The sequence below is a fragment of the Ascaphus truei genome, chromosome 7 (assembly GCF_040206685.1).
Source record: "Ascaphus truei isolate aAscTru1 chromosome 7, aAscTru1.hap1, whole genome shotgun sequence".
In the NCBI taxonomy this organism is placed as follows: Eukaryota; Metazoa; Chordata; class Amphibia; order Anura; family Ascaphidae; genus Ascaphus; species Ascaphus truei.
In genome coordinates this window covers 24,948,285-25,020,373 of record NC_134489.1, presented here as the reverse complement: position 1 = coordinate 25,020,373, position 72,089 = coordinate 24,948,285, and the positions used below count along the sequence as shown (strand labels likewise).

The following is a 72,089-nucleotide window of genomic DNA, read 5'->3' as shown; positions in this document are numbered from 1 at the left end:
TACATACGGACATCACTCCTCATACATACGCACATCACCCCTCATACTTATGCACATCACTCCTCATACATACACACATCACTCCTCATACCTACACACATCACTCCTCATACCTACACACATCACTCCTCATACCTACACACATCACTTATCATACATACGCACATCACTCCTCATACCTACACACATCATTCATCATACATACGCACATCCCTCCTCATACATACACACATCACTCCTCATACATACACACATCACTCCTCATACATACACACATCACTCCTCATACATACGCACATCACTCCTCATACATACGCACATCACTCCTCATACATACGCACATCTCTCCTCATACATACGGACATCACTCCTCATACATACACACATCACTCCTCATACATACACACATCACTCCTCATACATACGGACATCAGTCCTCATACATACGCACATCACTCCTCATACATACACACATCACTCCTCATACATACGCACATCTCTCCTCATACATACCCACATCACTCCTCATACATACGGACATCACTCCTCATACATACACACATCACTCCTCATACATACACACATCAGTCCTCATACATACACACATCACTCCTCATACATACACACATCACTCATCATACATACACACATCACTCATCATACATACGTATATCACTCCTCATACATACGGACATCACTCCTCATACATACACACATCAGTCCTCATACATACACACATCACTCATCATACATACACACATCACTCCTCATACATCCGCACATCACTCCTCATACATACGCACATCACTCCTCATACATCCGCACATCACTCCTCATACATCCGCACATCACTCCTCATACATACGGACATCAGTCCTCATACATACACACATCACTCCTCATACATACGCACATCACTCCTTATCCTGAAGCCAGGGTCACGAATGGTGTATGAATGACTCCAGGTAGCTTAACTCGTGTCTCACCTCTTCCAAAGCACAGACAAGTCCTTTTCTCTTTCTTGGTTTTATTGAGGGAAAACACAGGGAGATAGGTGCTTGTAGATGGAGTGTGGGGAGAGAGGGCTTCTCTGTCTGCTGTGCAGTGTATCAATGATGAGACAGTGTAAAACAAAAAGGCCTTGCTGGGGTGATAGCAGGCAGTTACTCACTCAGAGTCCAGGGTCAAAAGGAAATGAGGAGTAAGGGTCACACTATATAGGAAGTGGGACTATACTAACTGTCAGCAAGGACAGGGGGGTAGGAATAGCCCACTCTCAGCTAGGAGAATATGAGCTGCAGGCAACCAACACAGGCTGTGTAAACGACATGTTGCAATAATGTTGCATTTTACATACAGCGTTGCTGCTGGGACAGGGGAAACTGACAGGCAACTAAAGAAGGGAGAAATGAATCCCATAACTAAAGGGGAAGACAGAGGAATATGGAATCTAGTTCCAGGACACTCCCCGTCTGGTATCTGTAGATACCACTATATAACAAGCTATGTGGAACATATGTGCAATACATACAACATAACGATATACTGCAAAGGTCCATATTTCCATAGCAACGTGATACCGGTCGGTACCACTGGCATCAAAGTCCTTTGGCCAGGCTTTCCAGTAAGGGAAGCCAGGTGGGTGCGTAGCTCTTGGTTAGCTTGATGCACCACAATGTCTCTTAAAAGTCCACGGCACTCTTGGTCGCGCAAGTATCTTTTGATACTATTGTCTTTATTGTCTATTTGTAATTCCTTACATGCTCCAACGAAATTGGTACCACAATCGGAGCGTATTTGTTTAACTGGTCCTCTGACTGCAAAGAACCTTCTGAGGGCAATTATGAAGCTTGAAGCATCCATAGATTCTATAACCTCGATGTGTATCGCTCGCATACTCATGCAGGTGAAGAGTACCGCCCATCGTTTGCTGTTTGCTAGTCCGCCCCTAGTTCTATGCGAGATGACCATCCAGGGCCCAAATACATCAAGTCCTACATAGGTAAAGGGGGGTTCTGTATTAAGTCTGTCGACAGGTAGATCCGCCATCCTTTGGTCTTGGCTTTTGCCTCTCAGCATTCGGCACCTAACACATTTGTGGAGATTACTGGCCACGCACCTTTTCATGCCAACGACCCAAATGCCCGCCGCCCTAATGGCGCCTTCGGTGAAGTGTCGTCCCTGATGCATGACTTGTTCGTGGTAGTGGCGCACCAACAAAGTGGCGATGTGATGCCGGCCAGGGATGATAAGAGGGTTGCTTTCCTCCCTGCTCAGTTGGGACTTATTGAGGCGGCCTCCTACTCTCATGAGGCCGTCGTTGTCGATGAAGGGATTCAACTTCCAAAGTGGACTGTTTTTGTTAACACTCTTCTTTCCGCGAATGCAATTGATCTCTTCCGCATATGTTTCCCTTTGAACATGACTGAGAACAGTTTCCTTAGCCTTTGTAATTTCCTCTACGGTGCGCAGCTCTTTGCAGATGTGCCAGCCGTGGCAACCGGTAGTTTTACCGTCTGGTGTCTGGCGGAAGGAGGAGGCTATATGCCCGAGATGGGCTACTGTTCGCAGAAGAGCCGTCCACTTTGAGAAGCGTTGGAATCGATGTGATCCGAATGCGTTTTTGTGCGATACATTGGTGAGTACCACGGATACTTGTGGGGGCCTTATCTCCGTATCCTTTTCGGGATCCACGAGTTCAAAATCGTCAACTGGGGTTGGTAGCGTTTCCGCAGGCTGCGCAAGAAACATTGGTCCTGTGAGCCACGACGTATTCTGCAGTTGAGATGCGGGTACTGATCTGGTGGCGTGATCTGCGGGATTTTGCTCTGTGGGCACGTGGTGCCATTGTTCTGGTTGGGTTGACTTCCTGATTCTTTCTACGCGGTTAGCTACGTATACGTAGAATCTCCTTTTCTTATTGTAGATGTATCCCAGTACCACCTTGCTATCTGTGTAGAGTTTGACGGCATCTGGTTTGCTGTCCATCTCATTCTCGATGAGCTCCGCCAGTTCTACTGCTAGCACTGCACCACACAGCTCGAGTCTGGGTATAGTATGGTCAGGTTGTGGCGCCAGCTTAGCTTTGCCAAGGATGAACCTGATGTGGCAACTTCCATCCACGTCCGTGGTTTTTAGGTAGGCCACCGCTGCTATAGCTTTGGTGGAGGCATCTGAGAACACGCAAAGCTCTTTGCTGTGTGCGGCGGTGAGAGATATAGGTGAATAGGGGCGTGGGATTTGAAGTTGCTCGAGGGCCTTCGGGGAGTGTTTCCACGTTTCCCACTCTTTCCGTTTTTCTGGAGGTAGTGGGGTGTCCCACTCCTGTTTTTCGAAGGACATTTCTCTGAGGAGGGACTTCCCTTGTATAGTGACAGGAGCCACGAATCCTAGCGGGTCGTAGAGACTGTTAACGGTGGACAGGACTCCGCGACGTGTGAAGGGTTTTTCTTCGATGGCTACCTGGAACGTAAAGGTGTCTGTTTTAAGATTCCAGCTTATCCCCAGGCTCCGCTGTATGGGAGGCGTGTCGGTCCCCAGATCCAAATTCTTGAGATCTGGTGCTTGATCATCTGCGTGAAACGCCTTCATCACTGTGGCACTGTTGGAAGCTATTTTGTGCAACCTTAGGTTGGCCTTCGCTAACATCTTTTGTGTCCTCTTGAGTAGATCTACGGCTTCTTCTTCGGTGGGAACTGATTTTAATCCGTCGTCCACATAGAAGTCTCTTGCGACGAAGCTCCTGGCGTCTTTCCCGAACTCTGCTTCTCCGTCTTGGGCCGTTCTTCTGAGGCCGTAGGCTGCCACTGCAGGTGATGGGCTGTTCCCGAAGACATGTACTTTCATGCGGTACTCCGTGATTTCTTTTTCTACGTCGTCATCTTGGTACCACAGGAATCTTAGGTAGTTACGGTTGTCTTCTCGCACAAGGAAGCAGTGGAACATCTGTTGAATGTCTGCGGTTACGGCGATAGGTTCCTTGCGGAAGCGGATCAGCACTCCCAGAAGACTGTTCGTCAGATCCGGCCCGGTGAGGAGAACATCGTTTAGGGAGACTCCCTGATGCTGAGCGCTGGAGTCGAATACCACTCGGATTTGGCCAGGTTTCTGGGGGTGGTAGACGCCAAACGACGGGAGGTACCAACATTCTTCGCCTTCTTTCATTGGGGGCGCCGACTCTGCATGGCCACTGTGGAAGATTTTTTGCATGAAGGCCACAAAGTGTTCCTTGGTCTCCGGTTTCCTTTGTAGGTTACGGCGGAGCGAAGCGAGCCTAGACATAGCATGGTCTCTGTTGTTTGGGAGGCGTCTTCTTGGCGAGCGGAAAGGTAGTGGGGCCACCCAACTGCCCAATTCGTCCTTGAAGAGCTCCTTATCCATTAACCTCAAGAATTCTTTGTCTTCCATTGATGGCGCCTGTTTGTCGTCGTCCTTTGTTGTCTGGAACACTGTACTCCCTAGGTCATTGGGGTATTTTCTTGCCACAGGCGCGTCTCCGTAGTTCCTTTTGGTCTCGAGCTTCTCGTGGACCTGAAAGTGGTTCGGACAAGGTTTGAAGTGGGATATACGACCGTTCTCCAACAAGTTCGTCTGTAGGGCGCCTACGTTGTCGGGTCCTCGTATCCTGTCTATGCATACTTCTCCAACTACCACCCATCCTAGATCGAGCCTTTGGGCGCTTGGGCCGTTGTGGTCCCCATTTCGCTGTTCGCAGATCTTGTGTGCTCTCATGATGTCTCTGCCAAGTAGCAGCAGGATCTGGGCATCTTCGTCTAGTGGTGGGATATGATCGGCAATGGTTTTTAGATGGGGATGGTGTCGCGCCACGTCTGGCGTGGGGATCTCAGTCCTATCTTCCGCCATGTGATTGCACTCGATGAGTGTGGGAAGGGGCATGCTCACTTTGCCGTCTATTGAGCATATGGTGTAGCCATTCACTCTTCTCCCTGTAGTCTCCATTCGCCCTGCGCACGTTCTGAGAGTGTAAGGAGAAGTACTGTCTTGTATGCCGAACATATCGAAGAATTCTGACCTGACCAGCGATCGGTTGCTCTGGTCGTCGATGATTGCATACATCCGTTTGGCTCTTTGGGGTTGTCCCTCTGGGTGCACTGCTACCAGACATATTTTAGAGCAAGATCTACCGTCGTCTCCTTCTCCGCATACTTCTGTGCATTTGGATGCTACTGACGTCGGGGGGGGGTGTGTCTCCCACTTCTTCCTCCCCGCCCTGCTTTGTCGGAGGGTTAGGGGCTTTGCTTGCTTTGGGCTTCATAGCTTCCGGGTGTAGAGCGGCTATGTGCCTGTCGCTATCGCACTCTGTGCATTTCATAGCTTCTTTGCAGTCCTTGAATAAATGAGTTGTGGAAGCACAACATTTGAAACAGGCTCCCCATTCCCTGAGTAGGTTCTTTCGCTCCTCTATGGGTTTCATCCTGAATCCGAAGCACTTGTTAAGTGGATGCGGCTTTTTGTGGATAGGGCATTCTTTGTTAAGGTCCCTTGGTTTTTTGTCCCTGTCGGCCGTCTGGCTGGGACTCGCGTGGGTCGTAGGGGGCACGTCCGTCCTGTGGACCGAGATGGGTGTTCTGGAGTCCTTGCACCTTGCTGTTGACCTTTCGTTCCTCGGGTGGCTAACGCTGGATGTGGTTTGCGCCCCTAAGACGAAGCTGGGGTCGTTTCTTGTCTTTGCCGCTTCGCAGATGAAGCTCACGAAGAATGAGAATGGGGGGAAGACAACCTGCTTCTCCCTTTTGTATTTGGAACCTTGTGAAAGCCACCTTTCTTGGAGGTTGAAGGGTAGCTTCTCCAGGATGGGTCTCACTCCACGAGCTGAATCTAGGGCGTTGAGACCTATTAAGGAATGGTCTTTCCTTGCGAACTCCAGTTCTTGCAGCAGGTCTCCAAGATCTCGTAACTTCGAGTAGTCTTTACTCGTGATCTTGGGGAAGCTCTCGATTCTTTTGAAGAGTGAATCCTCGACTGCTTCAGGGCTGCCATAGGTCTCTTCTAGCCTTTCCCACACTAGGTCCAGACCTACTTGGGGTTGATGTGCGTTTGCCGTCCGAAGTCTCTGCGCTTGCTCCCTGGATACGTTCCCCAAGAACTTAACTAACAGGTTGAGCTCTTCCCTTGCTGAGAAGTCCAAGCTGTCGATTGCGTCTTTGAACGTGAACTTCCACGTCCGGTAGTTCTCAGGGCGGTCGTCGAAGCTGATGAGTCCTGCGTGCACCAAGTCGCGCCGGATCATGTACTTGGCTATGTCTGTCAGACCTGAGACGTCGGCGCGTTTGCCCCGTTCTGAGGTAGTTGCTGGGACGGTCTGTGCGGTCGCCTCTTCCTTGGCGTGGACGCGTGATGGCTGCTGGCCAGTGTGAGGGGCTGTTTTCTCCCGCGCGGGTGTACCTGGATTACGAGCCTGTTGTGGTGCATCCGTGTGCGCTCTGGCGTGTGGATCACTGTTGCGGCTGTGGCTATCCCAGGCAGCGTGTGCCATTGACGGAGCAGCGTCTTCTCCTCGTGGTCCTAGCGAGTCTTCGTTGTCTGTGGTGTCGCTCCCTCCGTGTTGAGATGGTGCGCTGGTGTTTACACTGAAGAGGCTCCTTACGTAGTCTTCAGTGCGTTGGGCTGGATCCTCTGAGGCTATCCATCTGTACGGTAGCTCCCCGCCATCCTGTTGCGCGGCTGCTTCTAGGACTTCAGCTTGGGCTATGGCGGCGGCGGCTTCCTTCTCTTGATTAAGCGCCTCTAGTTCCGCATCAAATTCGGCTTTCCTACGCGCAGTGGCGGCATTGGCAGCGGCGGCAGCGGTAGCAGCGGCGGCGTTATTTGCAGCGGCAGCGGTAGCAGTGGCATTCTGCTCCTCCTCTTCTATGCGCGCTTTTTCTGCCCTTACTGCTGCCTCTCTGCGACTATATTCGGCCCTGGCACGTGCGGCCTCTGCGGCGGCTCGCGCCTTGGTAGCGTTTGTGCTTGCGCTGAACGCGTTAGATTGCACTGATCTTGCTGACCTTGATGAGTGTCTGGATATGCTTGAGCGCTGCGATGCAGTTTCCTGCAAAAGGTCTTTTCTCCTACTCTCGGCTTCCGTGATGGCGGTTTGCGCGATGCCATTACGTTCTAGGTCAATCGCCTTTTGAAGGTCGCGCTCTCGTATGCTATCTTCCGTGTTAGCTCTTGTTAGATAGGTGAAATATGCCTGTGACAGTGCTTGGTAGCGTGAGTGGTCTATCTTCAATTGGGTTATTGCCTGCTCGAGCTGTTGAACATAGTTACCGGTGCCGGCGACATTGCCTATCCCAAGTGTGATGGTTTCCCAGGCCAACTCTAATTTAGCGCGGTGCGCTTCAATGTCATTCTCATATTTCTCGCGGGCCTTTTGTGTCAGTGTGACTGCCCGTTTAGGCCTTGCGCCTGCCTGCGCCTGTTGCAGATGCGCAGCGGTCTCTGTGTCTGAGAGATCGCTTTCCTGCGTGATGTCTGGTGAGGCTCTGAGTTCTGCCATGCTGTAGGTGTGTGTAGGCCTTTGCCAGTGCGTGTGGCGTGCGGTCTTTTACCTTGTCAGCGATGGGCGTCTGTCTCAGATGATGCCGAGCGGTGTCCTGCAGCGTGCAGCGTTGGGGTAGCTGTACTTACAGGTGTCCGTTGGCTCCTCACTGTGGGGCTGAGCAGCGGGTGGACTCAGACAGAGAAAAAGGCAGTTAGGTTTGTGTGTACAGTCTGTTTGCAAAGCTGCTGCCTTGTGTGCAGGGACTATTCTGTATAGCATAAAGTCTTTGAGTAGTAGCTGCTGTGTGATTCCCCAACACAGGTCTTTGTTTTACTATCCTGAAGCCAGGGTCACGAATGGTGTATGAATGACTCCAGGTAGCTTAACTCGTGTCTCACCTCTTCCAAAGCACAGACAAGTCCTTTTCTCTTTCTTGGTTTTATTGAGGGAAAACACAGGGAGATAGGTGCTTGTAGATGGAGTGTGGGGAGAGAGGGCTTCTCTGTCTGCTGTGCAGTGTATCAATGATGAGACAGTGTAAAACAAAAAGGCCTTGCTGGGGTGATAGCAGGCAGTTACTCACTCAGAGTCCAGGGTCAAAAGGAAATGAGGAGTAAGGGTCACACTAGATAGGAAGTGGGACTATACTAACTGTCAGCAAGGACAGGGGGGTAGGAATAGCCCACTCTCAGCTAGGAGAATATGAGCTGCAGGCAACCAACACAGGCTGTGTAAACGACATGTTGCAATAATGTTGCATTTTATATACAGCGTTGCTGCTGGGACAGGGGAAACTGACAGGCAACTAAAGAAGGGAGAAATGAATCCCATAACTAAAGGGGAAGACAGAGGAATATGGAATCTAGTTCCAGGACACTCCTCATACATACGCACATCACTCCTCATACATACGCACATCAGTCCTCATACATACACACATCACTCCTCATACATACACACATCACTCCTCATACACACACACATCACTCCTCATACACACACACATCACTCATCATACATACGCACATCACTCCTCATACATACACACATCAGTCCTCATACATACACACACACATCAGTCCTCATACATACGCACATCAGTCCTCATACATACACACACACATCAGTCCTCATACATACGCACATCAGTCCTCATACATACACACACACATCACTCCTCATACATACGGACATCACTCCTCATACATACACACATCACTCCTCATACATACACACATCAGTCCTCATACATACACACATCACTCCTCATACATACACACATCACTCATCATACATACACACATCACTCATCATACATACGTATATCACTCCTCATACATACGGACATCACTCCTCATACATACACACATCAGTCCTCATACATACACACATCACTCATCATACATACCCACATCACTCCTCATACATCCGCACATCACTCCTCATACATACGCACATCACTCCTCATACATACGGACATCACTCCTCATACATCCGCACATCACTCCTCATACATACGGACATCAGTCCTCATACATACACACATCACTCCTCATACATACGCACATCACTCCTCATACATACGCACATCACTCCTCATACATACGCACATCAGTCCTCATACATACACACATCATTCCTCATACATACACACATCACTCCTCATACACACACACATCACTCATCATACATACGCACATCACTCCTCATACATACACACATCAGTCCTCATACATACACACACACATCAGTCCTCATACATACGCACATCAGTCCTCATACATACACACACACATCAGTCCTCATACATACGCACATCAGTCCTCATACATACACACACACATCACTCCTCATACATACGCACATCAGTCCTCATACATCCGCACATCACTCCTCAAACATACGCACATCACTCCTCATACATACGCACATCACTCCTCATACATACACACATCACTCCTCATACATACGCACATCACTCCTCATACATACACACATCAGTCCTCATACATACGCACATCACTCCTCATACATACACACATCACTCCTCATACATGCGCACATCACTCCTCATACATACGCACATCACTCCTCATACATACGCACATCACTCCTCATACATACACACATCACTCCTCATACATACGCACATCACTCCTCAAACATACGCACATCACTCCTCATACATACACACATCACTCCCCATACATCCGCACATCACTCCTCATACATACCCACATCACTCCTCATACATCCGCACATCACTCCTCATACATACGCACATCACTCCTCATACATACGCACATCACTCCTCATACATCCGCACATCACTCCTCATACATACGCACATCACTCCTCATACATACGCACATCAGTCCTCATACATACGCACATCACTCCCCATACATACGCACATCACTCCTCATACATACCCACATCACTCCTCATACATCCGCACATCACTCCTCATACATCCGCACATCACTCCTCATACATCCGCACATCACTCCTCATACATACGCACATCACTCCTCATACATACCCACATCACTCCTCATACATACGCACATCACTCCTCATACATCCGTACATCACTCCTCATACATACGCACATCACTCCTCATACATACGCACATCACTCCTCATACATCCGTACATCACTCCTCATACATACGCACATCAGTCCTCATACATACCCACATCACTCCTCATACATACGCACATCACTCCTCATACATCCGTACATCACTCCTCATACATACGCACATCAGTCCTCATACATACGCACATCACTCCTCATACATCCGCACATCACTCCTCATACATACGCACATCACTCCTCATACATACGCACATCACTCCTCATACATACGCACATCACTCCTCATACATACGCACATCACTCCTCATACATCCGCACATCACTCCTCATACATACGCACATCACTCCTCATACATACGCACATCACTCCTCATACATACGCACATCACTCCTCATACATACGCACATCACTCCTCATACATACGCACATCACTCCTCATACATACGCACATCACTCCTCATACATACGCACATCACTCCTCATACATACGCACATCAGTCCTCATACATACGCACATCACTCCTCATACATACCCACATCACTCCTCATACATACGCACATCACTCCTCATACATACGCACATCAGTCCTCATACATACGCACATCACTCCTCATACATCCGCACATCACTCCTCATACATACGCACATCACTCCTCATACATACGCACATCACTCCTCATACATACGCACATCACTCCTCATACATACGCACATCACTCCTCATACATACGCACATCACTCCTCATACATACGCACATCACTCCTCATACATACGCACATCACTCCTCATACATACGCACATCACTCCTCATACATACACACATCACTCCTCATACATACGCACATCACTCATCATACATACGCACATCACTCCTCATACATACGCACATCACTCCTCATACATACGCACATCACTCCTCATACATACGCACATCACTCCTCATACATACGCACATCACTCCTCATACATACACACATCACTCCTCATACATACGCACATCACTCATCATACATACGCACATCACTCCTCATACATACACACATCACTCCTCATACATACGGACATCACTCCTCATACATACGCACATCACTCCTCATACATACGCACATCACTCCTCATACATACGCACATCAGTCCTCATACATACGCACATCACTCCTCATACATCCGCACATCACTCCTCATACATACGCACATCACTCCTCATACATACGCACATCACTCCTCATACATACGCACATCACTCCTCATACATACGCACATCACTCCTCATACATACGCACATCACTCCTCATACATACGCACATCACTCCTCATACATACGCACATCACTCCTCATACATACGCACATCACTCCTCATACATACGCACATCACTCCTCATACATACGCACATCACTCATCATACATACGCACATCACTCCTCATACATCCGCACATCACTCCTCATACATACGCACATCACTCCTCATACATACGCACATCACTCCTCATACATACGCACATCACTCCTCATACATACGCACATCACTCCTCATACATACGCACATCACTCCTCATACATACGCACATCACTCCTCATACATACGCACATCACTCCTCATACATACGCACATCACTCCTCATACATCCGCACATCACTCCTCATACATACCCACATCACTCCTCATACATACACACATCACTCCTCATACATACCCACATCACTCCTCATACATACGCACATCACTCCTCATACATACGCACATCACTCCTCATACATCCGCACATCACTCCTCATACATACGCACATCACTCCCCATACATCCGCACATCACTCCTCATACATACGCACATCACTCCTCATACATACGCACATCACTCCTCATACATACGCACATCACTCCTCATACATACGCACATCACTCCTCATACATCCGCACATCACTCCTCATACATACGCACATCACTCCTCATACATACGCACATCACTCCTCATACATACGCACATCACTCCTCATACATACGCACATCACTCCTCATACATTCGCACATCACTCCTCATACATACGCACATCACTCCTCATACATACCCACATCACTCCTCATACATACGCACATCACTCCTCATACATACGCACATCAGTCCTCATACATCCGCACATCAGTCCTCATACATACGCACATCACTCCTCATACATACCCACATCACTCCTCATACATACGCACATCACTCCCCATACATCCGCACATCACTCCTCATACATACGCACATCACTCCCCATACATCCGCACATCACTCCTCATACATCCGCACATCACTCCTCATACATACGCACATCACTCCTCATACATACGCACATCACTCCTCATACATCCGCACATCACTCCTCATACATACGGACATCACTCCTCATACATACGCACATCACTCCTCATACATACGCACATCACTCCTCATACATACGCACATCACTCCTCATACATACGGACATCACTCCTCATACATACGCACATCACTCCTCATACATACGCACATCACTCCTCATACATCCGCACATCACTCCTCATACATACGCACATCACTCCCCATACATCCGCACATCACTCCTCATACATACGCACATCACTCCCCATACATCCGCACATCACTCCTCATACATCCGCACATCACTCCTCATACATACGCACATCACTCCTCATACATACGCACATCACTCCTCATACATACGGACATCACTCCTCATACATACGCACATCACTCCTCATACATACGCACATCACTCCTCATACATACGCACATCACTCCTCATACATACGCACATCACTCCTCATACATACGGACATCACTCCTCATACATACGCACATCACTCCTCATACATCCGCACATCACTCCTCATACATACGCACATCACTCCTCATACATACGCACATCACTCCTCATACATACGCACATCACTCCTCATACATCCGCACATCACTCCTCATACATACGCACATCACTCCCCATACATCCGCACATCACTCCTCATACATACGCACATCACTCCCCATACATCCGCACATCACTCCTCATACATCCGCACATCACTCCTCATACATACGCACATCACTCCTCATACATACGCACATCACTCCTCATACATACGCACATCACTCCTCATACATCCGCACATCACTCCTCATACATACGCACATCACTCCTCATACATACGCACATCACTCCTCATACATACGCACATCACTCCTCATACATACGCACAACCCTCCTCATACATACGCACATCACTCCTCATACATCCGCACATCACTCCTCATACATACGCACATCACTCCTCATACATACGCACATCACTCCTCATACATACGCACATCACTCCTCATACATACGCACATCACTCCTCATACATACGCACATCACTCCTCATACATACGCACATCACTCCTCATACATACGCACATCACTCCTCATACATACGCACATCACTCCTCATACATCCGCACATCACTCCTCATACATACGCACATCACTCCTCATACATACGCACATCACTCCTCATACATACGCACATCACTCCTCATACATACGCACATCACTCCTCATACATACGCACATCACTCCTCATACATACGCACATCACTCCTCATACATACGCACATCACTCCTCATACATACGCACATCACTCCTCATACATACGCACATCACTCCTCACATCCCAGCTCTGGGGGTTATGCTCGAAACTGAGTTACTTCTCGTTCTTTTGGAGCACAGCTGTGTCGTGTAACAAACCGTAGTGGCGGCGTGCGTGTGCGCGTCGCCAGAAAACAAACTAATGGGGAGCAATGGAGCGACCAAGTGCGCAATTTTTGAAAATACATTTGGAATTGTTCTTACAACGCGACGACCGCGTCACGTGAGCGGTTCAGCCAATGAGGGTCGAACTGCTCACATGACATCACGTCCACGCCTCCCTGTCGCCTCCCGATGCCTCCAGCCTGCAGTGCATATTTTGCGTGCGCACCACGTGCGCGTGACATCACGCGGTCGCGCATGCTGGCACTATAATCGCGGTCTTAGCTTGTGTCACTTCAGATCTTCTGATTTTCTCTCACAAGTAATAGGCAAAAAGAACGGCTCAGAGAAGCTGAATTCAATACATCTCATAACCTGTGCGTCTGCTCCCCAAATCCAGCTACTGACACTCCCCGAGCTGGTGTAGAATGGGCAGTAACGCACAATGGAATGTTCCAATTTTGTTCCAAAATTGCCTTGATACACAAATCCCACTGAATCTGATAAATAAAATATTGTTCTTAGCTTGGCCCAGACACCTTGTATTAGACTGCAGGGGTTCTTTATTCAACTGCAATAGTGCCGATCAAGGCACTATCCCACAGAATTTTCATTCCCAATCATATTCCCATCACTCGTTTTGACTTTAGCACTATTGCAGTTTAATGAATTACCCTTTGGATCTCCATCAAGCTTCATTAGGGGGTTAACGCATCCGACCAGCGTTAACTCTCATTCATGTCAATGGGTGTTAATGCCGGTTTGGGTGCGTTTACATGTAAGGCTGCGTCCCCGCTAGCGCTGAGCTCGCTGAGTGGGCGGCGCTTGGCGAGGTGACATGCATATATATATATATATATATATATATATATATATGCAAGTCCCTGCTCACGCGATGCGCACCCGCGTATGCGCGGGCACACACGCTCACCGGCGCTCGGCGCTTAGGTAAATAAATTTGTTCAACTTTCTTGCGCGCTAAGCTTCCCCTGCACCTTCCCCCCCGCGAGCGCTTGCGAAAATTTAAAGGACACCTGGCGCTCATGCTTGGAGAGCTCTCCAAGCATGAGCGCGCTCAGCGCCAGCGACGACAAAGCCTAATGGAGCAAGATGAATCTAGGGGTTAGAGTTTCATGTTGCGCCCTACCCTGTGGGTGCAGTTCTATCTGTGTCCTACATGTGGCACTGTGGCACTGTCCCATCCCACACAATACATTAGTGCTGAGATTTGGCACAGCTGGGCTGCTGTTGAAGCATGTGTCTCTGATCATCTCCAGATGTGGAAGCACAGCCATATATGGAGAGAGATAAATTGCAGACACTGCCAGTGTCAGATGCTCTTTCCTGGAGTTATTACAGCAGCTGATTCTTCAAAGTAAGAATGTAGGGGCTGAGGGGTCTTGTTCTTCTGCTCCATCTGTACAAGGGAAGAGGGGCTGTATATAAGAAATATTTAAATATCTTAATATCTATCTCTATATACTGTGTATGTATGTTTGATTTTTATATATTAGCCACAGAACCGTATTGTCTATTCATTTTATATATATACACCATACACATTTTAAGTTATGGTTGGTGGAAAAGACGACAAAATTCTGGGAAATGACATGCAAATGAGCACACAATGTGTCACCTTTTGCCAGAAAAGCCATTTACATGGAGCCCATATACGCAAATGCAACACTGTTCACACAGCTTTTAAGCACAGCATGGGATCTGCAATGCCAAAAAAAACACTCACAGACATGTTTCAACCTTGATGGGTATCATTTCCCAGAATCCCTTGCTGCAGTGGGGGCACTGTATGCTAGGTGGTAATGGTTGAAAGGCAGGGTTGCAGTCCTGTCTAGGACATGTAAATGTGCTCACAAGCGATATTATTTATTATATATATATTTATTATATATACATACATATATATATATATACATATATACACACACACACATATATATAGTGATCTTTTTATTTGCTATATGCAATACGGTGGAGGTTTCTTGTTGCCTTTTTCACCCACCATAACTTAAAACGTGATGGTAAACCCTACAGTTTGAAAATTGCAAAGCCAGCAGTACAACCAACCACTGATGAGACCCATTAAGGTTGAAACATGTCTGTGAATGTTTTCTCTGGCTTTGCAACAATTTATGTAAATTTTGTCAATTTAGTCCAAATAAAAACGGTATCACCTAATACTGAAGAATTCATTTATTCTGTACTATCGCAACTGGACTAACATGGCTATTTCTGTTATATATATATATATAGTGCCAACAATGTACACAGCGCTTAATTACAATGCAAGGTAAATAAATGACAGACAATGAGGATAAGTGCAACAGGTAAATAACAACATAAGGCAAAGGGAGACCTGCCCCGCAGAGCTGACAATCAAAGTATGTGTACATAGCATAGCTCAAATACACTGTGCACAGATATTGAATACACTGGTCCATGTTAACAAATGGGTGACATACTTTATCACACACCCTAACGCCCATTCAAGTGAATGGGAGTAAAGATGTGCTAAAGCTTGGTGTACAGAGCACATATAGAATGCACACAGGGCCATATTTACTATGTCCTGCCATGACACCTTACAGACCATTCAAGTCAATAGGCTGTAAGGTGTCTCCCAGTGCTAAAAGTGGCAGAAGACTGCTTGGTAAATATGCGTCACGGTGTGAACACGAGATATAGACCACACTGTGAGTGCATGTAAAATATGTACAGCGCACATAGAGACTACACGAAGGCCAATTTGAGTTGGCTAATGACAGTGGAGTCATAGCTCAAATGACTCACAAGAAGAGCCCAATTGTGAGTTGGCCAATTAAAGGCACAAAGACAGTTTGCGTCGGGGGTGTTCATGACTTGACAGGCAGAGCGTCTATTCCTAATTTATTTAAATGAGCTCAACATGGATATACATTAAATAGCAACTACCTGGTTTTAGTGTCTAATTTAGAATTGGATTAACGTTTGTTCTTAACATAGGACCGCTATGCGCCTATGTAAGGACCAGGTGCAAATCAGACTACTTCATAAGAACTCAGCCTTTGCAACAGACATTTCCTGCAGCTGTGGCTGCAGTTGCTGCTCTGTGACTGGCCAGTCGCTGCCTGGCAATGCTTGCTATTCTTGAGAACAGACCAAGACCCTGGAGAAGGGAAATAGTTTATTATAATGTAAGCACGTTTTCCTCCCTGTTAGATGTGAGCTTTCTTTTTCTCCCAGCCGGCTCGTTTCCTCGGTCCTCGGGCCGCAGAGCTTTCTCCTGCTGGACTCGATTGTTGCAGACTGAGGCCATTCCCACAAAAGTAATGTTTTTAAGGGCGTGTGCTGAGGCAAATTAAGTGCAAAAGTTACGCGGATGTAATAATTATGCACAGATGTTTGATTGTGAAAGAGTTCAAAGATACGCATAGACAATAAACCAAATCTATGACTTTATTATCTATTTTAAGACTAGCTGCTAACGTCTCTGTAATGCCTAAGGCTGAGTCCCCGCTGGCGCTGAGCGCGCTCATGCTTGGAGAGCGTTCCATGCATCAGCGCCGGGTGTCCAGCATTTACACGCGCGCAGGGGGGCATTGCGGGTAGTTGAGCACGCGGGAAAGTATCATTTTTTGTTTATCTAAGCGCCGAGCGCGGGTGAGCGTGTGTGCCCACACACAAGCGCGCATAGCATGAGTAACTGTCGCAAGCACCGTCTGCTCAGCGCACTCAGCGCTAGCGGGGACACAGTCTTACTCCACATCAGGTCGTAATTCCACTAAAATCAATTGAGCGGTGCTGTCCTTTTAACACCATCAATATTTTGTCGATTACGTCTAAACTTTAAATTGGGCTCACCGTGTGTGCAGCGCACACATAGGTTACACAGTGTGTATAGAACGTATAAAATACATATGTGTACAGAACACATATAGAATAAATACAGCATTAAACAATTTCAGAATATACGCAGCGTGTACAAGAGAAGAACATGAATTGCACACAGAAATCCCATCATGGGAGAGAGTGACAGTGAAAGGTTACAATAGCCAAGGAGGGAAAGAATTGGAGAATGTTATGTTACTCAATCTGGGAGAGCACAACATGCATGTATGTACAGCAGTGAGAACAGCACAGGCACTGCCACTATTCCAACAGTGTGCAGAGCTTTCTAAGAGCACACAGACTATAAGATGCAGGGAGGTGGGAGCCCAAAACCCAGACCCAGAGAGTGGAGACTATGATCCTGGTTCATGTTTAAGTGGAAGCTCTGAGTAGCACAGATCCCCCCCTCTCTGGTCTCAGTACCGCCCTCCCACCCCACCTCTCCCTCTCAGAGCTCAGCCTTCCCACCCCATAGAAGTCAGCACTCCCTCCTCTCCCTCCCTGCAGCTCGCCTCTCGTTGCGCCCTCTCTGTCCTACAGCACAAAATTAGGTAGGATCCACAGGCGCTTGCAGAATCCCTGACTGTCCCCTCCAGTCTGATAGTCGCAGGGTACAGGTCAGGGTGGGATGACCATGAGGATGCTGCAGGGAGACCTCACGATGACCTTACTGCAGCTCTTCCTGCTGGTTGGGGGGGGTCTCACCCAGCAGGTTCCTATCAAGGTGCCCCCCGAAGGTGGCACAGGCACAGATACAGAGATAATGATCATTCCTCCTGGACCCAGCAAACTCTCCTTCCAAGGTAAGAGCAGAGAAAAGTTCCCTAATTGTGTGACACTGACATCCCGGCTCAGTGACTGTGACAGACAATGACATCTTGGCTCTGTGACATCCCCGACAGTGACACCTGAGTACGACACCGTACAGGTTCCAGAGTTCTTATTGACACCCACATTTCTAAACCATTAGACATGGACCTGCCACCCAGACGCACTGCTGTATCTGAGCATGATCTGGGACTCTCAGAAAGTTTGTCACTCCCAAATAACCATGCCTCTAATATCTCTGCCCTTGGCTCCTTTTAAAGACTTGCTTCATTTTGCTTGTGGGGAACACAGCATTTTTTGACTGCATACTGGTAAACGATTGCTTATGTTGTGTTTTCATTTATGGGAATTCCAAACAACATGATAAAAACACTCAGTATTTGCTCATTATCTTGGTCCTGATGAAGGCAGAACTTTGACTGCTGAAATCCTATCAATGTAATATTTGTTTGCTTATTAAAAAGGTATCACAGAAATTGACCTGTCCCTCCCCATCTCTCACTGAGCTTCTGTTACTCCCTATAACCACTTCAGTGTTTCTCTTTGAGTTTCCCTGTCTATTTCTGTGAAGATCGATCGATAGATTAGCATTATGTGTATTCAATTAATACTAGATAGAGGGAGAAAATAATAAATTCAGAGGGACAAGAGATCCTTCCTTGCACATAGTTATTAAGTTGCTGGTTATGTCATAATATTGATGCTAAGATATGGGGGCTATTCATTAAACTGTGATAGTCCTGATCTGGGCACTAACGTAAGGAAACTTATTGAAGTCGATGGAAGTTTGCGTGGGATAGTGTCTCGTTCGACACTATCCCAGTGTATGAATAACATCTTATGTCTGTAACAGGCTATTTGGTAGTTTTCCCAGTGTGAGACCGGTTGTGATTTGGATGGTGGTTATATAAGAGCAGTTATAGAGCAGTTATATGTAGCAATAGGAGGAGTTATATGGATTACTGTAGATGACTTTAGTTGGGAGTTATATGGTGCAATAGGAGAAGTGTTAGAGGTGTTATATGGAGCAGTAGGAGGGGTTATAGGGAGGAGTTATATGGATCAATAGAAGTCATAGGGAGGCGTTACATGGAGCCATAGGAGGAGATATGGAGCAGTTTTATGCAGCAGAGGAGGAATTATAAGGGGGGTTATATGCAGAAATAGGGGGGGTTATATGCAGAAATAGGGGGAGTTATGTGGGGAAATAGGAGGATTTATAAGTGGGGTTATATGGATCAATGCTGAGCTGTGTTACATGTTGTGAGTTGTTGTGACACTATGTAAAATACTTTTTGTCTTTGGGTCACATACTGTGTTGAGTTGTGTTGATGTAACACAGACACATTGTGTAACAAGTTGTGTAATTGAGTCACATTGTGTGTTGAGTTGTGATAATATGACACATTGTGTTGTCTATCTGTTCTCAGACTGCCCAGTGGATATCTTCTTTGTGTTGGACACATCAGAGAGTGTCGCCCTCCGTGTGAAACCATTTGGGAACCTGGTGAAACAAGTCAAAGATTTCACCAATGCCTTCATAGACAAATTGACATCTAGGTACCAGAACCCCCAACACTTAATGCCCATTACGCAGTCCTCATTATGCAGCCCCCCATTACACAGCCTCCATCATGCAGCCCCCAATTGACAACACTTAATACCTAGCTCCCCATACTCAGCCGCCCAGGCGTAGCTACCCCGTATGCCACCTCCAATACACTGCCCCTATATGCTGGTCCAATACGCAGCACCCAATACATAACCCTTAATATATACAGCCCCCCCATACGCAGCGCCCAATACACAATCCTTAATACATACAGCTCTGAATATATAGACCCCCATACGAAGCCCCCCATACACAATCCTTAATACATATAGCTCTGAATATACAGCCCCCCATACTCAGCACCCCATACACAACACTTAATACATACAGCCCTGAATATACAGCCCCCCATACGCAGCACCCAATAAACAACTCTTAATATATACAGCCCCCCATATGCAGCGCCCAATACACAACCCTTAATACATAAAGCCCTGAATATACAGCCCCCCCCATATGCAGCCTCACAGAACTTCCCCCTCCACAATGCTCACCAACCCAGCCAACAGGATCACAGGACCCTCTTCAATTCACAGAAAGCCGCCCAACTGTGTCACAGACCCCTCCCCCCCATCCCTTTCCAATACATACCAACCCAACGGGGTTATAGACCTGTCCTACTCTCATATTCACACCCACTGGGATCTAGACACCTCCTCCTCTAATATACACACCCACCCACTGAGAGAGCAGAATCTCTCCCCTCCACTCCCCTCACACCTACCACACACAAGCGCCGAACTTCTCCCCTCTCCAAAACACATACAGTAAGTGGACCCCAGGCAGGGGTGGTGTGGTGAGTTCTCTGAGTGTCTTTCTTGCAACAGGTATTACCGATGTGACCGTAACCTTGTGTGGAACGCAGGAGCCCTGCACTACAGTGACGAGGTGATCCTAATTCATGGTCTGACCCGTATGCCCAATGGACAGAACGTCCTAAAGGACAAGGTGGAAAGGGTCAACTACATTGGGAAAGGAACCCACACCGACTGCGCTATCAAAAGAGGCATCGAGGAGGTCCTGATCGGGTATGTACAGCAAGAGCATCAGAATGCCAGTTCCGGCAGTGGGCACTGTCTGTATGTGTCACCCTGCCAGGCTTCCCCTCTTTATAGCTTAGATTTGAGTATATCTCCCAAATACTAAATGTAACGATCTTTGCGAGTTGATAAAGCAGGAAAGCATTTAATTGAGTAAGAAAACCATTTTTAATAACAAGCAATAGCCACCTTGTGGAATATACATATAGCGCACTTCCCCCCACCCAATTGACTTAATTTTGACTGCTGAGTCAGGCACCCAAGGTCTGAGATCTCAGCAGCGCCTCCAATTGTTGCACACTTTTCCCATGGGAGATATGGTGGCTACAGTGTGTGTGGTGCATTACCTGTGGCTCACAGGAGGGCCGAGCCTCTGCTGCTGGGAGCCTGTGGTGTGTCTGATTCTTCTACTGACAGCGCCTCCACCTGCACGGGATCCTACTATGTTGGATAACCCTGTGACAGGACCCAATACAATAATACACACACTGAATAAAATAACAGTTTACTGTATGCATAAGAATAATAATATACCATCCCCACCTACTAGGCCCTGCATGGCCGTACCCTCACAGTGTCCTCCAACTCTATGTCCACACCTGATGGATTATCCCCTCAAAGTACTGAGGCTCCCTTGGGCACCCAACCACCCTGGTGTCCACAAGCAGCAACCAACCCAAATGTGTGAGACAGCGCTGCCCACAACTACCATGTGTAAACTTGATGCACTTGTTGATACCTGCAGCACCCGGTAGCGCCCTCTGTAGATAAGGGGTCGCCCGGCCCCACGCCATCGTCGTCAGCGACTATTCCACCTCAGAGTTGGGTGGTGTCCAGCAGGAGTGTCCCACCTTTATAGTCTCTCTCTTTCTCAGTGCCATGATCTGGTCCCAGACCACCAGATCGCCAGTTTACCGCCACGTCCTGGCTATGTCCCTCACACTGGTACTACAGGGGCAGTGTCCCTGCAGCGACCACAAACTGAGGGGAGTCAGGGCCTAGCTTGGGCCTAAGGGGGTCTCTGGCCTAGTGCAGGGGTCAAAGACACCCTGCACCTACACACCCTACCCCTTCCTCATCCCAGCTCCGACTGGTGTGCTCCTAGCACGCGGTATGTATCTATTGTGGAATTAGGGAATCCTGGCAGTCCTGTTGCCTAGGCTGGCCATGTAATGAAACAGCCCCATAGCCTTCTGGGGGCTGTAGTCCTCATGGAACCTATGCCTGCTATGGCTGCCTTGCGCGCCTACACTGCGCATGTGCGGCATCTCGCGCATGCGTGATCACAGCCAACATGGCGGCGCCCTGCAAGGGGAGACGCCAGTAGCCTCCAGTGACCGGGTCGCCTGCCGCAACCTCTCCATGCTCCCCCCCAGCCTACACTGCCAGACGCAGCTGCAACCAGAGGTAGGGGGCAGACTGGGGACCAGGGGGGACCCAGGCTATATACAGTAACTACTTTTTTGATCCAGGGCTGCAGACAGCTTTTCCGTGGCCCAGGACTGGAGTTTACACTCCCCCACCCCCCAGTGTTGGAGACCCCTCTTCTATCTCACACCCCAATCTCGACCCTCCCTCTCTCACTCCCCTATCTCTCCACTCCCTCTCATTTTCTCCCCCATTCCTCTCTCACTCCCCTCTCCACACCCCACCCTCTTCCACCTCTCTCTCTCTCACACCCTCACCTCTCTCTCTCTCCATACACCCCACCTCTCCCTTTCTCTCTCCCACACCTTTCCCTCACCCCCATCCATCTCTCCCCCCTTCCCCCACATATCTCTCTCTCCCACATCCCCACCCCCCTCTCTCTCCCACACTCCCCCCTTCTATCTCCCACACCCCCACCTCTCTCTCCCGGTGCTGCGCTGATCCCGTGGGTGGTCCCAACTTCTGACGCGGGCGTGGGTTTACACTGGAGGCTGGGCTGCAACAGGAGAGAGAGGCCCGCGGCAGCTAGAGAGAGCTGGGGCCTGGCAGCCAATGGATGCCTGGAAACCAGCAGCTGGACGCGGATATTGGGCCCGACCTCTGGCCAGATCCAACTTCCAGTGCTGGCCAGCCAGGCCCCCCACAGCCACAGCACCTGGGACAGTTGTCCCTGCTCTCCACTGCTGCAGCCGGCCCTGGTCAGATGCATCATATGACCACTCCCCCTGCCTCTCTGCTAGAGATTGCAGTAGCCTTGACACATCCCATGGGATCACGCTGTGTCTTGAATACTCGCTCTTCTCTGTTTCGATTGTAAGCTTCCCAGGTCAGGGACTCCTTCCTCACTCTGTTTGAATTCTGGTATATCACATGGGTGTTGATGTAGTATAAGCAATGTTTATGCGTTATGCTCTGAGCATAGGTCCGGCATCATATTCAGAGGGTATAGTATGAGGGTGTGATATGTCCTGCTCCTTTCAGAGGCTCCCACCAGAGAGAGAACAAGTACCTGATTGTGGTGACTGATGGCCACCCTCTGGAGGGCTACAAGGAACCTTGTGGGGGACTGGAAGATGCAGCCAATGAAGCCAAACACCTGGGCATCAAAGTCTTCTCTGTTGCCATCTCACCGAACCACCTGGTAGGATCCCATTGGCATATTATGATGTTCCCCCACATGCAGATCATAAAGGGGTGTTGTCTTATTGGGGAGGGGTGTCCCTTAATTAACTTCTACAGTCTGTAGAGACCCCTATGTCCTCCTATCTCATGGAATATTGAATGACCTGTACAGTATCCATGCAGGTCCCCCTGCTGAGTTCAGCCTCATACACAGGTGTCTGACCCCTTCCCTCTGTGTTTAGGAGCCACGGCTGAATGTCATCGCCTCCGATCCCAGCTACCGGAAGAACTTCACGGCCACCAGCTCCATCGGCCTGTCTGCCCAGGACATAGAGACCACCATTGACACCATAATCGATACCATCGTAAGTAGGTGGCGGAATGTCACGTATATAACGTGTGACATACTGTATCAACTAAACTCTAAGAACCCTAAGAACAAGGCGATACTCTTCAGTAACACTGCGCAGTACTCTGCTGTGCAATACTCTGCAGTAATACTGTGCGATACTTTGCAGTAATATTGTGTGATATTTTACAGTATCACTGTGCGCTTCTTTGCAGTAATACTGTGTAACACTCTGCAGTAATACTGTGTAACACTGCAGTAATACTGTGTAACACTCTGCAGTAATACTGTGTAACACTCTGCAATAATACTGTGTAACACTCTGCAGTAATACTGTGTAACACTCTGCAGTAATACTGTGTAACACTCTGCAGTAATACTGTGTAACACTCTGCAGTAATACTGTGTAACACTCTGCAGTAATACTGTGTAACACTCTGCAGTAATACTGTGTAACACTGTGCAGTAATACTGTGTAACACTGCAGTAATACTGTGTAACACTCTGCAGTAATACTGTGTAACACTCTGCAATAATACTGTGTAACACTCTGCAGTAATACTGTGTAACACTCTGCAGTAATACTGTGTAACACTCTGCAGTAATACTGTGTAACACTCTGCAGTAATACTGTGTAACACTCTGCAGTAATACTGTGTAACACTCTGCAGTAATACTGTGTAACACTCTGCATTAATACTGTGTAACACTCTGCAGTAATACTGTGTAACACTCTGCAGTAATACTGTGTAACACTCTGCAGTAATACTGTGTAACACTCTGCAGTAATACTGTGTAACACTGCAGTAATGCTGTGTAACACTCTGCAGTAATGCTGTGTAACACTGAAGTAATACTGTGTAACACTCTGCAGTAATACTGTGTAACACTCTGCAGTAATACTGTGTAACACTGCAGTAATGCTGTGTAACACTCTGCAGTAATGCTGTGTAACACTGAAGTAATAATGTGTAACACTCTGCAGTAATACTGTGTAACACTCTGCAGTAATACTGTGTAACACTCTGCAGTAATACTGTGTAACACTCTGCAGTAATACTGTGTAACACTGCAGTAATGCTGTGTAACACTCTACAGTAATGCTGTGTAACACTGAAGTAATACTGTGTAACACTCTGCAGTAATACTGTGTAACACTGTGCAGTAATACTGTGTAACACTCTGCAGTAATACTGTGTAACACTGCAGTAATACTGTGTAACACTGTGCAGTAATACTGTGTAACACTGTAGTAATACTGTGTAACACTCTGCAGTAATACTGTGTAACACTGCAGTAATACTGTGTAACACTCTGCAGTAATACTGTGTAACACTCTGCAGTAATACTGTGTAACACTCTGCAGTAATACTGTGTAACACTCTGCAGTAATACTGTGTAACACTCTGCAGTAATACTGTGTAACACTCTGCAGTAATACTGTGTAACACTGCAGTAATACTGTGTAACACTCTGCAGTAATACTGTGTAACACTGCAGTAATACTGTGTAACACTCTGCAGTAATACTGTGTAACACTCTGCAGTAATACTGTATAACACTCTGCAGTAATACTGTGTAACACTCTGCAGTAATGCTGTGTAACACTCTGCAGTAATGCTGTGTAACACTCTGCAGTAATACTGTGTAACACTCTGCAGTAATACTGTGTAACACTCTGCAGTAATACTGTGTAACACTCTGCAGTAATACTGTGTAACACTGCAGTAATGCTGTGTAACACTCTGCAGTAATACTGTGTAACACTGTGCAGTAATGCTGTGTAACACTCTGCAGTAATACTGTGTAACACTGCAGTAATACTGTGTAACACTCTGCAGTAATACTGTATAACACTCTGCAGTAATACTGTGTAACACTCTGCAGTAATGCTGTGATTTACTTTGCAGTAATGCTGTGTAACACTCTGCAGTAATACTGTGTAACACTCTGCAGTAATGCTGTGTAACACTCTGCAGTAATGCTGTGATTTACTTTGCAGTAATACTGTGTAACACTCTGCAGTAATGCTGTGTAACACTCTGCAGTAATACTGTGTAACACTCTGCAGTAATGCTGTGTAACACTCTGCAGTAATGCTGTGATTTACTTTGCAGTAATACTGTGTAACACTCTGCAGTAATGCTGTGTAACACTCTGCAGTAATACTGTGTAACACTCTGCAGTAATGCTGTGATTTACTTTGCAGTAATGCTGTGTAACACTCTGCAGTAATGCTGTGTAACACTCTGCAGTAATGCTGTGTAACACTCTGCAGTAATGCTGTGATTTACTTTGCAGTAATACTGTGTAACACTCTGCAGTAATGCTGTGATTTACTTTGCAGTAATACTGTGTAACACTCTGCAGTAATGCTGTGATTTACTTTGCAGTAATACTGTGTAACACTCTGCAGTAATGCTGTGATTTACTTTGCAGTAATACTGTGTAACACTCTGCAGTAATGCTGTGATTTACTTTGCAGTAATACTGTGTAACACTCTGCAGTAATGCTGTGATTTACTTTGCAGTAATACTGTGTAACACTCTGCAGTAATGCTGTGATTTACTTTGCAGTAATACTGTGTAACACTCTGCAGTAATGCTGTGATTTACTTTGCAGTAATGCTGTGTAACACTCTGCAGTAATACTGTGTAACACTCTGCAGTAATGCTGTGTAACACTCTGCAGTAATGCTGTGTAACACTCTGCAGTAATGCTGTGTAACACTCTGCAGTAATACTGTGTAACACTCTGCAGTAATACTGTGTAACACTCTGCAGTAATGCTGTGATTTACTTTGCAGTAATGAGCGTTTCCTTCTCTGTTTCAGAAATCCAACGCAGAGCACGGGGTGAGTCCTCAACGAGTCCTCAATATCCAGAGGATAAAATATGTGAAGGGTAAAAATAAAATAACTTCACAGAGAATGTAAGGACAAAGCAATACAATGTGACTCATCTCTCCCTCTCTTTCTCTCTCTCCCCCTCTCCCTCCTATCCCTTTGCAGTGCTGCTCTTACGAGTGTCAGGTAAGAAAAACAAACAAATCATACAGTTATTACAGAGAAGTGAGATTGGTCCAATCCAAAGGTTGCCAACTCCAGTCCTCAAGGGCCACCAACAGGTCAGATTTTAAGGATATCCCTGCTTCAGCACAGATGACTCAATCGGTGGCTCAGTCATTGACTGAGCCACTGATTGAGCCACCTGTGCTGAAGCAGGGGTATCCTTAAAATCTGACCTGTTGAGGATTGGAGTTGGCTACCCCTGGTCCAAGCAATGGAATGTGAGTCTGAGTGAGAGATGTGTAGGTTCACGCAGGATACAATGAGTTGGAGACGTTCTGTACAGGTCATGATGTCCCTGACCACATGACAGTCACCGTGTGACCTGAGCGCACTTCATCTGTTCTTCTTACAGATACGTCTGTGAGTCTCTCTTCTTACCTCCTCATACCTCTCACTTTTTTTTCTAGCCCCCCCGTGGCCCACCAGGACCGCCTGGTGACCCAGGTTATGAGGTGAGTGGAGTCACATGGCATCCTCTTTACATGGCACCGCATCAGAACTCCCCACCCCCTTCCCTTCCCCTCCACCCCCCAACTGACCCTGTCTATCTGATTGCAGGGAGAGACCGGGAAGATTGGACTTCCGGGAGATCGAGGAGTTGGTGGGGACCCTGTGAGTGCGAGATCTCGCTGAGCCATCGCTGGGCATCACAGCACTAAGCTGCATCACAGAACTGCATTCAACACGGCACTAGTGCATTAACGCACTATACCCTGCATCCAGACACAACACAGTGCACTCACTCTGCACTCAACGCTCTGTACAAACGGAGCTCGCTTTGCATTCACACACTACACTCACTCTGCACTCGCACACTGCTCTTAGCCCTTTACTGCGCTTCAATCACACATGCTCACACGCTCACACAGATACATATAGATAGACAGATACACATAGACATATGCAGAATAGCACACGTGTGATAAAGATACAGTGCACCAGTGTGTACATTTATAAGAATGTGTTTATCTGTGTATATCTACAATATATGATTATGTCTGTGTGTGTCTTTGGGTATTTGTGTCAGTGTCTCTGTGTGTTTCTGTGTGTCTCTGTTTATCTCTGTGTGTATCTGTATCTGCCTGTGTGACTCTGTGTGTATGTATGTTTCTGTATCCTCGCCTGTATGTGTGTGTGTCTGACACTCTGTGTGTCTCTGCAGGGCCGGCAAGGAGATATCGGACCTGTAGGTTACCAGGGGATGAAGGTGAGTGTCACTGTCCCCTTCTCTCCTGTTTTTATGATGTCGCCATTTGTGACCAGATGCTGACATTTGTCCTATTCTCTTTCTCTGCAGGGTGATCGAGGATCCAGAGGGGAGAAGGTGAGCTTGGTACCGAGAAATCATTGGGACCTGTACATGTGAGCTGCACACAGGGAGAAGCTCGGGTCACTGTACATGTGAGCTGCACACAGGGAGAAGCTTGGGTCACTGTACATATGAGCTGCACACAGGGAGAAGCTCGGGTCACTGTACATGTGAGCTGCACACAGGGAGAAGCTCGGGTCACTGTACATGTGAGCTGCACACAGGGAGAAGCTCAGGGCGCTGTATATGTGAGCTGCACACAGGGAGAAGCTCGGGTCACTGTACATGTGAACGGCACACAGGGAGAAGCTCGGGTCACTGTACATGTGAGCTGCACACAGGGAGAAGCTCGGGTCACTGTACATGTGAGCTGCACACAGGGAGAAGCTTGGGTCACTGTACATGTGAGCTGCACACAGGGAGAAGCTCGGGTCACTGTACATGTGAGCTGCACACAGGGAGAAGCTCTGGTCACTGTACATATGAGCTGCACACAGGGAGAAGCTCGGGTCACTGTACATGTGAGCTGCACACAGGGAGAAGCTCGGGTCACTGTACATGTGAGCTGCACACAGGGAGAAGCTCAGGGCGCTGTATATGTGAGCTGCACACAGGGAGAAGCTCGGGTCACTGTACATGTGAACGGCACACAGGGAGAAGCTCGGGTCACTGTACATGTGAGCTGCACACAGGGAGAAGCTCGGGTCACTGTACATGTGAGCTGCACACAGGGAGAAGCTTGGGTCACTGTACATGTGAGCTGCACACAGGGAGAAGCTCGGGTCACTGTACATGTGAGCTGCACACAGGGAGAAGCTCGGGTCACTGTACATGTGAGCTGCACACAGGGAGAAGCTCGGGTCACTGTACATGTGAGCTGCACACAGGGAGAAGCTTGGGTCACTGTACATGTGAGCTGCACACAGGGAGAAGCTCTGGTCACTGTACATGTGAGCTGCACACAGGTAAAAGCTCGGGTCACTGTACATGTGAACGGCACACAGGGAGAAGCTCGGGTCACTGTACATGTGAGCTGCACACAGGGAGAAGCTTGGGTCACTGTACATGTGAGCTGCACACAGGGAGAAGCTCAGGGCGCTGTACATGTGAACGGCACACAGGGAGAAGCTCAGGGCGCTGTACATGTGAACGGCACAAAGGGAGAAGCTCAGGGCGCTGTACATGTGAACGGCACACAGGGAGAAGCTCAGGGTGCAGTACATGTGAGCTGCACACAGGGAGAAGCTCAGGGCGCTGTATATGTGAGCTGCACACAGGGAGAAGCTCAGGGCACTCTACATGTGAACGGCACACAGGGAGAAGCTCAGGGCGCTGTACATGTGAGCTGCACACAGGGAGAAGCTCGGGTCACTGTACGTGTGAGCTGCACACAGGGAGAAGCTCAGGGCGCTGTACATGTGAACGGCACACAGGGAGAAGCTCAGGGCACTGTACATGTGAACGGCACACAGGGAGAAGCTCAGGGCGCTGTACATGTGAGCTGCACACAGGGAGAAGCTCGGGTCACTGTACATGTGAGCTGGAAACAGGGAGGCTCTCTCCAGGCTGCTGCTCTGCTACAATGTATCTCTGGTATATTGACAAGTCTACGGCCCCTTGTGTGGAAAGGTGTATTGGTGTCACGCCAAACAGTATAAGAACCCACAACTCTAGCAGCGTGAGCTAAACCAGCTGCTGATAGCATCAATGTCACAACATACTTTTTAACCGCTCACTGTTCACACCTCCAGCCCCCTCCTAGTTGCTTATTTAGAAGCAAATCACTTCACTGTTGCCAGTTCAATGTTCTTTGTGCACAAAAAAGAGTACACCTGGTATACCTGTGAGATATGCTAATAGCTGAATTAGATATACTGTAGGTGTGAGTGGTAGAGCTCAAAAGTATACTGTGACAATGCATAATGCTACTGCCCATCAACTGGTTTAGTGCACACTGCTAAAGCTGCTGTAAAGAAGATCGGGGGTTGTGGGTCGAATCCTGTTGGGCCTGACAACAGTACCCCCTTCCTCACAAGGTGCCTTTGACTTGTCAGCATAGTTCTTATGGAAAATGTTTAAGGAAGTGTGGGATTTGGGTTATTTAAATACACTTGACATATCTCATTAGCATATCTCCCAGGTATCTACTGTGGCACCATTCTTCTCTCTCTCCTCCTCCAGGTATTCAACTCTATGCATAAGTACATAGAGAGTGCCTCACAAGGATCGCGGTTAGACAATTGTATTGCAACATTTTGAAAATGTGCTTAGGCACACAGGTGGCACCTCGCATGGCAGTGACAAGGTGTTGGTTACTCTACGGGCTGAGTAGAGAGAGGTGGAAGCGGGGGGCTGAGTAGAGAGAGGTGGAAGTGGGGGGGCTGAGCAGAGAGAGGTGGAAGCGGGGGGGCTGAGCGGAGAGAGGTGGAAGCGGGGGGGCTGAGCGGAGAGAGGTGGAAGCGGGGGGGCTGAGCGGAGAGAGGTGGAAGCGGGGGGGCTGAGCAGAGAGAGGTGGAAGCGGGGGGGCTGAGTAGAGAGAGATGGAAGCGTGGGGGGGCTGAGAGAGGGGGAGCGGAGAGAGGTGGAAGAGGGGGACTGAGCAGAGAGAGGGGGGAGCGGAGAGAGGTGGAAGCAGGGGCTGAGCAGAGAGAGGGGGGAGCGGAGAGAGGTGGAAGCGGGGGGCTGAGCGGAGAGAGGGGGAGCGGAGAGAGGTGGAAGCAGGGGCTGAGCAGAGAGAGGGGGAGCGGAGAGAGGTGGAAGCGGGGGGCTGAGCGGAGAGAGGTGGAAGCGGGGGGCTGAGCGGAGAGAGGGGGAGCGGAGAGAGGTGGAAGCGGGGGGCTGAGCGGAGAGAGGGGGAGCAGAGAGAGGTGGAAGCGGGGGGCTGAGCGGAGAGAGGTGGAAGCGGGGGGCTGAGCGGAGAGAGGGGGAGCAGAGAGAGGTGGAAGCGGGGGGCTGAGTGGAGAGAGGTGGAAGCGGGGAGCTGAGTGGAGAGAGGTGGAAGTGGGGGGGCTGAGTGGAGAGAGGTGGAAGCGGGGGGCTGAGCGGAGAGAGGGGGAGCGGAGAGAGGTGGAAGCGGGGGGCTGAGTGGAGAGAGGTGGAAGCGGGGAGCTGAGCGGAGAGAGGTGGAAGTGGGGGGCTGAGTGGAAAGAGGTGGAAGCGGGGGGCTGAGCGGAGAGAGGTGGAAGCGGGGGGGCTGAGCAGAGAGAGGTGGAAGCGGGGGGCTGAGCGGAGAGAGGTGGAAGCGGGGGGCTGAGTGGAGAGAGGTGGAAGCGGGGGGCTGAGCGGAGAGAGGTGGAAGCGGGGAGCTGAGCGGAGAGAGGTGGAAGCGGGGGGCTAAGCGGAGAGAGGTGGAAGCGGGGGGCTGAGCAGAGAGAGGTGGAAGCGGGGGGGCTGAGTGAAGAGAGGGGGGAGCGGGGGGCTGAGCGGAGAGAGGTGGAAGCGGGGGGCTGAGTGGAGTGAGGTGGAAGCGGGGGGCTGAGCGGAGAGAGGTGGAAGCGGGGGGCTGAGCGGAGAGAGGTGGAAGCGGGGGGGCTGAGTGGAGAGAGGGGGGAGCACAGGCTCCGATGTTAAAGTGTTTTATTGCTGAGACTCTGCCCTGGGTCACTAGGCATTGTAAGACACTCCCTCCAGCCAATGACACGCCCCCTCCCTTCATAGCCCCGCCCCCCGCTCCTGCTCTAAAATGATTTTGGGACAGCAGAACGCTCATGCTTGAAGAGTTGGTGATGTCACCGCTCTCAAGCATGAGCGCAGTCAGCGCCAGCGCTCAGCAAGCCCCAAAAAATGAAATTCAGATTTACAGCTCAACGGAGAGTCCGTTCAATGAAAAGGACACCTTGTTTTGTAAGTGATAAAAATATGGCAGTGAGCAAAAGGGAATAAAATTTGCTACTAGGGCTGTGAGATTTTTAGTGGAGGCTAGATTATCCAAGTGTATTCCTATACCGCAGGGACCCAGTGTGAATAAGTGTACTGATAACACAAGGGTAGACTTACAATAACAATAATATACCCTGTGTAACACTGTAAGGAACCCTAGGTGCTTAGTGGATAAAAATGCCTTATAGTAGTAGCTACTGTGTATAAATAACCCAGTGACTTAATTAGAAATGTATAAATGCAACAAGCATCCATTAAAAAGTTCCACGAGCGCCTCTTTGAACTGCCACACCGTTAGCACCTAATGTCTACCAGGAACAATGCCTAGTGGGCTGCTAGGGTGGGGTTAGAACAGGAGAGGAGGAAACAGAATTGAACAAAATGATTAGTGTGGCGTCTGATAACTTCTGATTTGTTCTTGGAATGAAATTGCTACATCAGGTGACCCGGCCGGAGCGCGGGGAAAGAGGATACTGCCCTGGGGAACCCACTGCTCTCAGACCTCTAACATACGCTACGTCAGTTGTGACGTCTGCGCTACTGTGGACCCTGTATATGTAAAATCAAGCATGTATCAGTTACATATGTGTAACGTGATGTGCACCATGTATTAGTTACATGTGTATACGGTGATGTGCAGCATGTATTATTTACATGGGTGCAATGTGATGCGCAGTATTTATTAGTCACATATGTCACAAAATGTGCAGCTTGTACATGTTACACATGTGTAACGTGATGTGCAGCATCATGTATTAGTTATGTGTGTATTTCTATGCCAGTTCTTAATCATTGGAAATAATAACAGTAACAAACTGAGATCTGGATTAGAAGAGGAGTAAATACTTGTAAATACATTTCTATGTAATATTTACATAGAAGAAGTTGGGACCACAAAGAGTTGGCCTGATGTCTTCATCCTGGAATATGTTTATATGTTTATCTAACATTGTAAGCTATTAGACAGAATATATATATATATATATATATATATATATATATAGAGAGAGAGAGAGAGAGAGAGAGAGAGAGAGAGAGAGAGAGAGAGAGAGAGAGAGAGAGAGAGAGAGAGAGAGAGAGAGAGAGAGAGAGAGAGAGAGAGATACATATCTCATACTGTACATATACAGTAGATACATATAGATACATATAGATACATATAGATACATATACTGCAGCTTCTGACACTCTATTTTCTCTTCTCAGGGCGGAAGAGGAGGAAAGGGGTCTAAAGTGAGTATCATCCTCTCCTTAACCCTCAACAGACTATGCCCTCCAGCCCAACAACCTGCTATGCTACCCTGCCCAGCCCCAAGTTATGCCATCCTATTTAACCACTAAGTGTATCACTTTACCCGCCAACCACGTCAACTGTACTCTTCTATTCAATAATTCCATCCACCCACTGCCACCCATCCAACCACTGACTGCCACCCATTCACTGACTGCTCCCACATCTAACCTCTCACTGCCCCACCATCCAACTACTAACTGTGCCCCCTATCTTAACTTTGACTGTCCCCACCCAATCACTGCCACCCCCATCCTAACTCTGACTTCCCCATCCACTCACTGTGCCCTCATCCAACCTGTGACTGTGCCCCCCGTCTCCCCCTCCCCCTTTCCCCCATCTACTGATCATGTCATGGTCCTAAATGCGGAGTATTTACTGTAACATTATCTCGTCCTGTGCAGGGTGATAAAGGCAAGACCGGGATTGATGGAATTGATGGACAGAAGGTGTGTATTAATCACACGTGAACACACAAACACACTACAAAGATCTGTACATACATGTACACACTCATTGACACACACATGCACACAGAATTTGGGTTTTTCCTGATTAAGTTCTGATTTCTCTTGGCAGGGAAAGGACGGATTCAATGGGCTGACGGGGTGCAAAGGATCCCCAGGATATGAAGTAAGTGGAACCTGCCCAGACCTGTGAGGGTAAAAGGGGACATGACCTGTTTGTAAAGACGAGGGGGTGGGTGACCTTTTTATGTGAGGACAGGATGGAACATGATGTGTATGTGAGGACAGGATGGGACATGATGTGTATTTGAGGACAGGAGGACAGGAGGGAACATGATGTGTATGTGAGGACAGGAGGGAACATGATGTGTATGTGAGGACGGGAGGGAACATGAGGTGTATATGATGACAGAAGGGAACATGATGTGTATGTGAGGATAGGAGGGAACGTGATGTGTATGTGAGGACAGGAGGGAACATGATGTGTATGTGAGGCAGGAGGGAACTTGATGTGTATGCGAGGACAGGAGGGAACGTGATGTGTATGTGAGGACAGGAGGGTTCATGATGTGTATGTGAGGCAGGAGGGAACATGATGTGTATGTGAGGACAGGAGGGAACATGATGTGTATGTGAGGCAGGAGGGAACACTATGTGTATGTGAGGCAGGAGGGAACACTATGTGTATGTGAGGACAAGAGGGAACATGATGTGTATGTGAGGACAGGAGGGAACATGATGTGTATGTGAGGCAGGAGGGAACATGATGTGTATGTGAGAACAGGAGGAAACATGATGTGTATGTGAGGACAGGAGGGAACAGGATGTGTGTGTGAGGACAGGAGGGAACATGATGTGTATGTGAGGACAGGGGGGAACATGATGTGTATGTGAGGCAGGAGGGAACATGATGTGTATGTGAGGACAGGAGGGAACATGATGTGTATGTGAGGACAGGAGGGAACATGATGTGTATGTGAGGACAGGAGGGAACATGATGTGTATGTGAGGCAGGAGGGAACATGATGTGTATGTGAGGACAGGAGGGAACATGATGTGTATGTGAGGACAGGAGGGAACATGATGTGTATGTGAGGCAGGAGGGAACATGATGTGTATGTGAGGACAGGAGGGAACATGATGTGTATGTGAGGACATGGGGGAACATGATGTGTATGTGAGGCAGAAGGGAACATGATGTGTATGTGAGGACAGGAGGGAACATGATGTGTATGTGAGGACAAAAGTGGACCTGACCTGTGTAAAGACAAGGGGGTTGGTGACCTTTGTATGGGAGGAAAGGAGGGAACATGATTTGTATGTGAGGACCGGAGGGAACATGATGTGTATGTGGGGACACATGGAGACATGATATGTATATGAGGGAAGGAGGAAACATATTGTTTGTGCGATGACACGAGAGAATGTGACCTGTGTGTTCAGGCAGGAAGGGCCGTGAACTGTATGTTGGGACACAAGGGGACGGAATGTGTGTGTGGAATGGACATGATGTGTGGGATTGCACATGTAATGGTACGTGTGACATGATTGCAGACACCGCCCCTCACCATATCATATAGAGATCAGGACAAGTCCACATTAGGGTTCTCTTTGTGAAAGAAATAAAAGTACCCACAACCACTCTGGGACATAACAAAGTGTCTGAACCTCGACCTGGTGACAAGTGTCCATCTTTCCCCTTCCCAGGGGGAATCTGGAGGTTCTGGACCAAAAGGAGACCCTGGATCATATGGACCCAAAGGGGGGAAGGTAAGTCTGAGTTTGCTCATCTTGAGACTTGTGAGGCGGAGTGATGGCTCTTCCTACACACAGAGAGCCAAGAACACACAAAACAAAGGCAACACAGAGACACAGAGTACACTCATAGCAAGAGGCAACACATGTAGAACACATGAAACTATCCCCAAAGAAGGGGATATAAGATCAAAGAAGCCCCCACTTCACCTTTAATGGTAATATAATGAGACCATATTATTACCCAGATGTCTGGAAGATTAGATTATATACAAAACAGATCAACAGGCAAAATAAGATTGCTAAATATCACGAGGCAACATACAGTGATTTGGGGTCACACTGCGATGCTTCAGTTTGATTATATATGTGTCTTGTTTTCAGGGGGAGTCGGGCGTTACTGGGGGCCCTGGGAGACCTGGGAACATCGGAAATACGGGTGAAAAGGTAAGGAGATCACAATATACCATGAACAGCGTGTGATCCCTGCTGACCCCAAACACACAGCTTCCCGTAAACACTTTATATGCAGTCCCTCATTGGGAAGGACAGTGAACAGCGGAAGAGACCTTAAGTAAAACTGTGACTAGAAACCCAGATGAACCTGAAAGTAGATCCTGATCCAGAACCAGAAGCATATCCAGAACCCATAATCTAGTCCCATAGTCAGACCCAGAACCCATCATTTAGACCTTAAACCAAAGCAAAAACTCTAGAAAATAGGACCTTGTCCAGAGTCAGAACACAGAAATTAAACTCTGCTCTAGAACCAGAGCCCATAAGCTTGACCCTGATTCACAACCAAAAACACATAAACTAGAAACTTATCCAGGACCAGAATGCATAATATAGACCCTGATCCAGAACCGAAGACACAGAAACTATAACCTGATCCAGAACCCTAAACTAGACCTTAATCCAGAAACAGAACATGGAAATTAGAATATGATGCAGAACCCAGAAAGTAAACCCTGATCCATAATCCATACAAGAATCCCACCAGAACCTCTATTGTGAACCAACAGTCCCAGGTCACCTTCCCCCTGATACCACGCTGGTACTGGTATCTTGATCAGTTTCGTTGTAGACTTTCAATTCTTGTTGGTCATTTTTTGCTACTTGTGACTTTTGACCTTTCTGTGTGTGGCAGGGCGATCCCGGAACAAATGGGTCACCAGGAGAGAAGGGGGAATCCGGGGATGAGGTGCGTTACCTGCGACCTTCACTTTAATGATAGGTCCCAGTTGAGACCTTGGCACATCTCTGAGACCTTTGTATTTGTGTCTGGTCATTGCAGGGCAACGCTGGACTAGACGGGCCTGCAGGTGAACGGGTGAGAGACGTCGCTAAAACGCAGTGTCATCGTTCTGTATGATAGATGTGTTGGAGTCCGAGTATCATGGTGACCATATTAGTGCCCTGCTCCATGGCAGGAAATACCTAGTGTCTGTGTGTGCTGGGGACATGCGTACAATCACACGTGACTCATATCTCCTCAACTCCTCACAGGAGAGAACCAACTGGTCAGGGCACAGTATACTGACTGATCAGGATATATATTACCAACTAGTTGGGGCAGAGAATACCGACTGCTCAGACCTAGAACATTTAGCTGACAGCTCTGATTGTGGCTTTATTTTGGCTTACAACTCTGGAACATTACAGGTAGAATTCAGACCACTGACCCCCATCTGGTCTACTACTGTAATCTGGAGAATATGTATATTTGTGTATCTCTATATATGTTCTGTGGTGTCTTTATTCAGAAGGGGGTGATACTATGCCTGTTCTCTTTCCTTTCTCTCCACAGGGGGGCAATGGAGAGCGGGGTCCCCCCGGGGTATCTGGTACCCGTGGACCAAGAGGAGACCCGGTAAAGTCTGGCTCACCTTGTGTATTTGTATGCATGACTCACAATGTGTGTGTGCACTGCACTGTGTATGTATATGTGTGTCACAATGGGAGTCAATAGGAGATTCCATCTCACCGTAGAGATCCCTTGACAGTCGGTAGTCACCCTGACCTGGATTTCTGTCCCTGCCGCCCACGAGTGGATGCACTCTGATGTTCTTCTTGTTTTTCGCCATGTTTAGGGTGAGCTGGGGCCACAAGGAGACCAAGGACGGGACGGAACTTTTGGACCTAACGGGGATCCGGTAAGAGATGGTTCATTTATTCTGGGATCTCTGTGTATCGATATCTTCCATTTTTACTGCGGTGATCTGTTAACGTTATTTTTACAGACAGCATATGCAAATGAGGAATTAACGGCTAATTACTCATTCACGCGCTATTTTGTAAACGTTGTTACCTGGGGTAACACCAGTTTTTTATCACCTAAGGATAGGCTGACGTTGGGCGTATCTTTCCTATGTGTAACCACTCCTTACCCGTTTCTTAAGGAGTTTACATTGAGGTGTCTTATTTACACCTTGGTGCTCAGTGTCTCTCAGAACCTTCTCAGGGTGCTTGATTCCGTGCACACTGGGTGTTCATGCAAAGGGCAGGTAATGAAGGGCGCCAGGAGCTTTTTTTAGTGCAATACGTTTGGTTCATTTACAATCGCTAACAGGATTCTTCATACTGAACTCTTCATTCTGATACTCTCATATCATCAGTATCCGATAACTTAGTCTCTATGTACCTTACGCTTGTTTCTGAATATAGAGTGTCTCTGACCTGTCCCTTCTCTGTATAGCATCCATTGGATCCCTCATAGTCCGGCCCATTGCAGGTTTCCGGACCATATCCAATTCCTCGGGGATCTGTGTCCCAGTACTGTACCCTGGTTCACCCCGATACCTAGTTAGCTGCGACCCAGCCTCTGTTGCTGATCCTCTATGCCCTCGGTTTTCTATCTGTGGGACTTCTGTAACGCATAAGTCTCCTCATGGACAGAACTCTGAATTTAGAGAGGGGTCTTACTGAGTGGGTTACTTTGCCTAACTGTGACATAAAAAAACAGGAACAAATCAAATCTAAACCACATTACTTACACATATAAACTATCTACACTATATACAAAAAAACTACTTATACAAGCTGACTACACAATTATAAATGAGTAAATGGCATACATATATTCTCCAAGGCTTCAATTGGAAGGGGGGGGGGGCAGGAAAATAATGTCTCTAATAAATAACAAATGTATAGATCAGCATCAGGGCCTCACACCCAGTGTGGGAGGCTCACAAAAAGAGCCTAACGGTATTGCACATAAATTTGAGTTGGAAAATAAATAGAAAATATCACAATAAAATTGTATCAAACAGTATCACACATAAAAGGGGTATACATATCTTAAAATGATGCCCAGTCAGACAAAGGTCAAGTTCAATCCAGAGTACTCCTCTCTTCGGAAAGGATGCAACACAGGCGTTCCAAAGAGATACTTAGTGTAATAGTGTAATAATTTCCTGTACTAGACACGCTATTCAATAAAATCGCACTTACAGACGTCCGTAAGTTCGTAGCAATAAAAACAAGGGCTGCAGAGTCTTAGGCGCTGAACCCGCTGTGTGGGGTTGATCCACCCATCCTTCCAGGCGCATCCGCCGACACAGACCCCCAGGTAATTCTCCTGCTGTTCTTCCGCACCACGGGTGGACGTGCGATGTGTCCCAGCGTCCTGATGTCACAAAAGCTCTGGGATGGTCTGGGGTGGTCTCAAAAGCTCAATAGCTCTCTCCCTCTCCGGCGCACCTCGGATGGCTTCGCTCTCACAGCCTTCTCCACTAACAAAAGAGAACCACCTTACGTGTTTCGAGGAGTGTCCGGAAGGACGGGCTGATCAACCCCATGCAGCGGATTCAGCTCCTAAGGCTCGCGCGCCAACCTCAAATTGCCTAATGCCTGTGAGACCGCTCCGTGTGCGCACACGACGGAGCGTGATGGCGCGACCGTGATTTGAAGAGCGCGGCCGCGTGACGTCCGCCTCACGTGAACGGTTCAGCCAATGAGGGCGAATCAGCTTCGTGACGCGTCCGCCGCACGTCCGCCACGCCTCCAGATCACCTCCCCAATCTCCTGCAGCCAAATTCACAGATCGCTGGGGCTGCAGGAGTGTGTGAGGCTATGCGCTTGGTTGCACACGGGCGCACGGGTAATATAAGCTTAGGGGGCGGCCCCAGTCACTTCTACAGCGCGTGCGCTGTGCATTCAAGCCCCGCCCCCCCAGTCAGGCCGGTCCTAGTCCCTACCTTGTCGCGCACCTTTCCCCAGCGGTGCGCGACAGGTTTTCCACCGCTGGGGAAAGGTGCGCGACAGGTTTTCAGGAAGGCAGGGAAATTTAAGAGCAAAGTTTGCGACAGAGGCGTGGCCACGCCCCCGCTGGCGGTTCAGCCAATAAGGGTAAATCAGCCGCGGGACGTCATGGCCACGCCCCCGCAAACCCACCGCCATACCCCCTCCCGTCGCAAACGTTCTCTCTCCCCTCAGACCGCAGATCGCGGTGTAGCGCTGTGCACGCGCCGCCCCCCCCCCCCCCCCCCACCGCGCGTGCCACAGTGCTGACTGGGGACTCAGCCTTAGTCTGACTCTACAGCCCTTGTTTTTATTGCTACAAACTTACGAGCGTCTTTAAGTGAGATTTTATTGAATTGCGTGTCTAGTAAAGGAACTTATTACACTATGAGGTGTGAGCTCTTTTCTATCTTTGTTTCTCTTTTTGTTTTACACTATATACAATGAAGCTCCTCTTCTTGACTCCCAGGAACCCGATTCCAGAATATTCACAGACACCATATATACCTTTTGTTGACGTCACTGTTCATCAGGCCTGCAGGGGGAGTGGCTCGAATTATGCCAAGGCACCATGTGCCAGGTGACCAGGATCGGGCGCTTCCCTGCATGAGCCCATACAGTTAACCCGCTAAGGCAACAGTAATCCCAAAGGGTTGTTACATATGTATAATGTATATAATGGCCACGATAGACATAGGCAAGATAAGACTAGCGAACCTAGAATAGGTGATTAAATAAATGCATACAGTTATATTAGTCAACCCATAACTAGCTGACCACTTGGGTTTTCTAGTATAAAATTGTGATATACACACACACACACACTCTCTCTCTCACACACACATTCACACTAGCACTGATTAACGCAGATTTCTATGAGTTATCGTTTATTTGTATCACAAGGGGTATTTAACGCGGGGTTAACGCTATTTTCATCTACTGTATGCACATGAGAATGAATATCGCAACTCATTTATGAATAAATTATTCTTAGAGAATACAGCATTAATTGTAAAAAATTATTGCCCCGTTCCAATTTCTTTGATAATGCCCAATTTTATGACCGACCTATAGTGAATCTAGCAATTTGATCCGTGTGTATCGATACCCTCCATGACTATGTGCTCTGGGTATCGATACTCCCCAAACTCGGTGATCTCTGGGTATTAATGCCCTCATGAACTCCTGAATTTCTGGGTATTGATACCCTCAGAAACTCTTGGATGTCTGGGTATCAATACTCATTGTCTCTGTGTATTCATACCCTCAGATACTCTGGGATCTCTGGGTATCAATAACCTCAGACACTAGGTGATCTCTGGGTATTGATACCCTCAGACACTAGGTGATCTCTGGGTATTGATACCCTCAGAAACCCTTGAATGTCTGGGTATCAATACTCGTGATCTCTGAGCAGTGATACCCTCAGACACTATGGGATCTCTGGATATTGGAAGTCTTCAGAACCTCTAGGATCTCAGGGTATCGATGCCCTCAGATACTCTGGGATCTCTGGGTATCGATGCCCTCAGATACTCTGGGATCTTTGGGTATCGATGCCCTCAGATACTCTGGGATCTCTGGGTATCGATGCCCTCAGATAGTCTGGGATCTCTGGGTATCGATGCCCTCAGATACTCTGGGATCTCTGGGTATCGATGCCCTCAGATACTCTGGGATCTCTGGGTATCGGTGCCCTCAGATACTCTGGGATCTCTGGGTATCGATGCCCTTAGATACTCTGGGGTCTCTGGGTATCGATGCCCTCAGATATTCTGGGATCTCTGGGGGTGGACAGGGTGTGTATAGGTACGGTCAGCTGCCCAAACTCGGGTGACTCTGCTCGGCCTGTTACAAATTAACACATTCCTGTCCTAAAAAAAAAGACACCCGGGGATTATTTCCCTCCCAGGTCAGTAATGTACAAATATACTGCACCTGCATAGGGATTCCCAGAGGATTTACACAAATCTGACAATGGATTCAATCAGTATTCAGTTGGACTCCCACTATTTTATTACATATGCGCATCCCGTTTTACTCATCTCTCTCTCTCTCTCTCTCTCTCACACATACTCTCCCTCTCTCTCTCTCCCTCCCTCTCTTATTCTCTTCCTCCCACTCTCTCTCATTCTCTCCCTCCCTCTCTCATTCTCTCTCTCTCTCCCTCTCTCTTTTTTTCTCTTTCACTTTCTCTCTTTCTCTCACTCTTTCTTTTACTCTCTCTCTTCCAGTCTTTCCCTCCCCCTCTCATGCAGTCTCTCACTCTCTTCCTCTCTCTGTCCTCTCTCTCATTCTTTCTCTCTCTCCCCCTCCCTCCATGTCTATCATCTTCTCTCCCTTTCTCCTTCTCCCTCTTTCCCTGTCTCCCTCCCTCTCTTCCCTTCCTCTTATCATAACACTTTTTTTTCTGCCTCCCACACAGACCTCTTCTCCCTGCCTCTCCTCCCCTTTTCCCTCATTTCCTCCTCTGAAATATTTTTTCGGTGTGGGAATTCTTTTTATATATATAAATTGGCAGATTAGTGAAGCTTTCTGGCAGACAGATAAAGTTCCTACATTTAATGTGATGACGGTGAAGAATTACCAAAAGCAAAGTAATACCAGGCGGTGTGGGGCTCACCCTGGGGGTGCTTGTTAGTCAGATATTTAGGATATATGTTGGAGACTCTGATGCAATAAGAAATGAGGGGTTTTCTTTCTCGAGGCACAGAGTTTGCCCACACACTATGATCGTTGTGTACCCTGGTTTTATGAGAGTTGTAGCATTGTGTTACTTCGTAACCAATTTCTATCACATTATTAAATTGTTTCTCTCACTGGCTTCCTTAAACCCCCCTTGCTTCTCTTGCTGGTTTCATGGGATCCCTCTTGCTGGCATCAAGGGATCCTTCTCGCTTCTCCCACTGGCTTCCTGGGGTTCCTCTTGCATTTCTGAGGATCCCCCTTGCTTCTTCTGCCAGCTTCACGGGATCCCTCTTACTGGCTTCATGGGATTTCTCTTGCTGGCTTCATGGGATCCCTCTTGCTTCTCCCGCTGGCTTCCTCGTATCCCACTTGCTTCTCTCGCTGGTTTCCTTGGATCCCTCGCACTTCTCCCACTAGCTTCCTGGGATCCTTCGCACTTCTCCAATTGGCGTCCTGTGATCCCTCTTGCATTTCCAAGGATCCATCTTGCTGCTCTTGATGGCTTCCTCAGATCCCCCATGCTTCTCCTGCCAGCTTCCTGGGATCCCTCTGGCATCTCCTGCTGGTTTCCAAGCATCCCTCTTGCTTCTCTCACTGGTTTCCCTCTTATGACTTCTTGACTATTCCCTTGTTCCCAGAATAATTTGCTCCTCGTTCCGCACAACGATAAGTTCTATTTATACAGTAATTGAAGTGGTCACGACCATTATTTGACGGCACAGCGTCTGTGCAGCATGTTGTCCTTATCAACTATCGCTTAGCAAACACGCTACAGACAAGTGGGAATCAGGACCGCTAACTAAAAAGCATTAAATACACAATATGTGTGAGAAAACGGTAGTGCCTTAGGTGTGCTCTACTCCTTCCCACACTACAGATACGTGGTCCTCAGAGATTTTTAATAATGGGTCAAAACAGCACCACAGTGTGATGATATGGTTAAGAGCCCCCTTTCCTTCCCTCTCCTCTCCTTATCTCCTGTTTCTCTCTGCATAGTGTCCGGTCACTTTTGATTGAGCTCAGAGAATAGCTGTTCCTCCTTAATCTTATCAACCCAGTTTATGGTTTCCTCTTTCTCCCCCTCTCCCTGTGTTTCTTGTCTCCCTCCCCCTCTGTTTCTGTTGAGTGGGTGCGGTTGGGTTGATTCTGTTCTATCAGAGCCATTCCTGATGCTTCCTTATCTTGTAGGGTGAAGCTGGACCCAATGGACCAAAAGGATACAGAGGAGATGAAGGACTCCCTGGGCCAGAGGTCAGTGTCATTCTGCAAATACCCCTAACTCAGCACATCCGTGTTCACTTACACATTGTAGTTTTTGGAGTTCAGATGGGAAGCTTTTGAAGATACAGAACATATAGCACATTAAAAGTAACACTTAAAGTTCATGTAGGCATATTGGTCCTGGAGAAAAGCAGATTTGATGTAGGATGTTTTATATATGTATTTATTTACTTATGAAATGTTTTACAGGGAAGTAATACAGTGAGAGGTATGTTCTGGGCGTGTAATACAGTGAGGGGTATGTTCTGGGCGTGTAATACAGTGAGGGGTATGTTCTGGGCGTGTAATACAGCGAGGGGTATGTTCTGGGCGTGTAATGCAGTGAGGGGTATGTTCTGGGCGTGTAATACAGTGAGGGGTATGTTCTGGGCGTGTGGTGCCTTTAGAGGGCTAACATTGGAGCTCTTCATATTTGAAGTTATAGTGTGCAGAGCTTTCTTACAGTAACATACACATTGGTAAAGAAGGTGTTACAGAGGTGCCCTCAGTACCGTGGTGTGTACTACCCGGTGTCGTCCTTTGTACCCTCAGTACCATACTGTGTGCTCTTAGTCCTGTGCAGTGTGTACTCAGTCCCGTGCTGTGTGTACTCTGTCCCGTGCTATGTGTACTTTGTCCCGTGTTGTGTGTACTCCGTCCCGTGTTGTGTGTACTCCGTCCCGTGTTGTGTGTACTCCGTCCCGTGTTGTGTGTACTCCGTCCCGTGCTGTGTGTACTCAGTCCTGTGCTGTGTGTACTCCACCCCGTGCTGTGCACTCCATGTTGTGTGTCCACAGTGCCATGTTGTGTACTTCATGCTGTGTGCCCTCAGTGCCATGTTCTGTGGCCTTAGTGCCATGCTGTGTAGTCCATGTAGTGTGTCCTCAGTGCCATGTTGTGTACTTCATGCTGTGTACTCCATGGTGTGTGCCCTCAGTGCCATATTCTGTGGCCTTAGTGCCATGCTGTGTACTCTATGTAGTGTGTCCTCAGTACCATGTTGTGTACTCCATGCTGTGTGCTCTCAGTCTATGTGCTGTGCCTCATTAACATGCTGTGTACTCCATACTGTGCACCCTCACTCCATGCTCTGTGCCTCATTAACATGCTGTGTACTCCAAACTGTGCACCCTCACTCCATGCTCTGTGCCTCATTAACATGCTGTGTACTCCATGCTATATGACAGGCTGTAGAAGGATCTGGACAAATGTCCAGGCATCATTTGATGAGCTGATGTCACTCTGATTCCTCCTGGACAATCTGTGGAATGTGGATTAAACGAGAATCATGCGCAGCTGTTTCCTGTATTGTCTCTCCTGTTTCCCATTAACTAAAAATCCTTTTTTCTTGCTTTTCCACTTTTGGCTTCATGTTCTTTTATTGTTGCTCAGGGACCTAAAGGACCAAGAGGAGCAAAAGGCTTACCCGGGGAGCAGGGACTGGCAGGGGAGAGGGTGAGTGCCTTGCATACAGGGGAGAGGGTGAGTGCTGTGTATAAAAGGGTGAGAGTGAGTGCTGTGCATACTGGGGAGAGGGTGAGTGCTGTGTATAAAAGGATGAGGGTGAGTGCTGTGTATGCAGGGGAGATGGTGATGGGTGTGCATACGAGTGAGATTGCAAGCGCCGTGTCTACCCGAGGCAAGCGCTGTCTATGCAGGGCAAGTGCTGTGTCTACCCGAGGTGAGTGCCATGTCTACCTGAAGAGCAAGTGCTTTGTGGTTAGTTTTGTATTGTGTTAAATTGGGTTGGTCAATATTGGATTGGGTTGTGTTGGGTTCTGTTGGAGTGTGTTGGTTGGTGTTGGATTGTGTTAGCTGATGCTTGATTAAATTGCTATCTCTGTCCTTATTCCTTAATGATGGAGATCATGTGGAGTCACGCGACCGTGTTATTGAATTGCCGCTGGTTAAAGTACATGTAGATGAAGATTAATGATTGGATTCCTCTCTTTAGGGAGAGGACGGTTTCCCAGGAAATGGTACTGATGGGTTCCCGGGATTCCAGGTGAGTTTCCAATCCCCAAAAAACTGCTCTCAAAATTCCAGGACAGAGTCTGACTCTTTCACTACAGAGAGACAAAATGAGCCATGTCCCTCCTCTGCAGGGTAACAGAGATTGAGTGACACAGAGGTGACCTAATGTTCTTCTTGTGTCCTACATAATATTTCTATGACAGAGAGGCACTCTCCCTAACTCTCTTGTTTCTGTTCCAGGGATATCCAGGGGCTCGAGGAGACCGCGGAACCAATGTAAGGGACTGCTCTGTACCCCGTGTAATGATTGGCTCTGTTCTAATGACAAGAAAAGGGGATTTAACACATAACCCTCTGACATTAATACCTTTTATTTATCCCATTCATCTCCTGCAGGGAACAAAGGGGTATCCTGGACCAAAGGGAGAGGAGGGAGAACCTGGGGAGCCTGGAAACGATGTGAGTATGAGTGTGTGCCCAGTATATAGCTATAGTATACACAACATTTAGTAACACATCAACCTCTTTACCCCATTTTATCCTGTGCATTCTTCCTGCCTTTTACCTTATAAGCTCCTGAAAGAAGAGTCCTCCTGAGCTCCTGTGCAATAAAATAACAATATTAATGTCATTGTGTGTGCTAAACAGGCTAATAGACGTACTTATCCCAGTTGGGGATTAGGCCTTCGCAAAAAGAGGGCCCAATAAAGGTAATAAGCCGGTGAAGGTGGCGGGGACGTATCCACAGATAAGGGGGAAGAGAGCAGGAAGTCGGAAGGTATAATGCCTGCTCTGCCCCACATATAAAGATTGAGCCTTCCCCATTGTACTGCTCTGGGGAATATGTGTGTGCATCATAAACAGATATATACATATAGTTTGGCAGGGAAAAGGTTAACATGTAGACCATGTGGCTAATTGTCTTACTAAACAAGAAGCAGTGACAAGAGTGCTTTGTCTTCTATTTCAGAACCTCACTCCAGGGACCTCCGGGACCAAGGGAGCAAAGGGCTACAGGGGCTTAGAAGGACCCATGGTGAGTAATGGGGAGTGGGGCTCAGCACAGAGTTCCTGGCAGTTTCTTCTGTCTGGTCCCACAGCTCAGACTCTTTGTATAAATCATGCTTTATAAGGAGAGCAGCTCTTGCACTGCCTTGTGTGGGATTAAACATGGACCTGCTCAGTGTGAACCTGTTCTGCCTGCCAGCAGCTCGGGGGAATGACTGGATGTGGTGCATAGAACTGAGTTGAGTTGACTTGTCTTGTTCTTTACAGTTCTTGAGGGTTTCACAGGCTCTTCTTGCTCTGATCACATTCTTACCTTAGATGTCTTTGCTTGCAGGGACGTCCAGGAACCCCAGGACCACCCGGCCCTGATGTGAGTTGTATTCTATTGCTACTGGCACTGTCCATGCCCCCTGACCATGTCCTACAAACATCAACACAATCTATATATATAAGACTGAAATAATGGTTGTGTGTGTATTTGTTCCCCCTGTGTGATTGGCCCACGGACGGCCACAGCTCATTGGCCTGAACGTCACAGTAGGGTGCACCCCCTCACACAGCGTGCACCTCTTGGCCTCACTTGGAGTTGGAAGCTCACTTGGCAGGGCCACAACTTTGCTACTCAACGCTACCCACGCTCCTCGACTCACCACCGCTGATCTCACCCTTCCACCCGCTCCCTCACTCTCTCTCCCCCGCTCCTCACACCGCTAACCACGGTCCTCGGCGCCACCGTTGCGCATACTGCCTCACCTCTATCCCCCCCCCCCCCGGTCACACCAAAAGCAGGCGCCACAGGCACCACTCCTCGGCGCCGCCGCCGCACACTGCCTCACCTTTCTCCCCCACACCCGGTCACACCAAAAGCAGGCGTCGCAGCCACCGCTCCTCGGCCTCCGCAGCGCACCACCCTCCCCTTCCCCCCACAGCGCACCGCTGCCAGCCGCCTCTACAGCGCACCACCGCCCCATCCCCCCATCCCCCCATTCCCCCACAGCGCACCACCGCCACCCGCCTCCGCTACCGCAGCGCACCGAACAGAGGGAAACGGAGATCTCAACAGGGGGGCCGGGGCTCTGAACGGGGGGGGTGCATTACTGTGAAGGGGGGGGAAACGCCGGACACGAGAGAGGGGGGGACAGAGGGGAAGTGGGAGACAAAGAGGAGAATAGGGAGAGAGAGAGAGAGAGAGAGACACAGAGAGGGGGGAGCAGAGAAAGAGGGTGGGAACAGAGAGAGAGTGGGAGCAGAGAGAAGGGGGGAGCGGAGAGACAGGGTGAGCATCCCCCACTAAGTCGGCGGAATGGGAGGGGGGCGGTGCTGTGCACGGGTGGGCCGCATTAATGTGAAGGGGGGAAACACTGGAGAAAAGAGAGTGGGGGAGAGAGGGGAAGTGGGACACAGAGAGGGGAATGGGGACAGAGACACAGAGGGGGGGAGCGGAGAGAGAGGGGGGGGAGCGGAGAGAGAGGGGGGGGAGCGGAGAGAGAGGGGGGAGCGGAGAGAGAGGGGGGAGCGGAGAGAGAGGGGGGAGCGGAGAGAGAGGGAGGACCGGAGAAAGAGACAGGGGGAGCGGAGAAAGAGCCAGGGGGAGCAAAGGGAGGGGGTAGCAGAGAAAGAGACAGGGGGAGCAGACAATGAGGGGGGAGCGGAGAAAGAGACAGGGGGAGCAGACAATGAGGGGGGAGCGGAGAAAGAGACAGGGGGAGCCGAGAGAGGTGGGGAAGCAGAGAGACAGGGGGGAGCGGGAAAATTAAATCCCGGACAATGCCGGGTAGATCAGCTAGTGAACTATATGATTAGGGCAATTCACAAAAGAGCCCTCCAGTTACTTGTTATCACAGACACCACATCTCCTGGGTGTGGTATCCCAGCCTCAGCGTTGTAGGTGATGCCTGCATATAACCCCTCCTTGTGCCATTCACTAACACAAGCAGGAAAATCCATGTAAAATACTCTGACGGCACATGTTCCAAATGACTCATTCCCCTTGAAAACGGCAACAATCACGGAGTTACACTTTCCATTTGAGGCCAGACAAGAATCTGACACTTTTCCATACAAAGATGTAAGAAGTAATTTGGGTCCTAGAAGAACAAGCACTGTATACTGCACTCAGAACCACAACACGTGTAATGTGTCTCCTAAAAATAAACTTTCATTCCACAAAAATGAAAAATAATGACCAGTGTTAATAATAACAAATAAGTAAAAAGTCTTAAAACCCAGTCCCAGGCAGGGCAGTCTAGTAGTATCAAACCTGATACATGCAGTAACAGATGTAGAACCCCACATCACTTGGAGATGGGTGTGTGCTGTAGCAATATAGTGGTTATTTCCTCGTTAGCCAGTTGGTAGAGTTATAGTATCAATCCTGACACACACCACAGTAGCAAATATAAGCGCCCACATCACATGAACTTAAATGTTTATTGTAGCAATAAGGTAATTATCGCTACTTGGGTTCATTAACATCTCTGCTAAAGTTAAATAAACCCTAAGCGAATATTACAGAAATAAATGATAGAGAGAAAAGAGCACGGTAGAATAGGAGATCAATGTTATAGAGGGACCCCACTCAGCTGAAATTGTTACTTTGAGTATGGGAGTGGGTGCTACATAGGAGGTCATTTAGACACCACGGAGAGATGTATCAAAGAGATACATATAGAAAGATCCTATATGTGGTGCACTCCACTGTTTAGTAAATATTGATATAAATTAATAGAAGATAAAACCTAGCCTTTATTACATCAGAGTACTAAATAACAATGTGCTATAAAATAAAGTGGGTATCAAATGATACTGCTAGGTTTACTATCTATAAAAAATACAATAAAGTGCTGGTGTGATACAAAAAATAAGATTACAGATTCACCCCAGGGGGCAGGTCTGTCTAGTCTGCTGGTATTAAATGGCCAGCAAAATAATGCTTATAGCTGTTTGGAATACCAAAGAGAAAGGTAACCTAACCACCTGTGAATGCTGAAGGTACTATGGAGAAACTTACTTCATTACACCAGTGTGCTAGCTGTAAAACACAGCAGTGTGCTAGCTGTAAAACACAGCAGTGTGCTAGCTGTAAAACACAGCAGTGTGACACTGTGATGATTGCTGCAGGGCTTGTGATACACTGAGCGAATAACCAGTGAATCAAAACTTAAAGGCAATCCGGGGAGACGTATCTATGTGTCCCTTTGTCAGTCAGTATTATGAAGTTACACTTTGACTCCTAAGTTTTTTTGTTTTTTTTGGTATCTTCTTTCATTTCAAATTGTTTTGACACTAGTTGTGAACTGAAATTAGTAGTTGCACAGAGGATTAACTATCCGCAGTTTACATGGTATCAGATACTGTGCTGGGTTCTAAATCATTAGTCACCTTATTTTTTTGTATCACATCAGTACTTTATTATATTTTTTATAGCTAATAAACCTAGCAGCCTAATTTGATACCCACTTTATTGTACTGCATGATACATTGTTATTTAGTACTCGGATCTAATAACGTTTATGTGGTTACGTTTTATCTTCTACTACTTTATTTAAATATTTACTAAACAGTGGAGTTCACCACATATATGATCTCTTCCTATACTGTGTGTATCTGTTTGATACATCTCTCTTTTGTGTCTAAATTAACTTTAGCAGAGATGTTAATGAGCCCAAGTAGCAATAATGACCTTATTGCTACAATATATATATAAGTTCATGTGATGTGGGCTCTTATATTTGCTACTGTGGTGTGTGTCAGGATTGATACTATAACTCTACCAACTGGCTAACGAGGAAATAACCACTATATTGCTACAGCACACACCCATCTCCAATTGATGTGGGGTTCTACATCTATTACTGCATGTATCAGGTTTAATACTACTAGACTGCTCTTTCTAGGACTGGGTTTTAAGACGTTATTATTATCTGTTGTTATTAACACTGTTCTTTACTTTTTTCATTGTTGTTGAATTAAAGTTTATTTTTTAACAGATACATTATACGTGTTGTGGTTCTGAGTGCAGTATACTGTAGTCCTGTTCTTTGTTTACACAATTTTGATTCCTGTGTGCAACTTTACCATTTCATGAACCCTGAATTCATTAGCTGGTCAAGAGTTGCTTTTGACTGTTTCTGATCCCTATTATGTCTGTTTATCAGGAGTGTGAGATACTGGACATTATCATGAGGATGTGCTGTGAGTGCTTTTTCCTTTTATATGGGAACGGGGGTTGGCGGGGGGGGGGGGAAGAATCACCAAATAATGCTATTTCTGATAAATATGATACACACTTTGGGGTTTATGTTTTACAATGCAATATTGCCTTTCCAATGAGCCGGAAAGCTGCTATTCCAGTTAATAGCAGTGTTGCAAATTAATAAGGACCAATGAATCAGAGAGTCTGCCTTCAAAAGAATTAGACACACTGTATTGAGCGCGAGAGACAGACGCTCTACTAAGTGAGAGAGACTGCCAGTGAGTGAGACACACTGTATTGAGCGAGAGACTTCCATCTAGTGAATGAGATACATACTCTATTGAGTAAAATACACTTCATTACAATTAATAAGACATACACTCTGAGTGAAATAAACCGCCTTCCAATAACTCAGACAAACACTCAAGTGAGAGAGACTGCCTTCCAATGAATGAGACACATGCTATTAAGTGAAATACACTGCCTTCCAAAGAATTAGACATGCAATGTATTGCATGAGAGAGACTTCCATCCAGTGAATGAGACACACTATATTGAGTGAGAGAGACTTCCATCTAGAGAATGAGACATGCACTGTATTGAATGAGTGTCTGCCTTTCAATTAATAAGACACACACTCTATTGAGTAAGAAGAGAGACTGCGTTCCACTGAATGAGATGCAACCTCTATTCAGTGAGAGAGATTTCCATTTAGTGAATGAGACACACACTCTGTTGAATAAGATACTGTCTTCCAATGAATGAGTCACACTCTATTGAGTGAAATAGACTGCCTTCCAATGAATGAGACATACACTCTATTGAGTGAGAGAGACTTCCATCCAGTGCATGAGACACACACTGTATTGCGTGAGAGTCTGCCTTTCACCTAATGAGACACACTCTATTAGATAAGAGAGACTACCTTCCAATGAATGAGACACACACTCTATTCAGTGACCGAGACTGCCTTCCATTGAATGAGACACGCTCTACTGAGTGAAATAGACTGCTTTTCAATTAATGAGATGCACACTCTAAGTGAGAGAGACTTCTATCTTGTCAATGAGTCACACTCTATTGAAGGAGAGACTGCATTCCAATGATTGAGGCGCACACTCTACTTAGTAAAAGAGTCTGCCTTCCAATGAATAATACACTATTGAGAAAATAGACTTCCTTCCAATGAGTGAGACACACACTGTATTGAGTAAGAGAGACTGCCTTTTAATTAATGAGACACACTATGTTGAGTGATATAGACTGCTCTCCAATGAATGAGACGCAGTGTTTTTCAACCAGAAATCTTATGACCCATTAGGCATCCCTAAAGTATTCCCTGCAGGTTTCAGGTCATTTGAAAGGTGTTCCAAATACAGAAGAATTTACAATGCATCTGATCTCAGACGCGCTATTAGAGAGGGTCGGGGTTCCTTACAATGCATCTGATCTCAGACGCGCTATTAGAGATGGTTGGGGTTCCTTACAATGCATCTGATCTCAGACGCGCTATTAGAGATGGTTGGGGTTCCTTACAATGCATCTGATCTCAGACACGCTGTTAGAGAAGGTTAGGGTTCCTTACAATGCATGGGATCTCAGACACGCTATTAGAGAGGGTTGGGGTTCCTTACAATGCATGGGATCTCAGACACGCTATTAGAGAGGGTTGGGGTTCCTTACAATGCATGGGATCTCAGACACGCTATTAGAGAGGGTTGGGGTTCCTTACAATGCATCTGATCTCAGACGCGCTATTAGAGATGGTTGGGGTTCCTTACAATGCATCTGATCTCACACTCGCTATTAGAGAGGGTTGGGGTTTCTTACAATGCATCTGATCTCAGACGCGCTATTAGAGAGGGTCGGGGTTCCTTACAATGCATGGGATCTCAGACGCGCTATTAGAGAGGGTCGGGGTTCCTTACAATGCATCTGATCTCAGACACGCTATTAGAGAAGGTTAGGGTTCCTTACAATGGATGGGATCTCAGACACGCTATTAGAGAGGGTTGGGGTTCCTTACAATGCATGGGATCTCAGACACGCTATTAGAGAGGGTTGGGGTTCCTTACAATGCATGGGATCTCAGACACGCTATTAGAGAGGGTTGGGGTTCCTTACAATGCATCTGATCTCAGACGCGCTATTAGAGATGGTTGGGGTTCCTTACAATGCATCTGATCTCACACTCGCTATTAGAGAGGGTTGGGGTTCCTTACAATGCATCTGATCTCAGACGCGCTATTAGAGATGGTTGAGGTTCCTTACAATGCATCTGATCTCAGACGCGCTATTAGAGATGGTTGGGGTTCCTTACAATGCATCTGATCTCACACTCGCTATTAGAGAGGGTTTGGGGTTCCTTACAATGCGTCTGATCTCAGACACGTTACTAGAGAGAGTTGGGGTTCCTTACAATGCATCTGATCTCACACACACTATTAGAGAGGGTTGGGGTTCCTCAGAATCTCACAATATAAATATAGGGTTCCTTAACCAAAAAGGTTGGAAAACACTGCTAGACTGCCTTCCAATGCATGAGATGCACACTCTATTAAGTGAGAGCGATCACTATTTATTTAGGAGAGAAACTGCCTTCCATTGAATGAGACGCACTTCATTCAGTGACAGAGACTGCTTTCAAATGACTGAGATGCACTCTCTGTTGAAAAATACAGTCTTCCAATGAATGGGACACACTCTACTGAGTGAAATAGACTGCTTTTCAATGACTGACAGACACTCTCTATTGAGTGAAATAGACTGCTTTCTAGTGAATGAGACACTCTATTGAGTGGAAGAGACTGCATTTCATCGAATGTGATACACACTATATTGAGTGAAAGAGTCTTCCAATAAATGGGACACACTATTAAGTGACAGAGATGGTCTTTCAATGAATGAGACACACTATTAAGTGACAGATATGGTCTTTCAATGAATGAGACACACTATTAAGTGAGAGAGATTGCCTTCCAATAAATATTACATAGTCTAATGAAAGAGAATGTATATGCTTCAACTGAGCGGTCTCACTGTTCTAAAGGGTAATGGGGCCTGTTAATCTAAGCTGTCTGTTTGCTCTCTGTTGTAACTGTCAGAGGGTGGGATCCGCTCAGTCTGAGCTGTATCTTGTTCTTGGCAGTAACAGTCTCTGTCTCTTTCCTTGCAGCTTGCTGTGGTGAGTATGTACATCCCTTCTCCCATCACTTCTCCCTCTCCTCTCTCCTCCCCTCACTTCTCCCTCTCCTCTCTCCTCCCCTCACTTCTCCCTCTCCTCTCTCCTCCCCTCACTTCTCCCTCTACTCTTTCTTCCCTCCTCATCTCACTTCTCCCTCTCCTCCCCTCACTTCCCCCTCTCCTCCCCTCACATCTCACTCTCCTCCTTCTCCCCTCACGTCTCCTTTTCCCCTTCCACTTCTCCTCTCTCTTCCCCTCACTTCTCAGATCCCCCTTCTTCTCCTCTCTCAAACGCTCTCCTCTCTCCCTGCCTCTCCCCTCCCCACCACTCTTCTCTCCACACCTAACCTCTCCCATCTCCTTCCCTCCCGGCTCCCCTCTCCTCCTCTTCTCTCCCCTCTTATCCCCACCTATCCTTGATTCCTTTCCCCTCCCCTCTTCTATTCTCCTTACAATGTCAGTCAATGGGCACATGATACATTGTATGGGTACCTGGCAGGAGTTTGGGAGATTATACACCAGACTCCAGCAGTGGCAGCTGTAGCCAGATTTGATTACTGGGAGGTTATGACAGGTCCTTACTACCATTTGGTGTGTTTGACCCCCAGAGTGCACCTGCGGCCCGATCGATGTGCTCTTTGTGGTTGACAGTTCTGAGAGTATTGGACTCTCCAACTTCCAGCTCGCCAAAGAATTTATCATCAAAGTCATTGACCGTCTGAGCAGGGATGAACATGTCAAGGTGAGACCCCTCCCTGCACCCAGAGGGACCAACCACTAGACTTTACTACTTCGTAACCTTGCCCCTTCTGTCCTTGTCTTATTTTAGTGAAGGGAACAATCTATATGGTCTCATCTGCTTCTGTGTTGCCCTTTAGACGAATGGATGCAATGGGTCAATTACTTCTGCTTTCTGTGTCTCCAGTGTCACGTCCCTATAAGGATGACCCTGCATGGTCCCCTTATGTATGCATGTGACCCTATAATGCAGGGTAATGTGTTACCCTGCAGAGACAGCCCCCTCTACATGTGTTACCCTGCAGAGACAGCCCCCTCTACATGTGTTACCCTGCAGTGAATGTATTCCTGTACCCCTGAACCTGGCGGTCACCTGTAGATGAGTTATTGATGACTCCTTTTGTGTCACAGTTTGAATCTGGGGACTCCCGTGTTGGGGTCGTGCAGTACAGTCACGGGAACACACAGGAATCTGTCGCCATGGGAGACGCCAACATACAATCCATTGGCCAACTGAAGGAGTGAGTATAACACCAGTAACCGCCAGGATACAAATATACACCATTAACCAATTGACTGCTGGGAAATAAATATTACTATAATATCTACACTGCTGTCTGCTCCTGACTTCCACCTTTGTCCCTTATAATTTATCCTAACCGCTGCTGCTAGAATCGGGTCACTCTCCCTAAATGTGTCTCCTGCTTAAACCCTTCCCCTGGCTTCCCATTTAATCCATAAGTAAAAGTTCTCCTCTCTTTCGTGGCTATACACTGCTCTGCCCTTCCTTATCTCATCTCTACATTCTCGATATATCTCTTATCGCCTCTTACATTCTGCTCAAGGATATCTTCTGTCGACCCCTTTTTGTATTTAATGTCCTGTTCTCACTCACTGCCCCCCACCCCTGGAACGTCCTTCCAACAATAGCCACCAAGCACCTTCTCTCTTCACCTGTAAGGCCCATCACAAAACGTCTTTAATGAAGCATTTCAATTGCTACAAAGTACTCGCCCCTAGAATAAGTAACTACCGTAGCCCCTTCGTACTGTCTCTGTAAGTTCTTCCTACCTACTACTTAGATTGTAAGCTCTTCGGGGCAGGGACTCCTTTAACTTTTTGGTTTGAAGAGCTTATTCCCATTAAGTATCACACCTCATGTTATTTTGCCCCACAGATTACGACTGTGAAGCGCTATGTACATGAATGGGGCAATACAAATAAAGATGTGCAGTACATACACATAAATAAACACAATTAACCCATTCGCCATCAGGATATACATACACGCCATTAATCCATTCACTGCCAGGAAATAAATACACCGTATTAACCCATTCGCTGCTGCAGTATGACCCAGCCATTTCATACTAAATATGGAGTTTGGTGTTGGAGTAATCTTCACGTTTGCTCATTAAGGTTCCTATGCTGTAGCTCTTCAGACCTGCTGGTGGAGTCTATGGAGCTGAAATAATGATAATAGTCCCAGCACAGAATTAAATCCACCGCACTGTAATCAGAGCGCCATGTACCTCCTCTTAGAGACACAGGACGGATGCTCCAGGATCATTTGTCACAGAGGTCACAAAGGTCACAGTGTAATTTAGGGGCACGGATTCTGTCCGCAGGGCGGTGAAGAATCTGGGCTGGATCGCAGGTGGAACGTGGACTGGGGAAGCTCTCGCGTTCACTAAGGAGAATCTGCTGAAACGCTTCTCGTCTGAAAAGAGGGTGGCACTGGTGCTGACAGATGGACACTCTGACATCCTGAGGGACAAGACTCCACTCAACTCACTGTGCGAGGTCAACACTCAGGTGAGGAGATCTTCAAAGTCGCCTCATAACCCCCTGCAACACCCAAAAACCTGCAGCAACCACGCAGCCCCTCTGCAGCGATGCTCACACTCTATCTCTGGCAGGTGGTCTCTCTCGGGGTGGGAGACATCTTCCAATCTCCTCCCAACCCAGACCAGCTGCAGGAGATTGCATGTGCGGGGACCCCGTACAAGCAGGGGCTGTCTCTGCAGAGAGACAACTACGCAGAGCTGCTAGAGGATGCTTTCCTGGAGAATGTGACTGCTCATATCTGCAAAGGTGAGAGACAGACGGAGACACTGATGAGAGACAGAGGGGGTTATAATTGTGATAGTGCAGTTTAGGTCAGTATCATCCGTAAACATTGACTTTAATGGGAGTTTCCGTGAGATAGTGCTGATCGGGGCACTATCAGTGTTCTGTACATAACCCATAGTGAGAAAGATGTCTGAGATGCAGAGAGAGAGGGAGACAGATTGATGACCGAGAGAGAGACAGACGGACAAATGGACGAGAGACAGATTGACTGAGAGAGAGAGAGAGAGAGAGAGAGAGAGAGAGAGAGAGAGAGAGAGAGAGACAGACATGCAGAGATACAAACTGATTGACTTACAGACAGGAAGATGATGGGGTGACAGTAACAGACCAGGTGACAGTGACAGATTAAGTGACAGTGGTAACAGAGTAGGTGACAGTAACAGACTAGATGACAGTGACAGATTAAGGACAATGATAGACTGGGTGACAGTGATAGACTAGGTGACAGTGATAGACTAGGTGACAGTGACAGACTAGGTGACAGTGACAGACTAGGTGACAGTGACAGATTAGATGACAGTGACAAACCAGTTTTCCTTCTCTATGACCTTTTGATTTCTGTTTTACAGAGAAGAAGTGCCCAGATTATACATGTCCCAGTGAGTATCCCACAGTTGAGCTATTCCTTATACTATCCCCAGGAGGGTATTAGGGCAACACCTCCAGGGAGCTCTGTATTCACTAATGCCACAGCACAGGGAGAGAAGTATATATTACAGATACACACGGCTCTGCATGTTACAGATACACACGGCTCTGCGTGTTACAGATACACACCGCTCTGCGTGTTACAGATACACACCGCTCTTCCTGTTACAGATACACACTGCTCTGCGTGTTACAGATACACACTGCTCTGCGTGTTACATATACACACTGCTCTGCGTGTTACATATACACACTGCTCTGCATGTTACAGATACACACTGCTCTGCGTGTTACAGATACACACTGCTCTGCGTGTTACAGATACACACTGCTCTGCGTGTTACAGATACAGACTGCTCTGCCTGTTACAGATACACACTGCTCTGCCTGTTACAGATACACACTGCTCTGCCTGTTACAGATACACACTGCTCTGCGTGTTACAGATAAACACTCCTCTGCCTGTTACAGATACACACTGCTCTGCCTGTTACAGATACACACTGCTCTGCATATTACAGATACACACCGCTCTGCATATTACAGATACACACTGCTCTGTGTGTTACAGATACACACTGCTCTGTGTTACAGATACACACTGCTCTTTGTGTTACAGACACACTGCTCTGCGTGTTACAGATACGCACTGCTCTGCATGTTACAGACACACACGGCTCTGCGTGTTACAGACACACACCGCTCTGCGTGTTACTCATATCCCTCTGCACTGTTTACACTGACCATGTTTATTGCAAAAGGTCCCAAACTGTTGAAAGAGATGAAATTCCCGGACGATAACAATATTCTCTTAGGGGCGAATGGTTCGGGTGACAGGAGGGTCCCCCCCTCACCCCTCGGATGTGATTAACCCTTTCCTTCTTGCAGTCTCTTTCTCAACTCCGGCTGACATCACGTTGCTCGTGGACAGCTCCACCAGCGTCGGGAGCCGCAACTTCCAGACCACCAAAAGCTTTGTACAGAGCGTAGCACAGCGTTTCCTGGGGGCCCCGGGGGCCACGGTGGAGCCCGTGCGCCTGTCCGTGATGCAGTACAGTGGGCGCGGGCAGCAGAAAGTGGAGGCACAGTTCCTCACCAATTACACAGAGCTGGTGGATGCCGTGGAGAAGATGCCGTTCCTGAACGACGCGACGGACGTCGGCGCAGCACTGCGCGCCGTGACAGAGCTGTACCGCGAAGACGCCAAGCCGGGCGCAAGAAAGAAGCTTCTGCTCTTCTCTGATGGGAACACGCAGGCAGAGGGGACTTTGCTGGAGGCTGTTAAGGAGGCGCGAGGAGCGGGCATTGAGATCTTTGTGCTGGCCGTGGGGGGACGTCCTCAAGAGTCCAACCTGCGTGTCTTGCTAACTGGCTCTGCTGCAGATCCTGATGCCCCATTACCCGACAGGAATCTGTTCCGTGTCCCTGATTACCCCGCTCTGCTGCGCGGTGTCCTGTACCAGACTGTTACCCGCCGGGTTTCTCTCGATACCACCCAGTAGGAGCAGAGGGCGAGCGTAACCCCAAAATCTTTAGCAGGGCTCCTCCTGACCACACAGAGCCCGAGCTTGAAATGCCAGAATCCCACAGCGGTGGACACCGTGGGGTGAGGTTGCAATCAAGGGGTACCAGCCCTTCCGCCCGCCCCCTAAATGTACCCCCACTCCAACCCTCACAGACCCTCATACCTCTTACTGGACCCACAAAAACATTCCTCGGTGAGCTGCAGTCTGTAGACATGATCTATCCTCAAAGTGAGATATTCAACTCCGCTCATTCAAATCAAATTCCACAACTGAGCCACAGAACTGGGGCTGATTCCTAAGAGGAGCTGAGCGGCTTCCATAATCAGAGCCTGCGCTCTGTTACAGATGTATTCAGATTATTGGATGTGAGATTCGCTCTGTATAATCCTCAGAATATCATGGTCATGTTCAGAGGGATTTATATTGGTCCTTTAAAAGGTATCAGCGCCTGGGAGGGGTGTACTGTAAAAGGTATGTATATGTACCCTGTTTACAACAGTGTATATATATATGTATACTCACCTAAATTCCACCGTGTGGTCTCTCCCTAAATCCAGAGCATGTGATTTAGAACCACTACGTTCCCCTTCAACTGCTGCAGAGCTTGATATGTCCCCCAGAGTGTGACCCCAAGATCTTTCATGCACCTCAGTCTCTGCAGCTCCTGCCATGGCCCCGAAATGCCCCGTCTTGAAATCGCCGAGCCTCACAGTACCTTCTAACCGACCCTAATATGGAGCAACATCTCGTTCTTTTCCATAAAGAGCAGGTGTGTAGTGGGGAGGGGGCTGGGGCAATTATGTGAGGGGGGGTCACAGGATAGATCGGGTGTCGGGTAGTTCAGTCTCCCAGCTGCAAAACCGGAGTCGAAAAATGGCCCCATGTCTATCCTTTTCCTGTGGCGGATAAATCTGGTGCTGTTTTTTTGCCCGCAGCTACGTCTGAAATGAACATATCCCGTGATGCGTCATTTTACCGATTTTTGTTTTTATTCCATTTTAATTGTTTTACCAAACCAGATTTATAGAACCCACTGCACCAGTTTCCCCATTACTGACCGGCACATACTCCTTCTCACATTATTATTAATAACCCTGTGCACACACAGGCGGATCACAGACATGCAGGCACAAACACAGGAAGCACCCTGGCAGTGAGAGAGTTAAGCGCTGGTGTCAGTAACGTGGGCGCTGGGCGATATTCGGGGATCTGTTTCTGAGGTTTTCGTGTTGTCAATGGTGCTATAATTAGGGGCAAGGTGGTGACATGATGTCCTTTAACCCTTTCTATGCCTGCAGCCGGCCTGCTGTCTGTGACTTTGCAAGTAGGTACAGGGTGGGAGGGGGGGTGACCTGGTGCTGGGTGGGTCATGTGACACACGTAAATAAACACCTTTCTACTTCTATGAGCAGGGGCCGCAGGGACCCCTGTGTGATACAATGTTTCATGCAACCTCCTGTCACAAAGGTCTCTGAATAAAGGATTTTCCAACCACCGAGTGTGCGCTGTCAGGGGGGCAGAGGTGGGTGGGGGGGAAACAGGGTGACCTCGGGTGATGAGAAGGGCGTGGAGAGAGAGAGGTGGTACCATGTGCAGGCTGCATTTTTCCACATTATATATGAGTTCATGGTGGGGGGGGGGGGGGGACATGCTCAGATCGTACTGTATATACAGAATAAGATCTGATAGGAGCCAAATAAGCGAGCGTACTCCATATATACAGATATACAGTAGCAAACCCAGATATAATTCTACCACAATTCAGAACCAGCCACACATCTAAGTAATACTCAAATGCTCAGTAATACCCAATCCACCAAATAATACCCCAAAATACCCAGACACGCTATACTATGCCATTTAAGACGGGTCTTATCATGAGGATTTTCAGTTATAGACATTTAAAGCAGCATTATTAATATTAATTTATGCTATGGGTAACTGACGGTAGTGCTGACGCAAATATGTGTCACTCTGAGACCCTTTAACTGGCCTTAAAGGAGCCCTAAAAATGACTTTGCAGACCCTCATACAAATGCAGCAGGAAAATAGGTACAGTACACTTTATTTGCTACATCAGTGCGTAATAGAGGGGACTGCGAGCAAATAAGACCTTCTAAGGAGCCATTGCAACGTGCAATCTACTACATGCAAACATTAGTTTTAAATCATATCTTCTATGTTTCTCACTCAATCCCCATGAAAATGTGCACAATTGTAGTTCTGTAATGTAGATTAACACTATATAAGAAGCACAATGTAGACCAGCGGTGCCAAACTCCCCGAGCCTGCGGCCCCCCACTTGCTCCCTCCTCGGTCGCGCCCCCCCCCCCCCCCACCCCACCCCATTGCGTCTAATGGCGCATCAAATGATACTGCGGGGTCATGTGATGTCACGTGACTCGCGGCGTCATTTTACGTCAAGTCTCCATGGCAACAAGCGTCATTTGACACCGCGTTGTCATAGAGACGCGTGACCAGAGTCTGGTAAGTAAGTTTACAGAGGCCTCGCACTCTTAGCTCAGGTTCTTTGTAAACGCTGCGACCCTCCAGAAAAGTCTCCTGAGCGATACTTTGTTCTACTTATTCGTTTCTTCAGTCCTCCCAGCACCGCCCTTTATCAGGAAACATTTCATGTCAGCGTTTGGGACCATAATTCCTCCTCTGTCTCCAGCGCTTTATAACGTGTTTATCTTCTTCACTAAACCCCAAACCCCACTTTGTAACGATGCACTTGATGAAGTTATCACACCATCACCAATTCCAAAGAATATTAGATTATCAAATAATTCTTAAATGTAATAATCTCCTGTGACAGATTTATAATAGCTAAAATTTACATGAAAATATGATGAAAAATAAAAGGCGTCACGTTTCTTCTAAACATAGTGTGTGTGTGTGTGTGTGTGTGTGTGTGTGTGTGTGTGTGTGTGTGTGTGTGTGTGTGTGTGTGTGTGTGTGTGTGTGTGTGTGTGTGTGTGTGTGTGTGTGTGTGTGTGTGTGTGTGTATGTATGTAGCCCCTGCTACAAATGTGTGCATACTGTGAACAATGCAAAGTTGGTCTACACCACCTACCACATGATGGGGAATGGGAGACGCTGTCCCTGGTCTGCCTGGCAACACATGACAGAAGATATGGGATTGGATGGAATGTTGGAGCAGGCTGTCAGTTTGAAAGACACAGAAAAAGTCCAACTGCCATTCTGGGACATTGAGACAGCCCAAGTGACAGGGAGAGGGCCTTAAGAGACAGCCTGAAACTCACAGAAGAGACAGAGGAAGACCGGGCTATCAAAGCGCACTGGGATAACAAACATCCGGGAGGCCTGTTTCTGCAACTTGATTATCCTTATATTACACACACACCTCATAATTGTGTCACCCGTAACAGGCCAGCAACATGACTACACGCCATTTTGATAACATGAGCTCCAACGCAGTACTGGCAATAAAACGAGCACTGGGACTGGTATAATGGACAATAGAACAGCATCCTTTTTATAGTGAGTTGCGTATTGTATATATATATATATATATATATATATATATATATATATATATATATATATATATATATATATGTATAGGCTTTGTATAGGTAAGGGCCGCAGGATTAAGGTTGCCATGGGGTCATAAATCACCAGTAAATATATACACGAGTCTCGTCTGGTTTAACTCAAGGGGTCCAATTATGGTGTTCTAAGGGAGGAAGGACTCTGGCTCCCCATAGCACATATAGACTGTGGAAATGGGTTAGATTGAAAGCACCGCTGGAATTCTCATTTTTTTAATATTTCATATTAAAGATAAAACACTAACCCTCCTTTAGCTTCTTAGTAAATTATCAGGCCGCGACTCATTGTTTTGGCATTGTCCCATGCCGCCATTTTGTATTAGAAAAGGCTCTTGATAAGCCACATTGAGATAAATATCCTACAGCACTCCCTGGTGGCTGTGGGTAGAACTGTAAACAAGTTGCACTACGACCTCAACGTATGAAGCCTACAAAGAATACACCAAAAAGGAGGTAAATGGGGACCAGGAGAAAACAGTGCTGATGTCGGGCCTGTGGAAGACGAGTCCCGTCGACCAGAAACACTAGGATGGGAAGGTGACACCAGAGTCTGGCCCAACTTCAGAAGGGAGCCGCTGGAAGAAGTGGAAAAGTATATGACATCGATGCAAATAGAGAAGATACCAAGGGGAGATGCTTGGTTTCAGCAACAGGGGAGATCCAGGTGGGATGCCCGGTGGGAGCCTTTCCCCAGAGAGAATATGACTTCTAGGGGGGAAATGGCCTAGAAGGAGGAGCAACAGCTCTGAATTCTGCTATAGATGTGGAGAAGGACATTATTCCTGAACTAGTACCTGCAACGATCCGCATCTCTCCTACCCTGACTTCGGCAAGTATCTTGACTATCCTTACCTCTCCAATCCCAACCCGACTACCACGACGAATCTACACTCCAGACGCGCCCACGGGGCTGTGGTTGGCGTTATATATCTATCCCCACCTCTGCCCCTCGGTCACGCCTTGTTTGTGGTGAGCACTCTATTACACTCTCCAACCCCGACCTCAGCAAAGTACCACGACGTTCCGCACATCTCCAATCCTGACCACGGTAAGTACCTTCAATGATCCTTACCTCTCCAACCCCGACCTCGGCAAGTATCTCTTACCATCCATACCTCTCCAGCCTCGACCCGGCTACCTCGACCTATCTACTTCAGATGCGCCCACGCGGTTGTGGGTTGGTGTTATATATCCATCTCCACCTCGGCCTCGCTGTCACACTTTGTTTGTGGTGAGCACTCTGTTACAGGGTCACAGGTGTCATCTTCAAACCATGGTATGCCAAACATCTGAAACATCTACCACTGTGACCTTTGGATGGGCTTCTAGTGTGGGGACTAAGTGATACCAGCTACCTTTACCTATGGTATGTGGTAGTGGAACTAGAATTCCAGAAGGAAATCACAGGAGTGTCTGGGCCATTGACCATATTAGCACTAATATGCCCTGAAATTCAGAGTAAGGGTGAGATAGGAGCCATCATTGGTACAAACGCCAATATCTTTAACCTTCTAGCCAAATGGTGCCACACAGTTGGGATGATTATGACAGAGTTCTAATCATCCACCCCCTGTGTTTGAAAGCCTATCGACAAGTCGAGAAAAAGCCCAATGATCTGGCTGAAAATCGAGTGAAAGGTTTGATGGACCGGGTCGTGCCCTGTGAGTGTTTTCTAATACAGTAGTATGTATGTATATCTTTATTTAAATAGCGCCATTAATATACATAGCGCTTCACAGCAGTAATACATGTGATAATCATACAAATAACACATAATACAAATAATACATAATGAGAAGAAGTGCTTTAAGACAAAAAAGTGATATTTAGAAATTGGAGTCCCTGCCCCGAAGAGCTTACAATCTAATTGGTAAGTAGGAGGAATGTAAGGAGTCAGTAGTATCAATCAAATAAAGGGAAAGTGATACTCAGTCAAAAGGTAAAATGTCCATTAGTGATGATAGACACAGCCCCTCAAGGAGGATTCCCAGGTGGATTATTCGGGGAAAGTGGAGTTGTGTCAGTGCCCACTACAAAGACATGGTGGTAGCCAACTTATACAGTGCTGAAGTTATATACAGGGCTCATCGGGAGAAGAGTAGACTGAAAAAAATTGACTCCTGAAATGTTTCAGCTTGGGAATAGCTCTGCTCCACAAAAGTGGGAACAGCATCTGAGGCAAAGCATGGCCAGAAGGGCTGAAGTGTTCTCTACCCACGAGTGGGACATGGGGTGTGCCAAGGGAGTGGATCACAAAATACATCTACATGATTCTCTGCCATTTAGAGAAAGGTCGAGGAGATAGCGTCCTCTGTCTTTATCGGACAGTGCCTATCTGCAAGAATTACTGACTGCAGGTATAATCTCTGAGTCAAGGAGTCCTTACGTGGTACCCAGAAAAAAGGCTGCTGCAGTACGGATGTGTATTGATTACCCTGAATAAAAGGATCACTCTCGATCAGTACACTATGTCCCGAATTGAAGATGCATTGGACTGCCTCACATGAAGCAAGTGGTTTTCAGTCCTTGATCTTAGGAGTGGGTACTATTAAATCCCCATGAACAAGCAGGAAAAGGAGAAGACGACTTTCATCTGCCCATTGTGTTCTATCAGTTAGACTGCATGTCTCGGGGAGTGTCAGGAGCGCTGGCTACTTTCCAAAGACTGATGGAACAGTGCCCAGTGGTGGGTGATATGAACCTGCTAGAGGTATTAGTGTATCTGTATGATTTGAAGAACATGAGACTCGCCTGATGAAGATATTGGATAGATTGAGTGAATGGGGAATGAAGCTTTTCCTGGTTTAATTGCCAGTACTGCAGAACCTCTGTTACCATATTGTCTATGACAAGGGAATTGCCACAGACCCCTCAAAGTTGGAGGCTATCATATCTCGGCCAAAGCCAAGGCAATTATCTGAACTAAGGTCATTCCTGGGTTTTTGGGGGTACTATAGAAGATTCATTAACAATTTCTCAGCAATAGTCCAGCCATAAACCGAACTGACAAAAAGATACCCTCCATCATGTGAGGGTGGGGCATGCAAGGGCAATAGTAAACAAGACTATTTTAAGACATTGGAACACTTTTGGAGCTAGGTCGACCTCTGAATGTTAGGGAACATTTAACAAAATAAGGCCTATCTCACCGACGCCCTGAGGGTTGATTTTGCTGACCCCAGAAGCCATATACTCTATACTCCATGTGGTCGCTTCTTTGGAAGGATTAGGAGCAGTGCTGCAACTTGCAGCATTTGTGAGCAAAGGACTCATGCCGTATGAAAGAAATTGCCCAGTCTACAAGCTTGAATTCCTAGAGTTAAAGTGGACCGTTGTCGGCAAGTTACACGATCACTTCTATGGAGTCCTGTTTGTGGTTCACACCAATAACAAGCGCCTCACCTACATCCTCTCACAGATGGTGAGTGTCACGGTGACTTTATGACAGGCTGCAATTTACACCAAATATATATAATAATATAATATATATATATATAACTGGGTTGAACTGGGACGAGACTTAGATATGATAAAATATAATTTATTCCTTGATAAAGGTGAACACAACAGATTATACAAATAACAGGCAAAATATGGACAATTACTTAAAGATGAAAATGATGAAACAGTCACATCTGGACTGGCAGTTCATACAGCAAATCTTCATCATCCCAAGACACGAAAAGCCATGAAAAGGCCTTGCATGCAGACATTGCATAGCATTTCTCTCAGCAATCAAGATGGTATAGAAGAACAACACAGGATAAAGGGTTGACCACACATTATATACCTTTTGTAACCCTATCCTTAACATTAAGTACAGGTGATTGGTTTTCAATTACCTGTAGCCACTCACTAACATGGGGACACATTTGAATACCCGCCCCCCAGCTAGTTGGCACATGCTCAGTTGGACTCTGGGGTCTCATTTCTGCAGCCCCACATTTGCATCAGGAATGCCAGCCAGTCTACTAAACGGAATTCCTGGCAGGATACCCTTTGTTGTAAGGTGTGAAATGGGACACTTATAGCCTGCTCTGGTTTGAGTCATCTCCGCCCTCCTGTAAACAGTGTAGGTGATAAACTCCTTTGAACAGCACTTAAATTCTAGACATTGGGATGCTTTCCCTGACCATCTGCTGCCTTATGGCCAAGGGAATTTCCTCTGGTTCTTGTCCATACCTTGGGACACAGTATTAAAGATAAAACACAAACATATTAAAATATCTGGTTCCGTTGGGTCCAGTGGGTCCAAAATTCCCAGTTCTCAATGCTGGAACTGGGACACCCTATGGTCCAATTTTCGACTTGCTATGACCTTCGGAACCGGAGTTACACAAATACACTTTAAACCGTTTTTCATTTTAATACAAAAATTCCGCTGTAAATTAAATCACAGTTTTTCACTAAATCCCCATTGAAAACAACGGGCTTCGCCGCCATAGACTTTCAATGGCAAACGGCCGCCGTTGGCGGCTATGGGAATCCGCCGCCATAGACTTTCAACGGGGCACGCCGCCGTTGAAGTCAATGGGGTTTTTCTGCCATAGCCAGTCAATGGAGATTGGCCGCCATTGGAGTCTATGGGAAAAGTCCCGAACTTTCAAGGGGGTCCATACTCAGTCGGGTTGGTCCAAGAGGGTCAAGGATGGTTCTGCAGCGATGCCGGAGCAGTGACTACAGGTACCCCAAACCCTGGCCCTCTGGACCCTCCGGAACCGGAGATATGGATTCTTACTTTTCAGCTTTTTACACTTAGCCGTTTCCTTGAGCTGTTTCTGCCGCCGACATTGGAACCTATGGCGCGACCCGCTCTTCTCGGTTCGACCCTTAACGGGGGTCCAGGATTTGGGGACCCGGTTGTGGTCGAGTGGGGGGAGGCCTAGGAACTAGGGGCAAAAAGAATTTTATTTCTAGGTGCTCTAGAACTGTTTATTCCCACGCCACTTGTCGTTGAACTTGGCTAATAAGTGATCAAAGCTCTCTTTTAGAAAAAGTATCCGCTTTGCGGTTTGGACGGCAGCCAACTCGTTCCTGGAAAGCTCCTTCGAGGAATCTCCATTGAAATCAATGGGCCCATTGACTTACAATGGGAAACCGCCGCTCCTCTTCTCGGACGCCATCTGCTGGTCTTCACAGGAAACAGGACCAAAACAGCAAGATTCGCCATTAGAATGCATTGAGCCCTAATGGCGGCCTATGGGACCCTGCAAAATGGTGCCTGAAAAGGCAGGAAAATTACACAAAGGGCTATAATCATTAAAGAACTATTAACCCTTGTACTCCCGGATGGGTCCTAGTGTGTGTGTGATGCAGACACTGATATAACAATAAAACCTGGGAACAGGGGAATACACATTTTCATGTTATAACAAGGGTTAAATCACATTTTTGGACCTCAGCCCAGTTAACCCCTTGTCTCCCTGGTGAGGTCAGGGGGTGGCCAATTGGGGTGTAACCCCTTTAATCCCGGGCCAAATCCTCCCCATCGTCAAAGTGAGCTGCTCTTGCTACTTACAATTTTAGTTTGAAATATTAGCCTGGGAGAAAGAACATCAATGCTGATGCAATATCCCGGATTCCCCACGATTCCAAGCAAATCGATGGCGGGTGGGAGGTAAACCTCTGCACCAGGGGTGTGGGCTGTGTGTCAGAAGATTGAATTCCCTTAAGGGGTGAATTCTGCCAATCTTGAAAGGATGGGGGATAGGCTGGGGATATCTCCAAATGCTATACCCACTGTCAAGCGGTACGGCAACTAGTAAGTGGATCCCAGTGGCTGGAAATGGCAAGACAGGCAAGGTGGTGGTGTTTGAGGTCAGTCTGTCCAGCAGCTAGAGGTAGTCAAGGTCACAGGCAAAAGTCTGGGACAGGCAGCGAGAGGCGTAGTCAAAAGGCAAGCAGAGGTCTGGTAACAGCATCAATAAATATGCAGAGAGGCGGCGAGCTAGTCTATCAGGAAAAAACAGTATAAACAAGCAAGGAGGAACAGGAAGATAGGTTTATATTGGTCTGGCTGAAGGAATGGACAGGTGTAGGTGATTACATGATTAAGATCTGTAGCAAGCTGTCTGCAGACTCAGGCAGCCAAGATCAGCAGTCCTGGTGGCAGTGAGGAAGAACTGCCGGATAAGAGCAGGAAGGACCCAAGTTCAACTCCCACCACTGATGTCTCTGATACCCACAGTATATCCTGCTAATCTGACTATGAGTGAACCTGACTTTTATCTTAGAAAGATACAATCATGTTCCTCTTGTGATATGACAATGGCTCCATTTAATGTTGAAGAGTGGAGTGTTATTCAGGGTCTGCAAAAAGTCTCAACATCTGATCTCCAAATGCTTGGTACTCCTACCTGCACAAGTGCAGTCTCCTACATGCACCTTTCAGGAGGAGAAAGCTGTGCTACAGGATGCCATAATCATCTTAAAGAAACAGATGGCTCAAGTGGCGGTTACTTCCCCGGCTGTTCCAGACATGACTTTGCCCGTGCATGAACGCTTTGATGAGAAACCGGACAATTTTCAGGTTTTGTCTAATGTGAAATACATTTTCGTTTTCGTCAGTCCTTGTTTTTATATCAAGCTAAAATTAGTTTAATCCGCAGTAACCTGATGGGGGATGCCCTCGTGGACTACTCCACTACGCGCTCAGAACAGCCTCCTGCTGGGGAATTATACTGACTTTAAAGCCAAATTTAAGAAAGTTTTTGACCACAGTGCTTTTAGCCAGACAGCAGAATATGCTCTTCTGTAACTTTGACAAGGCTCAAGGGATTTAGCATTGTATATATTCAAATTGAAGACTTTGATGGCAGAGACTGATTGGACCAACAGCGCAAAGGCTACGGTTGTTTGACACGGATTAAGACATGAACCCAAGAAGAAACTCGCTTGTGTCGCCCGTCCAGAGACTTGTTCCGCAATGATAGACCTAGTGGATCAAAATCGATCTCAGACTGGGGGAACGCTGGACCGAAAGACATCACCCTGCAGTTCTACGCTCAGCTATATGTTCTGATATTTCTATGGAATATTTCTCAGCTAGCCGCTCTCCTCCTGAACCTATGCAGATTGGATCTACCTGGTCTAACTTGACTCCAGAAGAAAGATGACGACGCAGATCAGAGTCCCAAGGCTTAAGAGACATTCTGACACTCACAGAAGTGACACAGGAGGATTGTATGAGACTGCTAGTCAAAGACAGAGAAAGTGAGAGGCAGCAGCAGAAACACATTCTCTACACACAGAGAAAGAGAGAGAACGGACCAGAGGAAGAGAGATCCAGATAGTTGCCAGGCTGCCAAAGTGCAATGGGATAACAGACATCCGGGAGGCCTCTTTCTGCAACTTGAGTATCCTTATATTACACACACCTCACAAATGTGTTACCCTTAACAGGCCAGCAACATGACTAAATGCCATTTTGATAACATGAGCTCCAGCGCAGTACTGGCAATAAAATTAGCACTGAGACTAGTATAATGGAGAGCACAGCATCCTTTTTATAGTGAGTTGCATATTATATATATATATATATATATATAAAAAGTAGAATTTACCAGATTGGAGTCCGGAAAAAACGAGACAGCACACAGTCTTAGTAGTTCCAATGCAGTTGTAATCAAAGTAACATGGCACCACCTCCAACGTTTCGGTACACTCAACGTGACCTTCCTCAGGGACGTCCCTGAGGAAGGTCACGTTGAGTGTACCGAAACGTTGGAGGTGGTGCCATGTTACTTTGATTACAACTGCATTGGAACTACTAAGACTGTGTGCTGTCTCGTTTTTTCCGGACTCCAATCTGGTAAATTCTACTTTTTACATGTGCATATGGGGCAAGCATCTTATTTATGTTTACAGTGTGCCAACTGAGATGATTTTTTCATATATATATATATATATATATAAAATCAAAAAATAAATAGATGATACCGTTCTGTGGCTAACGAAATGCTTTTATTTGTGCGAGCTTTCGAGATACACTGATCTCTTCTTCCGGCGATGTTACAATGAATATATATATATATATATATATATATATATATATATATATATATATATATATATATATATATATATATATATATATACATATACACACACACACACACACATTATGCAACTCACTATAAAAAGTGATATATAATATCTATATATTGTGATACCCATAGCCTCTGGAGGCGCTATTTTCTCAATTCTTCATAGCTTTTCCTGTGTATCCTGCAAGAACACCTGGTTATTCGCAGTTGGGGGGGAGGCGGTGGGAAGGTGTGGGGGAGGCGAAGGGGGGGTGGAGGGGAGGTGAAGGGGGGGGTGGAGGGGAGGTGAAGGGATGGGTGGAAGGGAGGCGAAGGGGGGGTGGAAGGGAGGTGAAAGGGGGGGGGTGGAGGGGAGGTGAAGGGGGGGGTGAAGGGTCGGAGGTGAATGGGGGGTGAAGAGGGGGGGGGTGGAGGGGAGGTGAAGGGGGGGTGGAGGGGAGGTGAAGGGGGGTAGGTAAATGGGGAGGTGAAGGGGGGGTGAAGGGGAGGTGAAGGGGGGTGGAAGGGAGGAGAAGTGGAGTGAGGGGAGGTGAAAGGGGGTGAGGGGAGGTGAAAGGGGGTGAGGGGAGGTGAACGGGGGCGAGGGTAGGTGAAGGCTGCTCACTCACCCATCCGGAAGGTCCCACGTGGATCTGAGGCGGGAGGCAGCGTGTTGTGGCCGCTCCCCCGCTGTGTCCCGGGCGCTCGCTCGCTCCCCCGCTGACTGTAGCGGCGCCGGGGGGGGGGGTATCGGGGAGACACTAACACTGGAGGGGAGGGGGGGTGGAGGGGAGGTGAAGGGGGGGTGGAGGGGAGGTGAAGGGGGGTGGAAGGGAGGTGAAGGCCGCTCACTTACCCATCCGGCAGGTCCCACGTGGATCTGAGGCGGGAGGCAGCGTGTTGTGGCCACTCCCCCGCTATGTCCCGGGCGCCGCCATCTTGGGCACTCGGTGCCGCGAGGCAGCCTGCCTGGCCACTGGCTGTTCCCCCGC

General features: G+C 47.5%; 1 protein-coding gene across 1 annotated transcript; it reads left to right on the top strand.

Moving 5' to 3' along the window:
• Window positions 1–18,229: 18,229 nt before the first annotated feature.
• On the top strand, window positions 18,230–60,992 carry COL6A1 (collagen type VI alpha 1 chain). The gene is made up of 35 exons (XM_075607398.1): window positions 18,230–18,555; window positions 20,011–20,140; window positions 21,020–21,220; window positions 23,642–23,801; window positions 24,025–24,147; window positions 26,966–26,986; window positions 27,143–27,163; window positions 27,610–27,654; window positions 27,761–27,814; window positions 28,365–28,409; window positions 28,500–28,526; window positions 33,597–33,623; window positions 34,086–34,130; window positions 34,261–34,314; window positions 35,856–35,918; window positions 36,288–36,350; window positions 37,054–37,107; window positions 37,201–37,236; window positions 37,714–37,776; window positions 37,997–38,059; window positions 44,022–44,084; window positions 45,486–45,548; window positions 46,048–46,098; window positions 46,308–46,343; window positions 46,464–46,526; window positions 47,038–47,103; window positions 47,410–47,445; window positions 51,233–51,269; window positions 54,446–54,454; window positions 55,062–55,195; window positions 55,603–55,712; window positions 56,820–57,006; window positions 57,111–57,285; window positions 57,894–57,923; window positions 58,861–60,992. Exons 1-35 carry the CDS (start codon window positions 18,381–18,383, stop codon window positions 59,472–59,474), a joined length of 3,144 nt encoding a protein of 1,047 aa, XP_075463513.1. The 5' UTR covers window positions 18,230–18,380; the 3' UTR covers window positions 59,475–60,992.
• The last annotated feature ends 11,097 nt before the right edge of the window (window positions 60,993–72,089 follow it).

Bases quoted from the DNA above. Each gene is read 5' to 3' on its own strand.
- COL6A1 (XM_075607398.1), top strand. From the start codon at position 18,381: ATGACCATGAGGATGCTGCAGGGAGACCTCACGATGACCTTACTGCAG. The intron at 20,141-21,019 runs GTACCAGAACCC...TTCTTGCAACAG, and splicing joins ATAGACAAATTGACATCTAG to GTATTACCGATGTGACCGTA. The intron at 46,344-46,463 runs GTAAGGGACTGC...CATCTCCTGCAG, and splicing joins GAGGAGACCGCGGAACCAAT to GGAACAAAGGGGTATCCTGG.